This window comes from Staurois parvus, unplaced genomic scaffold (assembly GCF_062004578.1).
Source record: "Staurois parvus isolate SC_StPar_1 unplaced genomic scaffold, SC_StPar_1.0 ptg001120l, whole genome shotgun sequence".
Taxonomy (NCBI): domain Eukaryota; kingdom Metazoa; phylum Chordata; class Amphibia; order Anura; family Ranidae; genus Staurois; species Staurois parvus.
This window is the reverse complement of record NW_028318916.1, coordinates 3637-75725: the sequence shown is the minus strand read 5'-3', so window position 1 is coordinate 75725 and position 72089 is coordinate 3637. Positions and strand designations below refer to the sequence as shown.

The window sequence follows — 72089 nt, the reverse complement described above, 5'->3', positions numbered from 1 at the left end:
CTTGCAGCATTCCCAGAGGCACTACTGGTCTCGGCAAAGGCAGAAGCAGCAAAATCCATGTTCGAGGTGTTTCCATCCAGATCCATCCACATTCCTCTGATGGTTTGGAAACATCTCTGTCAGGGGTTTTCCCTCCATGTCTGCAAAGGGTTTCTCTGTAGCAGAAAGACCAGCAGCTGGCTCCTTGCAGAGCTCCTTCTCTTTTTGCTCCTCAGCCAGGACACCATCCACCACAGCCGGTGGGACAGACATGTTGGAAGGAGCCATCTCTGTGTACTGGGACTTCTCCACCAGTACTGGCTTTGCTGGTCTATACCTCCTCTGTCCATCCTTAGGGACTTCTGAAGGGTCATCAGAAATGGCAAACTTGTCTGCTCTCAGGGGTGACTCCATCTGCTGGATGAATCTTAAGGTTCCATGATCACTCTCAACCCTCTGGCTGGTTGTCGCTGACAAATCTGTAGCCTGACATGGTGGGAGAGATGCTGAGGTAGATGGATCCAGGTCCAGGTCATCCATTACCTGAGGCTGCTAATCTACAGAACTTGCTGATATTTGGCCGGCAAATCTCCTCTCATTGCAATTCTTTCTTCAAAGGTTCCACTTCTTGGTTTCAGCTTTTCTAACAATAAAGATTGTTTCTTTACTTTTTCCTCCATTTGCTGTAGCTCTGGCTTCATGGCCAATCTGTTATCACTCCAGGCCTGGCAGTATTTGGCTCTGAAGATTTGTGTCCAGCTTTCTTTCAAAACTTAAAGTTTTGCTCAGCTCTTCCAATAGCCAAGAATCGATCAATAATCCTCAGTCTGTACACATCCATATTCACATTCTCACCAGTGCCTGGACCAACAGTCAGGTCCTCTACCCCTTCCTCCTCACTTGGCCCTGTGTCATCAGGGGGATCCCTCCCAGGGCCTCCCCCTGGATCAGGCATGGTTCCTGGGCCAAGCTAGCAGGCAATTCCCAGGCTTCAAAAACTCTGGTTCTCAGGGAGAGCTCCTTTAGTGTATCTTCCTCCTTCTCCAATTGACCACCAATGTAAGAGGCATTCCTCTCCACTGACCAACAATGTAAGAGGCATTCTTCTCCACTGACCACCAATGTAAGAGGCATTCTTCTCCACTGACCACAAATGTAAGGGACATTGGCATACAAATGTCCATAAGGTCCAGTGAGCTGGCTAGAACCCCACTATTAGAGAAGACTGGCTCTGCATCCGGACCATTCTTCAAGCAGAGGATCTGCATACATCAAGGAAGACAAGGTGAAAATCCCCATATGTATGTATGAAGTAATGAGGAATAAAGCAAGCAGATACATGGGAAGATAAAAGTAAGCCTTCGGGTGCTGCAAAAATATATGCTAGTCACAAGCCTTGCAGCGGTGAGAAATATGAATTCCTATCGGTCCATAGTTCTCCAAAGGATTGCAGAAGGGGCCGCCAGTGTAGCTAGCGACAGAGACGCCTGGCCGGTTTCAGAGGAATTTCTTTAAATCAATCATGAAAAGTATTTTGGCTGTAAGTGACATGAATGAAAATAACGGAAGTTTAGAGCCCCGGTGACGGAGCTGTAAGTCGGAGGCCTCTGATCAATAAAGCATTTTAATATGGCACAAACGGCGATTTTACTTGCGGTAAAGCCGGACTCCATGACAGCGCCGTCTGTTTTAGTGGCCATTACACAATAATGATGAGAACATAAAATAATATAATTACCTCTCATTGGCTGCAGTGCGGTTCTCTTGAGTGTGCGAATTGGGGGACTTGCGGAGGGGAAAACCTCACCTCACCAATTTTCTACTGGAAATCCGTAGGGACCGCTAAATGTTTGGATCATTTTATATTACAGGGAAATTGGGGATGCTCTAAGATGGCGGTTCCCAGCCATCCTTCCTACCAGGTCTCTAGTGAGCTGCAGGTCTCCTAACCACCCAACACTCTATAATTAAGTGCAGTGCCCCCCAACTCTCCATAGTGGAGTGCAGTACCCCCCAACTTCCCACAGTGCCCCCCAACTCTTCATAGTGGAGTGCAGTGCCCCCCCAACTTTCTAAAGTGCTCCCCTACTCTCCACACTGGAGTGCAGTGCCCCCCAACTCTCCATAGTGGAGTGCCGTGTTACACAGCCCCACAGTGCCCACAACCTCCCATTGTGCCTCCAACTCTCCATAGTGGAGTGCAGTGCCCCCAAATTTCCATAGTGGAGTGCCGTGTAACGCAGCCCCACAGTGCTCAACGTCCTGCAGTGCCCCCAACTCTCCATAGTGGAGTGCAGTGCCCCCCAACTTCCCAAAGTGACCCCAACTCTCCAAAGTAGAATGCAGTGCCCCCCAACTCTCCATAGTGGAGTGCAGTGCCCCACAACCCCACAGTGCCACCAACTTCCTGCCAAAATGGATTGCAGTGCTCCCCAATTTCTCACAGTATCCCCCAACTCTCCATAGTGGAGTGCAGTGCCAAAAAACTTCCCACAGTGCCCCCCAATTCTCCATAGTGGAGTGCAGTGCCCCCCAACTCTCCATAGTGGAATGCAGTGTCCCACAGCCCCACAGTGCCCCCAACTTCCTGCAATGTCCCCAACTCTCCATTAGAGGAGTACAGTACCCCCATCTATCCACAGTGTCCCCAACTTCCCACAGTAACCTGCAGCCTATTGCAGATTCTTCTGCCTTCCATAGTGCCCCTAATCTTCAACAGTGTCCTATACTGTCCCCCAACCTTCCACGGTGTCCCCAGCCCACTGCAGAGCCAGCCAGCTTATTGCTGAGTCATTAACCCTCTATAGTGCCTCCATTTTCCAACAGTGTCCCACACTGATTGGAGGAGGGAATCATATGACTGATCAGACTCTCCTCCATTCACAGATCATGTTACAGTCATGTAAAGAGTGAAAGACCTTTTCTCCATGGAGGAGGGACAGGAGAGGGCGTATCCCCATTGAAACATTTAGTGCAGCTGACCCAGGAGACTTGAAACTGTTAACCCCCACAGTGGCAGAAGTTCAGCAGCAGGAAGAGGACTGGGCATAACTGCAGTGAAGATTTCCACAGAATCCAGCAGTCTGCACATACTGGGATTTCTTTCCTTACAGGTCAGTGATGGAACTAAAGTTGTAACATGATAATAAACTCTCGTTTTATATTTTTATCTCAAGGCAAGCTTATAATAAAGCTTACCCGTAAGACGTATTCCACGGGGCCGCAGCCGGTGACACCACTGGCACATACACTGAAGGAATGGCCTACCTGTGCTGTCCCTTCAGAGCTGTGTGCCATGGCTGAGACTCCCGCGCGGGAGTGGTGTCATTGGTGGCTCGGCCATTCAATCAGCTGCAGCCCAGGAACCCAAGATGAAGATCGGGTGAAGATGGAAGCCCTGTCAGTGGTGACAACACTCCACTGGAGGGCTTCGTTCTGAGGTAAGTTTTTCATAATGTGCTTGTACGCGATGCCTCATTGTACGCGATGCCTCATTGTACGCGATGCCTCATTGTACGCGATGCTTCATTGTAGGCGATCCGTCACTGTACGCGATGCTTCATTGTAGGCGATGCGTCACTGTAGGCGATGCCTCACTGTAGGCGATGCCTCACTATACGCGATGCTTCATTGTAGGCGATGCCTCACTGTACGCGATGCCTCACTGTACGCGATGCCTCACTGTACGCGATGTCTCATTGTACGCGATGCCTCACTGTACGCGATGCCACATTGTGCGCGATGCCACACTGTACGCGATGTGTCATTGTACGCGATGCCTCACTGTACGCGATGCGTCACTGTACGCGATGCCTCACTGTACGCGATGCCTCACTGTACGCGATGCCTCACTGTACGCGATGCCTCATTGTACGCGATGCCTCATTGTACGCGATGCCTCATTGTACGCGATGCCTCATTGTACGCGATGCCGGAAACTTTTTTTTTGTTCAAATGAGTTTACTACCAAAATTTACAACCTTGGAGAAGTTAGTGAACTTTTTGATTTCTTTGCACTGATTATTTCAAGAAGGTAAAGGTGATCCAGGAAATATCCGATTGCCTCTCGGGGGATCAGGAAGGAATTTTTCCCCTGCAGGAGCAAATTGGATCGTGCTTTGCTGGGTTTTGCCTTCCTCTGGATCCACTGTGGGTGGAGGATTATAACTTTTTTTTTTTTATGGTTGAACTGGATGGACTTTTATCTTTTTTCAGCCAGACTAACTATGTAACTGTGTAACTATTAATTCTAAGGCTACATTCAGTGTTGTTATTTATTTTATTTTTTGTTACATTTGTTTTTTTTTTCATTTATATTATTATAGTTAGAAGAAGTTATTGTACTTTTTTGTTCCACTCCTCGCCCACCCCATACTGTCCATGTGTCCCTGTGGAAGACAGTTGCACGCACCAATGACGCTCTATGAGTTACCAACGCAGACATCACCGGCCCTCGGTGGACAAATCATTTCAGCTCCCGCAGAGAATCTGAATTGTGTTCTCCAATGTGAAAACGATCGTCATTACAGACAAAGTCTCATTTCCTGCGATTCCTTCTCGTCACAATTAACCGCATCGTGCCGGGTGAGTCACTGATCTCCAGGGCTTACGATATACTTGGCATCTTCGTCTACTTTCATTTTAGGACCATTGGCAACAAAGAAATGTGAAATAGTTTGGCATCTCCGCTACTCCACGTGTCAGGAAGAGAACGCAATGAACAGGGTCACGAAAATCAAATGCATTACCAGCCAGCTCTCGGTGCCCGACGTCTTCTCCAGCAATGAGATTATAGCCGGCAATGAGAGCCCAGATGACGTACTTCGACAGCAGATATGAGCTCACCGACTGCCAGGGGAAGGCTGGACCACTCTCAGGACTCACTGTGAGATCAACTGTTCATTCCCATCTGACAGAAGTGACTACATGAAATAACAACATCGACTAAGAGTCCGTCATGTGGCTTCAGTGCAGATAGTTCTTTGTAATATGAAATAAATAACAATTCCAACAGGGATGGTGGGAACTCCTCATAATGGGCACAGCATGCGTACAGACCCGGGAACTCAGCACAGGGATGGTGGGAACCCCTCATAATGGATACAGCCGATGTACAGACCCGGGAACTCAGCACAGGGATGGCGGGAACCCCTCATAATGGGCACAGGGATGGTGGGAACCCCTCATAATGGGCACAGGGGACGTACAGAGCCGGGAACTCGGCACAGGGATTGCGGGAACCTCTCATAATGGGCACAGCGGGCGTACAGAGCCGGGAACTCAGCACAGGAATGGCGGGCAGCCATTATAATAGGCACAGCGGGTACATAGAACCGGGAACTCGGCACAGGGATGGCGGGAACCCCTCATAATGGGCACAGCGGGCGTATAGACCCGGGAACTTGGCACAGGGATGGCGGGAACCCCTCCTAATGGGCACAGTGGTCGCATAGACCCGGGAACACAGCACAGGGATGGTGGGAACCCCTCATAATGGGCACAGAGGGTGTATAGACCCGAGAACTCAGCACAGGGATGGTGGGAACTCCTCATAATGGGCACAGCAGGTGTACAGACCCGGGAACTCAGCACAGGGATGGCGGGAACCCCTCATAATGGGCACAGCGGATGTACAGACCCGGAACTCAGCACAGGGATGGTGGGAACTCCTCATAATGGGCACAGCAGGGGTAGAGACCCGGAACTCAGCACAGGGATGGTGGGAATCCCTCATAATGGGCACAGCGGGTGTAAAGACCTGGGAACTCAGCACAGGGATGGTGGGAACCCCTCATAATGGGCACAGCAGGGGTACAGACCCGGGAACTCAGCACAGGGATGGTGGGAACCCCTCATAGTGGGCACAGCTGGTGTACAGACCCGGGAACTCAGCACAGGGATGGTGGGAACCCCTCATAATGGGCACAGCAGGAGTACAGACCCGTAACTCAGCACAGGGATGGTGGGAACCCCTCATAATGGGCACAGCGGGTGTAAAGACCTGGGAACTCAGCACAGGGATGGTGGGAACCCCTCATAATGGGCACAGCTGGTGTACAGACCCGGGAACTCAGCACAGGGATGGTGGACAATGCACTCCTGCTGAGCTGTGGTCCCATCTGCTCCAACAGCTAAATTCTATGTGTAAAGAAACCAGGGCCCGGCACGGGGAAGGCTGCGGCCCAGGACCAGCCTGGGAGTCAAGGACCACTGAATTACTGTAGAACATCATTGAATGCATTCTTTTTAAGCCAAGCAGTGTAAATACATGAAGTTGACTTGGATATGCCTCTTGCAATTTCCTTGCAGCAGAGCTCAAACTGGGACAGAGGAACAGCACAAGGAGCTAGTTGGTTGTGCCGCAGTGCTCATGTGCCAGCAAAGAAAATGTTGAAGAAGAAGAGAGCAGAATGACAGAGAGATGATCTCAACAGTCTGCTGCTTCTTCTTTCACTGTCCAATCACAGGCTGGGGGAGGGACAAGACCTGAAACAGTTATAGAACTGCAGCAGAGAAAAATCAGGTCTCCTCCCCTGCCAGACAGGGCTGTGCTGTGCGGCAGAGCTGTGTAAATCTCAGAAGTGGATAGACAGAAATACAAATCCTTTGCTAGTGAAAATGTCTCCCACATATGTGTTCCATCTGTCTAGTCTACAACATGGAGATCTAGTTTGGCAGATTGACAGACAACACTTGCTGGTGATACCAGAACACAATCCAAAGCGGCACCTCACCGCGGCGGCACATATCTCATAACACGCGGGGAATACATTCTCCACCCTAATCCCCGCTAAGGCTCATTTCATATTTCCTCCGCGTGTTTCATCACCAAGGAGGAGCGCATCGCTCTCGGCTCTTACAAATTCATGTCACCGGCGCCCACCAGCAGCGAAATGGCTTTAGGCAGATTACAGACATCTTATTACGCCGGAGGCTTTGTGTGGAAATAATCTTTAATCCGCCAGAGATTGACTCTATTTTAGAATGACCATCATTTAAGGTGGAGCCCTGGTGTGCTCCCTGCAATATGCCGCATTTCCTGCAAGTCGATGCCGTGGGAGCTGACATTTCAAGAACTGGCCGTACAATGGGGCGAGGGGGGGGGGGCATCCAGACTCTGCACCATGAGAAGCTAATACACAACATCGAGTGCTTTCTGGTCATTAGTAACAAGCTTTGTTTATGGCTTTTTAAAGTCTCATTGAAAATGCTGATGACACGGAAAGCACACGGTGACCCCTGTCGCCCCCCCCCGCTGGGCAGTGAACACTACAAGGGTAAATGGACAATTGGGTTTGCAGAGCAGCATGTTGTTGGCGCCATAATAATTCCCGATACTCAGAGCTCAGTCAAGGCGGAAAGCACATCATAAAGCAACAATGATGAGCTTTATATGATGGAATCTTCTCACCTCCACATGTTCAATGACCAGTGACACCGCCAAGCTCCATGGTTATCTCCCGCCTCATCCCTGAACTGAACACATATTAATGACACGGGTTCTGAGGCTGATTTAATGCATATGAGGCACCAGGTGAGTTTAATTACCACCTTAATCAGCCACACAACCTGTGCAATTAATATGTGTTCAGTTTTAAAGGGATGAGCCTCAACTGTTGGAACTCCTCATTGGCTCACCTCTACACAGGCGATTATTATTATAGAGGATTTATATGGCACCAACAGTTTGTGCAGCACTTTACAACATGAAGGTAGACATTACAGGTACAATACAAAAAAGGAAACAGAGGACCCGGCTCGTTAGAGCTTACAATCTAGGAGGAAGGGTTGAGTGGCAAATTTGAGTGGAGAGTGAAAAAGTTTTACTTTTGATTGCTGGTGTTTGTAGTTGTTTTATTTCCTTCTTTGGGTCTAGCTAAAAGCTTTTACTTTTTTAAATCACTGTTTCTGTCACTTTTTAAATAGGATTTTTTTTCCATTCTTTCTTTGTCTTCCTTCAGTCTGCTAAGGCCGGCCATACACGGGTCGATTTCCAAATGATTTTTCATTCAAAAATCAGACCTAAGAATAATCGGCCGGTTTTCGCTATGTTAGTGGGGCAATGGCACTGGCTGATTTTCGTGGCTCCTCCCCATTTCGTTTATCGGGCATGCTGAAAAATTTGTGAAAAACTGCCGATGTTCGAAATCATCGGTGGAACCATGGGATTACAGAACGAAAGATGTTTTCGATTTTCTATCGAAAAATCATTCGGAATTCGACCCATGTGTGGCCTGCTTAATTAAGGGGAGGGGTTAATTGGTCACAGGTCCTATATAACTTGCTGTAGAGCTCACTCTGAGCGCGCTCATTCTTGCGCTTGCCTGTATTTTCCTTGCTAGACATTTGATAAGTGGAGTTAAAAAACCGGAGTTGGAAACAGAAGATTATACCTGGAGTCTACTAACCTGTAAGTGACAACTGATATTTCCTGTTAATACTGTACCTGGGATATGAGGTGTAGCGGGGTGGAAGGGTTTGTGCCATGCAAAGTGTGCTGCATGTGTACAGCAATGGAGCCGCACCTCCAGGATGGACCCCACTGCAACAGATCGCCTCCAGGATGGACCCCACTGCAACAGATCGCCTCCAGGATGGACCCCACTGCAACAGATCGCCTCCAGGATGGACCCCACTGCGACAGATGTAAGAGGGTTGCCCTTCTGGAAACTCTGGAGATCTGGAGAAGCAAGTTGCGACAGTGGGCAGAACTGACAACCTTGAAAGGGGTCTTCTGCTCTCTGAGCAGGTAGCTAATGGGATTGGTGTGGAGGGTGGAGGGGCTAATCAGGAATATCAGGTAGGAAGTTGGGTTACTGTAACGAGAGGGAGTGGTAGGGACTCACAGAAAAGGAAGGTTGGCCCTGGGTTTGTGCACCCAAACAGGTTTGCCAAGTTGGGTGACGATGTGGGGGTGGCAAGCTCAGGGGTGGGAGCCCTGGATGTCACTGCTACCCCTACCAGCCGGGAGGGCAGACCATCTGGGAGGGGTGGTGAGGGTAATGCAGGGAGGCCTAGACTGGGGGTGGTAGTAGAGGATTCTATAATCAGAATGACTGATAGAATCATTTGTCGCCAGAATCGCCTCCGCCGAATGGTTTGCTGCCTCCCTGGTGCCAGGGTTTGGCATGTGGTGGACCGGGTTGATAAATTAATGGGAGGGGCTGGGCATGACCCAACTGTCTTGGTTCACGTTGGAACCAATGACAGAATACATGGAAGGTGGTGGCTCCTTAAAAAACCATTTAAAGAACTAGGCTGCAAGTTGAAGGATAAGACCTCCAAGGTGATATTCTCTGAAATATTACCTGTGCCATGTGCAACTCAGGAAAGACGGGGAGATTAGAGAACTCAATGCATGGCTGAAGGCCTGGTGTAAGAGGGAAGGATTTGGGTTTCTAGAGCACTGGCCTGACTTTTCATTGGGGTGCAGCCTATATGCTAGAGATGGTTTGCACCTAAATGGAAAGGGGTCTGCAGTGCTGGGGGAGGGGTTTATGGGGAGGCTGGAGGAGTATATACACTAGGATTGAGGGGGGGGATTAGATTATAATGGGGTAGACAGATCAGACAGGGGTCTGTACTTATTGGTGTGTAGAATGGGGAAAGATGGGGGAGGGCTATAGCAGATGATAAGAAGGTTCCCATGTTACAAACAACCAGTGGAATTGGTACCATTTGTATGAAAATAAAAAATATGCAAAACACATGTGAACAAGGTGTCAGTGAATGAACAAGGTGTCAGTGAATGTACAAGGTATCGGTGAATGTACAAGGTGTCAGTGAATGAAAGTGTTTGTTCACCAATGCCAGAAGTCTGCCCAGCACAATAGGTGAGTTGGAAGGTTTGGTGCATGAAGAGAACTAGGATTGAATTGATATTGCTGAATCTTGGCTTCATTCCTCACATGACTGGGCCATTCATATTCCTGGCTAGGTTCTCTTTCCGAGAGATGGGGGAAATAGGAAAGGGGGTGGTGTCTGTCTCTATGTGAGAAGTGATCTCAGAGCGAGTGTGAAAGAGGATCTAGTTGATGGAGAGTGTGATGAGGCTGAAGCATTATGGGTGGAACTGCACATGGGGGGCGTACTACAAAGGTCACCATTGGAGTTTGTTATAGGCCTCCCAGTGTTAATGAGGAGGTGGAGACTCAGCTCCTCACACAGATGGAAAGGGCTGCAAGGGCTGGGACAGTGATAATAATGGGGGATTTTTACTACCCGGAAATTGACTGGAGTAATAGTACTGCAGGAACAGTTAAAGGGTAAAAAATGTATAAACCTACTACAGGACAATTTTATGGTCCTGTTCATAGGGGCCCCAACAAGGAATGATGCTCTGCTGGACCTGGTAATCTCAAACCATGCAGAGCTTATTATGAATGACCATATAAAAGAACATCTGGGTAGCAGTGACCATAACATGATTTCATTTATTGTTAGCTGTAAACAGCGAGCACATACGGGAAAAATAAAAACGCTCAATTTCAAGAGAGCTAATTTTCCAAGGCTGAGAGCTGCTCTCCAAAACTTAGACTGGGAGGGAATATTGGCATCAATAAACACAACACAGAAATGGGAGTTCTTCAAAAAGACTGTATGTGACCACACTGCAAAATATATGCCCATGGGCAACAAGTATAAAAGGCTAAAAATCAAACCTATGTGGCTTACGGCCAAAGTTACAAAAGCTATAGATAATAAGAAAAGAGCTTTTATTAAATATAAAAATGAAGGAACGCGATCATCGTTTAAACATTACAAATAATATAACAGAAAATGCAAAAAGAATATTTAAAAAATTGCAAAAGATAACAGGACCAACCTGTGACAGGAGTGATTGTGGGTGGGGGGCCCATGGAACACAGCCCCCTTTGGAGAGGTGGGGAGACCCCTGTCTCAACCCCCCATATCCCTCTTATGTGTAAGTCATCCTGTGCCTGTTAGGGGTACAGGGTGATCTGTCCTAATATTGTGTAGACATGTCTAGGGGATAGGTGGGGGGGGGGGGGGGGTTGTGAATTGTTTGGTGTTGTGTGGTTGCATCCCATTGTTTTATTGTTTGTCTTGCTTTGGAGCAAACTATTATGGGATGTATGTGTTTGTGTATTGGCTTGGTGGGGGGTGTCTCCAGCAGTCCTCCCTCCTGATGGGACTGTCTGTTGGTGTGTCTCTTGTTACTAAATGTAGATTGCCCCGCCCTGTGTCATTATGCAGGGAGGGGGGACTTTTCCCTTGAGTGTATATATCTTGTATCAAATAAATTAGTCTACTTTCTGGCTTCAAATATGTGGTGTCTGTTGTCTGTGTTTGGACGGGGAAGCGGTATTCTAACGGACGTACTCAGCGCAGGCTGGGACAGTTCCATTACACAACCTAACAAAAAATCTTCCAATATATGAATAGTAGAAAGGTCTGGTCCCAGCATGTAGGCCCTTTACAGAACAATCTAGAGGGGGTGACTGGGGACAAAGAGAAGGCCAATGTATGAAATCCCTTCTTCAGCTCTGTGTATACAAAGGAGCATGGGGGGGCTCTTGTCCATAATGGGCGTGGTACTGACACCCCCCAGATGATCCACATTGGCTCACAATTGATATGATGCAGAAATATTTAGACAGAATAAAGGTGAACAAAGCCGGTGGACCGGATGGCATACACCCACGGGGCCTTACAGAATTCAGCTCTGTCATCTCACAGCCATTGTTTCTCATTGTTAGGGACTCTTTAATGACTGGCATAGTACCACTGGATTGGTGTAAGGCCAATGTGTGGCCAATATTTAAAAAGGGGTCAAAATCTCTCCCAAGTAATTACAGACCTGTTAGTGTAACTTCTATAGTTGGGAAGATACTGGAGAGTTTAATAAAAAACCACAGAGAGGAGTTCTTGCTGGAAACAAATATTGTAAGCCACAGATAGCGTGGATTCATGAAAGACAGAAGTTGTCACACAAATCTGATTTCTTTTTATGAGGAGGTGAGCAAAACCTTTGACAGAGGGGTGGCGGTGGGCATGGTATACTTGGACAGAGGGGTGGCGGTGGGCATGGTATACTTGGACAGAGGGGTGGCGGTGGGCATGGTATACTTGGACAGAGGGGTGGCGGTGGACGCGGTATACTCGGACAGAGGGGTGGTGGTGGACATGGTATACTTGGACAGAGAGGTGGCGGTGGACGTGGTATACTTGGACAGAGAGGTGGCGGTGGACATGGTATACTTGGACAGGGGGGTGGTGGTGGATGTGGTATACTTGGACAGAGGGGTGGCAGTGGACATGGTATACTTGGACAGAGGGGTAGCTGTGGACGTGGTATACTTGAACAGAGGGGTGGCAGTGGACATGGTATACTTGGACAGAGGGGTGGCTGTGGATGTGGTATACTTGGACAGAGGGGTGGCGGTGGACGTGGTATACTTGGACAGAGGGGTGGCGGTGGACGTGGTATACATGGACAGAGGGGTGTTTTGGACGTGGAATACTTGGACAGAGGGGTGGCGATGGACGTGGTATACTTGGCCAGAGGGTTGGCTGTGGATGTGGTATACTTGGACAGAGGGGTGGCGGTGGACGTGGTATACTTGGACAGAGGGGTGGCGGTGGACGTGGTATACTTGGACAGAGGGGTGGCAGTGGACGTGGTATACATGGACAGAGGAGTGTCTGTGGACGTGGTATACTTGGACAGAAGGGTGGCGATGGACGTCGTATACTTGGACAGAGGGTTGGCTGTGGATGTGGCATACTTGGACAGAGGGGTGGCGGGGGATGTGGTATACTTGGACAGAGGGGTGGCGGTGGAGGTGGTATACTTGGACAGAGGGGTGGCGGTGGACGTGGTATACTTGGACAGAGGGGTGGCTGTGGACGTGGTATACTTGGACAGAGGGGTGAGACAGTTCCCCACACACGGCTAATGTGTAAGGTAAAGTCTACAGGCTGGAAGAATCCGAATGTAAATGGATAGAAAACTGGCTAAAAGATGGTATTCAAAGAGTAATGGTTAATGATTCATACTCTGAATGGTCTGGGGTTGTCAATGGGGTAACCCAAGGTTCACTGTTGGGACCCTTACTTTTTGATACATTTATAAACAATATAGGGTCTGGGAATATAAATCCCATTTCAGTCTTTGCAGATGACACCAAGCTGTGCCGGGGAATAAAGTCCTTACAGGATGTCTCCAACTTACAAGCCGACCTCAATGCTCTGTGTATTTGGGGGACTATGGGGCCAATGAGGTTTAATGTTGACAAATGTAAGGTTGTGCACTTGGGGGCTAAGAATATGCATCTTCATGTATAATTCATAATAGGGGGAATACAACTGGGGGAATCAATGGTGGAGAAGGATCTGGGGGGGGGGTCAATGGTGGAGAAGGATCTGGGGGGGTCAATGGTGGAGAAGGAAGGCTGTGGGGTGTCTCCCCATCTCAAGGTTTGGGATTCCCCACAGAGACTCGCCAACCCCATCCAATTACAGAGGGTTGCAGTCTCCTCTCACACGTCATCCTGGAGATTGGCGAGGAGTATGGCTGTGAGCAGATGGACAATGTTGGGAAAGGGGTTAGGGTTCTATATAACCTGGTGGGATCCTCAAGGAAAGGAGAGTAAGAATGGACAGTGCATGGGACAACCTTCTGTGTAATTCTGTGGGGAGGCCTGGAGACACAGCACCATGTAGATGGGAAGATATTTTTGTTTTAGCTTCCCCTTAATGTGGAAACCAGAGGACTGTTTTTGTACTTTTGGGAAATGGGGGGGGGGGGGATGTTGGGAATGTAGACATTCTTCCTGGTCAGGTAACAGGTCTCTTGTTTCCCATCTCACTCTCTACACTTGAATTGTAGGACTTGGTAAGCAATGTGCCAATGCCCCCTGGGGTGGCTGAACTGTTAAGTCAAATGTATTAATTCAGTAAACAAGCAAATTAGATTTTATGTGTGGATCACATCCTCCTCTAACCTGTACGAGGCCTTCACCTGGAAATGGTCCTATTCACCAGGGTCACAGCTGGGTCCATTTCTGGCTAAGCCTGGAATGGTTATGGGGAGCACTGTTTAGGCCAGTCTGAGTTGCCCTGACCAGGACTATGTTGTCCTCCAACCTGTATGAGAACATCTTCTGGAAATGGTCCTATTCACCAGGGTCACAGTTGGTTCCATTGCTGGTTAAGCCTGGAACGGGTACAAAGGGACTTCAGGGAGTGCTAGTTAGGCCAAGCTGGGTTTTCCTGCAGGTGTCCCCTAAAGTAAACAGCAATGGGATTCTAGGGGTGCTATGCTGATAGTACCCCATTAGATCAGTAAAACCACCCAAGGGCTGGGCTGGAATTAAAGAGTGGATGTATCACCCAACCCCCTCACCATTCTTTATCTATGTCCTATATTTAGTGAGCAATCTTTAGAAAACTTTCATAAGCAGTACATGAATGTGGAACTCAAAAATATGCATTGTCATCTACCTATCATGGCATGATGGCAACAATTCATTCTCGGCAGCGGTACACAATGTCATGCATTAAAAGCGGCTCTCCATTGTGTGTTGTGTGTGCGCGAGGAACATGAAACAGATGGCTTTTTATGAAGAGTTAGCCTGAAAAGTGGGAAGCCTCACCAGACCTTTCCATCCTCCAGACTGACATTTTATGATTCAATAAAAGTTTTACTTCTGAAATATGCTGTGTGCATTTTCTATTCTCTAATCTCCTTCACAGCCAAACAAGGTTTTTATTGAAGAATAAAACTGAATTATAAAGGCGAGTCGGTGTGGGGCTGTCTGGTCTCCCACACATGTTCACAGTAAACTGTGTTCATTGCGCTCAATTAAAGGATGTGTTTAGGAAATGTATCAGCGACCATTGGGGGGGGGAGTGGAGAGTCTGAATTACACACCCCTATGTGTCCCCAATCTTATATAATGCAGTTTTAGGAGTTCTGGGAGCTCACAGACTTCTCTGTTTGTCCGAAAAGGCCTGGCTGACTTCCAAAGGCCTGGTGGAGGGGAAGAGTTCTCTGAGGGTTCAGATGCCACTTACACCAAATCTTTGACGTTGAATTTCCTCACCCGCGGTCAGGTCTCTTAACAGGCAAAGATGTCAAAGTTGCTACATTCAGGGAAATTGCAGCAAATAACAATTGACTGTAATATTAAAGCTGAGCTCCAGCCTTACCTTTGTCCCCACATTTGTAGTAAGAGTACGCTCAGTTCCCTGTAGAGCAAAATATAACTGTCAGGAACCTCTTGTCAGCCATCTGAGAGATTGTGGTCATTTTCTAGCACATGAAGGTGCCCATGTTTTTGGGCATCCTAGGCACGAGGAGCATGAAAAAAGATGGACTACAGTCATTCTCACCAGGAACACTGAGCTACATTAATCAGCATGTATTGTATTGTATATTGTACAGTATTTGCACAACTGCGCGTTCATCAAAACTTCACCTAAATTCACGTTATGTGAATTGAGCAAAATCGAATGTTCTCAGGCTTTGTTCTCTGCAAATTGAAATCTGAGAATACAGAAAATATTATGGACACTAGGTAGCACTGGGAACAGATGTATATTTCCTATGATAGTCAGCACCTTCTAGTGGCCATAATGCATTATAGTCACAAGATCATAGGCAAAAAAGGAAGATCCCCAGCGCCATCTAGTGGCCATAATATTTTAAGCATTTTCTCCATTCACCAATTCAAGTTGCAGAGAATATAGTCAGAGAACATTTGATTTTGTCCCATTTGCACAGAATGACTTTGCATGCAGTTTCGATGGGTGATTGATTATGCATGATTTTTTAAACAGTAATTATTTAAAACAGCGCTCCTCCACACCCTCTCTTTTATATCCTATTATCCTCCTTGGTGTATGCAACAAGAATATAACCATATAAATAATATAATATAGACCCAGGTAAATTATATCAATATGGAATCAATATATTCCAAAGTCTACATCAATCGCGCCTCATGAATGTAGCCCTGGGCAGTGATTGATTCAATTGGAGCTGCTATTATACAACTTCGACCATCAATGTATCAAAATTTGTGAAAATATATATTAATATATATAAACACAATAATAGTGCTCACAAAAAACAACAGAAATTAAAAAATAATAATAAAAATAAGAATAAACCAACCACCAAATAAAATGAAATATGAAATAAAATGGACTTTATTGAGGATCAATTATTATTTGTTACCACACATATTTCATTTTATTTGGTGGTTGGTTTATTATTATTTTTATTATTATTATTTCATTTCAGTTGTTTTTTGAGTGCTATTATTGTGTTTATATATATTTTCACAAATTTTGATAAGAATATAACCATACCTCTAATATGTGAACTTAATATAAATCTTTAGTGTGTCACACCAATATAAAATTCTTCACGTGTATATAAAATATAAGCACAAATATATCCCACATACAAAAAACAAAAAAAATTTAAACAAAATACACCCAACCAATGTCTTTACGTAATTATGATTATAATCAAAGGAAAAAAAATCCACGTGTAAAGTGAAATTGAAAGGGAAGATTTTTCATCCATATATTGGTTCTTCAATTCATGTGTAGTTTAAACCCCACCACACCGTACTGATCCACCACCCAAACGAATTGAATAAACTCATCAGAGCTCCAGGCTGGTCAAATCATAAACTAGCTGGCACACAGTGGCTCTGGGAGCAACGATCTGCAGCATATTGGTGTGACACACTAAAGATTTATATTAAGTTCACATATTAGAGGTATGGTGATATTCTTGTTGTATACACAGAGGAGGATAATAGGATATAAAAGAGAGGGTGTGGAGGAGCGCTGCTTTAAATAATTACTGTTATATGTCTTTGTAATCCAAAGAATAGATGGCAGCTCCTCCTCTTTCACGGTGTGAGTTTGTTTAGTTTAGTTTTGGTTTTTGGTTTTTCAGTTTACACCTGACGTATATCCAGTGGCGCTGTCTATTAGAGGACATTTTATTTTATAAACAAACCCTATAGAAAACAATTGTTCTCTATGTGCCCTGTCAACAATTCATTTGTGGTGGTGTGCAATATTTTACACAGTGCAGTGCAAGCCACCGGATGTCCACGTAGTAGGTAAAGCAGGATGTATATATATATATATATATATATATATATAAAAAATATAAAACAGTTCCTATAGCTGTGTGTCTAGATGAGAAGATATATTTTGGGGATACAGGTACCCTTGTATGAGATATGTGCAGCCATTGACATGACAAATAAAAGCTTTGCGCAATTTATTTTTATGTACATCGGTAATTCATGAGCTCAGATTTACGCACCACCAGAGTCCTATCCACCAGCGTTACAAGAGAACTTCCAGCGTGTTTGGCTGCCGGGCAGATCCATCAAATTCAGTGCACTCCTGGCAAACAGAAGGAAGTTCATCTCCCATCATGTCCCGGCGGCTGGATGGAATATCGCTCCCTGGCTTTTATTATTCACCAACTGCAATAAATCCCAACATGTACTCAGGGACACCACTAAATGTTCTACTGCCCCGGGCATAAACTACGAGGTCACAACAATCATTCCAGACCAACAACGCCATTTACAGCGCAATCCGAGACAAAACACAACATGTCGCTGACAAAGGCTGAGACGTCTTTCTTTCTTTCTTTCTTAGAGGTAGGGGTTTGACTATGGTTAGATTTGGTCAATGACATCACTGGGTATACCCCTCTCCTTTGTTTATATTTAGTGATGTAGACCAGAGCTGTCATTTGCAGTGAGTGCAGTGGTGGCATTGGACGTGTCCTTTAGTCAGCAGGTTTTTTCTTTCTTTCATTGAGTCAGCAGGAGTTGTTCATTGTGATTGGCAGGGCTCTGTTACGCTGATTTACATTTTGGGACTTTTTTATGAATGAGTGGAGGTACTGTGTACCACTTACTCATTCACACAGGAGGCTTCCAAATTCTAATACACCTCCTCCCTGCAGACCCCCAGAATCAGTGGGCCAGGTTGGTGCAGAAGAGTCCCTTGTGCTTATCAACATGTGGACAGGTTGCCCCTCTATGTTGAGGGTGTTTGGCTGAATGGATTTGGATTTATCACCACCCAAAACTTCAGTAATGTTTGCCAAATTGTCCTAAAAAATTCAGCTCATCCCAGTTCCTGAGAAGGAAAAGAGCTACGCTTATTCACACAGCAGCTGATTCCAGCAATGATAGCAGATTGGTGGGTTTGGTAGCCTCAGAGGCACAAGTCAGTGTTGTATAGTATGTGGAACTGACTCATTTGTAGCCTCAGAGAATGGGACTCTTGGGCTTCATGGTGGAGAAGATGGACACTTTGCTTAATGTTTGCCACCTGTAATTGGGTCTCTTGTATGAAAATGACTGAAAAATTGTCTACAACAAATATCTAAATTCCAGCTGCCATCGATCTGGTGCAGATAGTTTTTAGTATTTTGCAAAACATATAAAATTTTTTAAATGAGAACCCTAGGCCCCCCTCCTAAACAAACTCTATCCCAGTAGGGGAGCCCCCATATTCCCTTCCCTCCTACCTTTTGTTTCATTTTACAGTAAAAATGCTGAAAATTTAGATAAGACAAGACATTGGGCCTTCCATGCCTCATTGTGGTCTACGTTAGTTGGGTTCAGGTTCTGCGCAGGTGGCCAATGTCATTGGCAGCTGATGTTGTTGATAGTCTATTGGGCAGCCTTTGGGCATTCTGCATGTTATCTGCTGGATGAACCCAACTGGAAGCCCACAGTGTGCCCAGAATCCTAAAAAGGTGACACCAGCAAAACTCCTTTTTGGCTACAGTATATTTTGCAAGTGTAGGGTTTCGATGGTTGAGAGGCAGATAGAGGACCAAAACAGGTCCATGTACAGCCAAGTTGGTTTATCTTTCATCCCCCCAAGTTTTTTTTTTCTTTACTACTTTCACATTAGTACAGTGCAGACATTTTTTGTCCTGTGCTGCCCTCTGGTGTCTGTTCACATCCTGATCCGCTTCAGGAACTGCTGCCTCCCCTATAAACTAAAATGGTTACTGGAGAGATTTCAGGTGTGTTGTCTTTAGTGCGGATAAGTGATCATCCCACACTGTTGGTTTACCTGACCGCCTTGTACCAGAGGGTTGAGGCAGATTGGGAGGGATCATCATACTGGGGCCCGAGTCAGAGATGGCTATTATTTAAAGCTGAAGTTTAACACGCCTATATTTTGCCTTCTCTGGTTTCTTCATTCCTCCCTTATTAACATGCTAATGACATTTTTAAATATAAACTTTCAATTTTCACTATATGCCTTACTTTAGACCCAGTGTATGGGGCGGAGCTCATATACCTGTGCAAGACTGAAGGGGAGGAGCCGGTACACCTGTGCAAGACTGAAGGGGAGGAGCCGGTACACCTGTGCAAGACTGAAGGGGAAGAGCCGGTACACCTGTGCAAGACTGTAGGGGAGGAGCTCATACACCTGTGCAAGACTGGAGGGGAGGAGCAGGTACACCTATGTAAGACTGAAGGGGCGGAGCTTATACACCTGTGCAAGACTGGAGGGGAGGAGCCGGTACACCTGTGCAAGACTGAAGGGGAGGAGCCGGTACACCTGTGCAAGACTGAAGGGGCGGAGCTCATACACCTGTGCAAGACTGGAGGGGAGGAGCCGGTACAACTGTGCAAGACTGAAGGGGCGGAGCTCATACAACTGTGCAAGACTGAAAGGGAGGAGCCGCAACATGTGTGCAAGACTGGAGGGGAGGAGCGAGTACACTTGTGCAAGACTGGAGGGGAGGAGCGAGTACACTTGTGCAAGACTGGAGGGGAGGAGCGAGTACACTTGTGCAAGACTGAAAGGAAGGTCGGAGTTCTGCCATCAACTCACTAGCTGCAGTTCAAGGAGGATGTGGGTGGTTGGGCCCCTGGTCCCATTCAAGGCTGCAGAAAAGTTCAGAATGAACATTGGGCTCCAAATCTGAGAACCAAGTAGTTGCATTTGTTATAAGGATCCTGCCATGAAAAACAATGGATTCTCTGTTTTGCCAGCAGGTGGCAGTAGGCTGTCCACAAGGTGGAAGAAATGTACTGTGTCCTGACCCCTGATGGTGGGTATAGATTTATATGCAAGAAAACTCCCAGACTGCATTCCACTGTATTATTTCTTTGGGAACTGCCAACAGTCAGAGGGGAGCCTGCGGATTGGTGGTCAGGGTCAGGCTAGAGATCAAGGCAGGTAGAAGTTTTGGGTAGAGTGTCAAGATAGATTAAAAACAGGTACCAGAAACCAGGCCAGGGCAGAATCAAAGACAGCCAATCAGAAGCTATATTTAGATGTTGGGCTGAGAGAAAATCAGGACAGGGGATCATTTGGAGATCCCAAGGACAAGCTGTGCTGCAACCAACGTACTAGAGATCAGAGTAGGCAAAGGAAAAAATGATTGGGTATGCTGTGAAGATAATCCAAACAATAATTTAATTTAAATAAAGTCCCCTGGCCTCCTTCCCTATTGTTTTTTGAGTTCTAGGATCATTAGTACAGAAAAACTTTCAAAAAAAAAAAGTGTAAGCATTATCTTAAAGCATAAATGGAATAGTATAGACACTTTGGGATCCATATAAAAATAAATTGCTGGACAAACATCACAAGCATTCGCCCAGCACAATCACAAATTCAGAATTTTGCCTAATGTGTTTATTCCTTATGACTGTCAGCGCCATCCAGTGGCCATAATGTGGTGCTTTCCTGAAATACCTCAATCATGAAAATACTGCAAAATGGCCACTAGATGGAACTGACGAGCATAGGAAATACACTAGTCAAAATATGGTGAGAATTCTTGATGACTAGGCAATTGGTTGTGATGTTTGGGCAACAATTTTTTTTTGTAAATAGATTTTTTTATGTGCATCTTGTACCTTATACATGAGTAACTTAATACATTGTTGCAAGTTCCGGGAAAAAAAAACCAAGAGATAGGAAATTGCTAAAATTATTTGATTTCATTCTTTATTTCAGAAAAACCTCAGTATTGGGGGAGGGGGGGTCAGGGGTGAGGGGGTAAAAGACTGAGTGGATGGTGTTAGGGCATTTGGGGGGGGGGTATCAGTACTCTATTTCAAAAAGTTGAGTGAGACTAAGGATAAGGGGTCTCTAAGGTTGAGTTAGGCCAGTATAGTCAGAGGATCAGATGAACATAATCACAGGTGTACTGATTCGGGAGATACTTGGATCTGCCATCATCTTCAGCCTCTGTAGGTGTCAGCATGGTTTTTTCGGCAGGAGGGTATACAGAAAAAACAAGTATGGGGAAATTCTTCCTCCTTATTGTGCCGGGAAACCATAAGGACTTCCATATTCATTTTCATTGATTTAAGGGATCCAAAAGCTTTATGGGAAGGGTCATGGGTGGCTTCTATAGGTTGGGGATACATGCTGTTGGTGTGTTGGGTATATGTATGATAAGAGACCATTTAGGCCTTTTTATGATCAGCGTACGACTCGATGTAAATCGCTAGCCAGATTCTTTCTTAGTCCAACTTGGGTGAGGCAGAGGATTAGTCTTTGGACCTCTTCCCAGAATTGGCTGACAAAGGCACAGTTCCCGAAAATAGGAAGCAGCATGCTGGGTGCAGATTGCCAACATAGAAGAGGGACTCACCGAGAGAGTTTGTGGAGGAGTGTCGGTACCAAGATAGCCTTTTGAAGTCCGGAGGATTAATGTGCATAATACATTTCTCCATCCATTTGTGTAGTAGTGAATGTTGTGTGTATGTTGGTCTGTCACTTACTGTATGTATGTAAGGGGTCACATGATGTGTAGTGGGGCAATAAGAAGCTTGCAGAATTAAGAGGGCAAGTGGGTTGCTAGGGACTGATGTCAACAGTGGTCCTAAAATAGGGTGATGGGCCTGGAAAGTGGGGAATGGCCTGGTAAAGCTTTTAGGAAGGTTTGCATTAGGCCAGTATATTCAGAAGTTCAGATGAATACAATCACAGGTGTTTTGATTCTTGGATCTGCCATGCCCTCATCTTCAGGTTGTGCGGGTTGTCAGCATGGTGCAGGTGACAGTATACAAAGTCAATCCAGGGAAACCAAGTATGTGGAATTGTTCCTCTTTATTGTAATGGGAGAATGTACTATCTTGCATTTTAATAACATGACAAGAATGGGGCCACCAGTTATTAACAGACTTCCATTTCAGAGTGCTTATTTAGAAAAATACTTCTTATATGGTGTTAGGGTTAGTAAGTTGGATCATTCTTCCAGAAGCACATTTGTCAGGTCAGGCACTGATGTCGGGGGAGGAGGCACTGATGTCGGGGGAGGAGGCCTGGCTCGCAGTCTCCGCTCTAATTCATCCCAAAGGTGTTCTATGGGGTTGAGGTCAGGACACTGTACAGGACAGTCAAGTTCCTCCACCCCAAACTGGCTCCTCCATGTCTTTATGAACTTTGCTTTGTGCACTGGTGTGTAGTCATGTTGGAACAAGAATGGGCCATCCTCTTCCCACAAAGTTGGGAACATGAAATTGTCCAAAATATCTTGGTATGCTGACGCCTTAAGAGTTCCCTTCACTGGAACTAAGGGGCCAAGCCCAACCCTTGAAAAACAACCCCACATTATAATTCCCCCTCCACAATGCAGTCAGGCAAGTACTGTTCTCCTGGCAATAGCCAAACCCAGACACGTCCATTGGATTGCCAGACAGAGAAGCGTGATTGGTCACTCCAGAGAACAAGTCTCTACTGCTCTAGAGTCCAGTGGCAGCGTGCTTTACACCACAGCATTCGACGCTTTGCACTGCACTTGGTGATGTAAGGCTTGGATGTGGCTGCTCGGCCATGGAAACCCATTCCATGAAGCTCTCTACGCACTGTTGTTGTGCTCATCTGAAGGCCACACCAAGTTTGGAGGTCTTTAGCTATTGACTCTGCAGAGGATTGGTGACTTCTGACCCCGCTCTGTCATGTGACGTGGCCTACCACTTGGTGGCGGAGTGGCTGTTGTTCCCAGTGGCTTCCACTTTGTTATAATCCCACTAACAGTTGAGCGTGGAATATTTAGTAGCCAGGAAATGTCACGGATGGACTTATTGCCCAGGTGGCCACCTATGACGGGTCCACATTTGGAGTCACTGAGCTCCTGAGAGCGACCCATTCTTTCACCAATGTTTGTAGAAGCCATCTGCATGCCTAGGGGCATGATTTTATAACAGGAAGAAGGGTGAGCCGCACACTGGAGGATTGATGAATATAGTGTATATTTATTGATCCACAGGACATGAATACGGGACCTGTTAACGCGTTTCACACGATCTTGTGCTTAATCATGTGGTTGTGGAGACCGTGTGAAACGTGTTAACAGGTCCTGTATTCATGTCCTGTTGTTTTGTGTGTCCTATAGATTCATCAATCCTCCGGTGTGTGGCTGACCCTTCTTCCTGCTGCATCGTGTGTGGTGGTGAGCCAGAGGCCGCGCCTGTTGTGGATTGATTTGGATTGCGTGCCTGAGCGGTATACCTCTGTTCTTTGCTTGATTTTATACACCTGTGGCCATGGAGGGGATTGGAACACCTGAATCACATGATTTGGAGAGCAGGCTCTATACTTTTGGCAATATGGTGTATTTTACAAATGGACAAATTACCACCCCCCTCTTTTTACCATATGGTTTGGGGCTGCCTGGTTATGAGATCCTACCCTGACCCTAAGGCTGAAATCATGGACTATACAAATTCTCTTCTGAATCCAATATACTGTATGTTATCCAGCAGGATGGAAACACAATCCACTATACCTGCAGAATATTATATCCTGTTGATGTTCCTGTATTCTATATAATATATGATTACCATCGAAGAAAATGCTGGGAATGCTGGAAATGCTGGGAATGCTGGAAATGCTAGGGGGTGTCTTTCAAAGTGATTTCTCAGCAAAATAAAGCAAGAAGATATGGATGGATGGAGATATGGATGGATGGATGGATGGAGGAGTTTGCTTTGAAAATACAAAATTAATTAAATAGCATTTTCAGTTTGTGTTGCTCAGAAACAGTTTAGTTCCACTTTAAGAACTTAATACATCTGAATATATAAAAGAGAGGTACAGTTTGCATGCAGTCATGATACTTATTACAGGTGAAAATATAATATGTCATAGACTATTGCATCAGAAGATATTGTTGTATAAGGATATTAACTGCACTTGGATGAACCACTAAAGGCAGCCATCATAAATGTGATTGATCACGAATAAAACATATTATATACAGTATACATATGCAGCGCTCAAAAAGAAAGTCCATATAATATTAAATCTTTATCCATAGTCAAGATAAAGTCCCAACACCAGCCAAAGCATGGAGAAGTTAAAATATTGCACCACAGTGATAGAGCCAAGCAGCTTACCAGATATTTAGACCCTCAAATTATAGAGTGGCCCCTGATGACGTCAGTTTATGATGTAAGCCTGTAAACTTTACCTTACACCTTAGCCGTGTGTGAAGAACTGTGCCAAATGCTTTTGCAAAATACAAGTATACCACGTCCACAGCACCCCTCTGTCCAATTATACCATGTTCACCGCCATCCCTCTCTCCATGTATACCACGTCCGCAGCCACCCCTCTGTTCAAGTCTACCACGTCCACCTCCATCCCTCTCTCCAAGTATACCATGTCCACAGCACCCCTCTGTCCAATTATACCATGTTCACCGCCATCCCTCTCTCCATGTATACCACGTCCACCGCCACCCCTCTGTTCAAGTCTACCACATCCACAGCCACCCCTCTGTCCAAGTATACCACGCCCATCGCCACCCCTCTGTCCAAGTATACCGCGTCCACAGCCACCCCTCTCTTCAAGTATACCATGCCTACCGCCACCCCTCTGTCCAAGTATACCACGTCCACCGCCACCCCTCTGTCCAAGTATACCATGTCCACCATCACCCCTCTGTCCAAGTATACCACGTCCACCGCCACCCCTCTGTCCAAGTATACCGCGTCCACAGCCACCCCTCTCTTCAAGTATACCATGCCTACCGCCACCTCTCTGTCCAAGTATACCACGTCCACCGCCACCCCTCTGTCCAAGTATACCGCGTCCACAGCCACCCCTCTCTTCAAGTATACCACGCCCACCACCACCCCTCTGTCAAAGGTTTTGCTCACCTCCTCATAAAAAGAAATCAGATTTGTGTGACAACTTCTGTCTTTCATGAATCCACGCTGTCTGTTGGTTACAATATTTGTTTCCAGCAAGAACTCCTCTCTGTTGTCTTTTATTAAACTCTCCAGTATCTTCCCAACTATAGAAGTTACACTAACAGGTCTATAATTACTTGGGAGAGATTTTGACCCCTTTTTAAATATTGGCCCCACATTGGCCTTACACCAATCCCGTGGTACTATGCCAGTCATTAAAGAGTCCCTAAAAATGAGAAACAATGGCTGTGAAATGACAGAGCTGAATTCTGTAAGGCCCCGTGGGTGTCTGCCATCCGGTCCACGGGCTTTATTCACCTTTATTCTGTCTAAATATTTCTGCATCATATCAATTGTGAGCCAATGTGGATCATCTGGGGGGTGTCAGTACCACGCCCATTATGGACAAGAGCCCCCCCCATGCTCCTTTGTATACACAGAGCTGAAGAAGGGATTTCATACATTGGCCTTCTCTTTGTCCCCAGTCACCCCCTCTAGATGGTTCTGTAAAGGGCCTACATGCTGGGACCAGACCTTTCTACTATTCATATATCTGAAGAATTTTTGGGGGTTGGTTCTGCTATCTTTTGCAATCTGTTGTTCATTTTCAATTTTTGTGCCTTTATTTCCTTTTTGCATATTCTGTTATATTCTTTGTGATGTTTAAACGATGATCACGTTCCTTCATTTTTATATTTAATAAAAGCTCTTTTTTTTTATCTAGCCCTTTTTTAACTTTGGCCGTAAGCCACATAGGTTTGATTTTTTGCCTTTTATACTTGTTGCTCATGGGAAAATATCTTGCAGTTTGTTCACATACAGTCTTTTTGAAGAACTTCCATTTCTGTGTTGTGTTCATTGATGCCAATATTCTCTCCCAGTCTAAGTCTTGCAGAGCAGCTATCAGCCTTGGAAAATTTGCTCTCTTATAGTTGAGCATTTTTATTTTCCGTGTGTGCTTGTTGTTTACAGCTAACAATAAATTAAATCATGTTATGGTCACTGCTACCCAGATGTTCTTTTATATGGACATTAGTAATAAGTTCTGCATGGTTTGAGATGACCATGTCCAGCAGAGCATCATTCCTAGTTTGGGCCTCTATGAACTGTACCATAAAATTGTCCTGTAGTAGGTTTATACATTTTTTACCCTTTAACTGTTCCTGCAGTTCCATTACTCCAGTCAATTTCCGGGTAGTTAAAATCCCCCATTATTATCACTGTCTCAGCCCTTGCAGCCCTTTTGATCTGTGCGAGGAGCTGAGTCTCCACCTCCTCATTAACACTGGGTGGCCTATAATAAACTCCAATGATGACCTTTGTAGTACGCCCCCCATGTGCAGTTCCACCCATAATTCTTCAGCCTCATCACACTCTCCATCAACTAGGTCCTCTTTCACACTCGCTCTGAGATCACTTCTGACATAAAGACAGACACCACCCCCTTTCCTATTTCCCCCGTCTCTCCAAAAGAGAACCTAGCCAGGAATATGAATGGCCCAGTCATGTGAGGAATGAAGCCAAGATTCAGCAATACCAATTCAATCATAGTTCTCTTCACCTTCATTCATTGACACCTTTTGCACACGTATTTTGCATTTTTTTTTATTTTTGTATACATGGTACCAATTCCAATGGTTTGTTTGTAACATGAGCAACTTCTTATCACCTGCCATAGCCCTCCCCCCATCTTTCCCCATTCCACTCACCAATAAGGACTGACCTCTGTCTGATCTGTCTACCCCGTTATAATCGAATTCTCCCTTCCCCCTCAATCCTAGTTTAAATACTCCTCCAGCCTCCCTATAAACCCCTCCCCCAGCACAGCAGACCCTCTTCCATTTAGGTGCATACTATCTCTAGAATATAATTTGCATCCCAATGAAAAATTATTCCTGTGTTCTATAAATCCAAATCCTTCCCTCTTACACCAGGCCTTCAGCCATGCATGGAGTTCTCTAATCTCCCCGTCTTTCCTGAGTTGCACATGGCACCGGTAATATTTCAGAGAATATCACCTTGGAGGTCCTTCCCTTCAACTTGCAGCCTAGTTCTTTAAATTGATTCTTAAGGAGTCTCCACCTTCCATGTATTCTGTCATTGGTTCCAACATCGATCAAGACGGCTGGTTCATGCCCAGCCCCCCCCCCAGTAATTTATCAACCTGGTCCACCACATACCAAACCCTGGCACCAGGGAGACAGCAAACTATTCAGTTGAGGCGATCCTGGTGACAAATTATTCTATCAGTCCTTCTGATTATAGAATCCCCTTTTACTGCCAACTGTCTAGGCCTTCCTGCACTACCCTCCCCCCAGTCTAGGCCTTCCTGCACTACCCTCCCCCCAGTCTAGGCCTTCCTGCACTACCCTCACCACCCCTCCCAGATGGTCTGCCCTCCCGACTGTTAGGGATAGCAGTGACATCCAGGGCTCCCACCCCTGAGCTTGCCACCCCCACATCTTCACCCAACTCAGCAAATCTGTTTGGGTGCTCAAATCCAGGGCCGACCTTCCTTTTCTGTGATCCTCCCTCTCATTACAGTAACCCAACTTCCTACTTGATAATCCTCATTAGCCCCTCCCCCCCTCCACACCAATCCCATTAGCTACCTGCTCAGAGAGCAGAAGACCCCTTTCAAGGTTGTCGGTTCTGCCGACTGTCGCAACTTGCTTCTTCAGATCTCTAACGCGAGCTTCCAGAAGGGCAACCCGCTCACATTTGTAGCAGCGGTATCCATCCTGAAGCTGTTGCTCCATTGTTGCATACATGTGGCACACTGTGCACTGCACAAAACCTTCAACCCAGCTAGCACTCATATCCCAGGTACAATATTACTAATAGGAAATATCAGTTGTTACTTACAGGTTAGTAGACTCATGTTATAATCTCCTGTTTTCAACTCTGGTTTTTTAACTCCACTTAATCAAATGTCCACTTGGTGAAAGGTCCAGCAAGCAAAATATAGGCAAGCTCAAGAATGAGCATGCTCAGAGTGAGCCCTATAGAATGTTATATAGTACCTGTATCACCTGTGACCAATTAACCCCTCACCCTAATCAGCAGACTGAAGGAAGGAAAGGAAAGGAAGAAAAAATGCTATTTAAAGAGTGACAGAAAAAATTATTTAAAAAAGTAAAAGCTGCTAGCAAGACCCCAAAGAATAAAGTAAAACAACTACAAGCACCAGCAATCACAGCAGACAAAAGCAAAACTGTTTTTCACTCTCCACTCACATTTCCCACTTTTTCAGCCAGCAAAATGTACCAGACTAGTTGGAGAGCATAGCCCCGTGTTCTAATTGAAACTAATTTCCCCATGCTCTAGTTGAAGGTCATATCCCCATGCTTTAGTTATAGTTCCTGTCCCCATGTTCAAGTTAGAGTTCATATCCCCATGTTTTAGTTGGAGAGCATGTCCTTATGTTCCAGTTGGAGGTCATGTCCCCGTATTCTAGTCGGAGCTCACATCCCCATGTTTTAGTTGAAGAGTATGTCCCCATGTTCTAGTGGGATAGCATGTCCCGATGTTCTAGTTGGTGGGTCATGTGCCCTTGTTCTAGTTGGAGGTCATATCCCCATGTTTTATTTGAAGAGCATGTCCCTGTGTTCTACTTGGAGGTCATGTCCCTGTGTTCTACTTGGAGGTCATGTCCCTGTGTTCTACTTGGAGGTCATGTCCCTGTGTTCTACTTGGAGGTCATGTCTCTGTGTTCTAATTGTAGGTCATGTCCCTGTGTTCTAGTTGGGGCTCATATCCCCATGTTCTAGTTGGAAAGCATGTCCCCGTGTTCTAGTTGGATGTCAAGTCCCCATGTTTTATTTGGAGGTCATGTCTTCATGTTCTAATTGGAGGTCATGTCCCTGTGTTCTAGTTGGAGGACATATCCCCGTGTTGTAGCTGGAGTTCATGTCCTCGTGTTCTAGTTGGAGGTCATGTCCCCATGTTCTAGTAGGAAAGCATGTCCCCGTGTTCTAATTGAAGGTCATGTCCCCGTGTTCTAATTGGAGGTCATGTCCTTGTGTACTAGTTGGAGATCATGTCCCCCTGTCCTAGTTGGACATCATGTCCCCATGTTCTAGTTGAAGGTCATGTCCCTGTGTTCTAGTTGGAAGTTATATCCCCATGTTCTAGTTTGAGAGCATGTCTTCGTGTTCTAATTGAAGGTCATGTCCCTGTGTTCTAGATGAAGGTCATATCCCCGTGTTTTAATTGGTGGTCATGTCCCCATGTTCTAATTGGAGGTCATGTCCCCATGTTCTAATTGGAGGTCATGTCCTCGTGTTCTAATTGGAGACCACTTTGCTTTAGTACTCGTTATTTCAAAGCCTTATCCAGGAAAGTGTGCGATGGGAATATAGACAGTATCTAGTTAGAGTTCATGTCCCCTTGTTGTAGTTGGAGGTCATGTCCCTGTGTTTTAATTTGAAGCTATGTCCCTGTGTTCTACTTTGAAGTCATGCCCCCGTGTTCTTCATCTTACCTTCATACTGAACATACTGCCCTCCTGAACCTTATGCACAACTTTAAAGGTTTCAGTCATGCCTTCTCCCCATTTCATTTCTTTCCTCAGGACTGTACATGCTATGTTCCTTCATTATCTCCTGATAAGTACAGACATGTAGTATAGTATAAGGTTGACTAAGCAGTACAAGATTTGAAACTCAAGGTTTCCTGTTCTCAGGGTTTGTTATCTAACTTGTTGAATATTCACACATCCTGCTGCACCTTAAACAACACCTACTTCTTAAAAACGACTTGCATTTTCATGCATATATTTAATCATATTTGTTACCTGGACAGAGTTTGCAGCTATCCTGGTAGGATGGTCCATTACTCCATATTGTACATCTATTTTCTGATTCTATCAATGACTCAAGTCTGCAGTCAAGGTAAGATTTAAAATGTTTATGCTGCAATAAGCTTTTTAGGTTTAACACTTCTTATATTTTGAGTTTAAGGAAACAAAGTCTTAATGAGAACATTCCAACAAAGCAACATTATCACTGGTGAGGGGTCCAATGTACTTGGGTCCTGTTCGTTGAGCGCTATCAAAGTTCAGATCTGGAATCTGAAACCGTTTGAAGTCAATGGGAGCCAAGCGTTTGTTTTCAGTATTGGCCGTTTTCTAAGCTAAAAATCAAGCGATTGTCAAAGAAACAGCATGGGGTGGGTAAGTACTGAAATGGGGGACATGTATCAAAGAAGAAAACCTTTTTATGAAAAAGACCAATCAAGGGGAGAGACCATTTTACAGTGACTCAATGGGGCAATTTATAAAAATATGCAGATCACTTAAATCCCATGGTTGGAGGATACCGTACAACTGTACATGTAATTACAGAACCTTATGGCCCTTGGAGACAGCATCAGCGACACCATTTTAACATGTCTATTAATTTCATTATAATTTTGTGGCTTACATACAGTAGCAGCAACCCAATATGATTGATTACCACCCCAAAGGAAATTTGAAAAAGGTGGTTATTGCCAAAACAACAGTTCTTTTTGTGAAACAAAAATAATTGAGTGTTGAAAGCAATGGAGGCAATACAGCCAAAAACTATTACACGGTAAATTATAGCAAAAAAAGGCTAAAACTATCAGTATCATAGAAATTGCCAAACGGGGCAAAAAATAAGTCACAGAGAATAGCCCGTTGTGATCTTTTATTTGCTAACCAGTGTATTGTATACAAACCTGGACAAAATGTCATCCCAGAGTGCTTCAAACACATCCAAACCACAAAGCCAGATTGCACCACTGAGGCAGCTGCCAACAGAGTCACCCAGTCAGCAGTGAATGATATATCACATCCCCCCCCCCCCCCCCCCCCCCCCCCCCCCGATACTTGCTGGACCACATGTTTGCAATCACCACTGAAGTACAGCACAGCCTGCAAATTCCTGGAAGGGGGCAGAATCCACAGCTGGAACGGCAGATGATTTATCTCAAGAAATAAAACTAATTGTACCACTTTACAAAACTCTGGTCCAGCCACATCTTGAGTATGCCATCCAGTTCTGGTCACCAGTCCTCAACTAGAGAGAGTAGAGAAGGATAACAAAGAAAATAAGGAGGCTGGAAGACCTCAGTTATGGGGGATGAAGGAGCTCAGTTATGGGGGATGAAGGACATCAGTCATGGGGGATGAAGGACATCAGTCATGGGGGATGAAGGACATCAGTCATGGGGGATGGTGGTCCTCACTAATGGGGAATGGAGGAGCTCCATTATGGGGGATGGAGGACCTCCATTATGGGAGATGTAGGACCTCATTTATGGGGGATAAAGGAGCTCGGTTGTGGGAGATGAAGAACCTCAGTTATAGGGGATAGAGGACCTCAGTTATGGAGGCATGGAAGACCTCAGTTATGGGGGATGGAGGACCTCAGTTATAGGGTATGGAAGTTCTTAGTTATGAGGAACGACTACAAACATTAAACTTATTCTGGCCGGAGAAGAGACGCTTAAGAGGGGATAGGATCACAATATACAAATCTTTATATTTCAATCTGTTTATTGTTGTTTTAAAATGAAACAAACATATACAGTTTAGTGAGAAAAAAATATATAGACCAATATATAGACCAATGGAGTGGGTTGTCTCAAAAGACATGTCAGACACAATAACCGTCTAATGATCCATAGCGGTGGACAACATATCCTCATCAAACATCAAGTAATAAGGATAGCCTTAGGAAAGCCATTATACGTAACTGGTAATCCTAATTAGCATATCTCTCTCACCCACTTGGGTGACTGGGGAGAGGGAAGCCTCCTGACAAATGGTGTACTCCTGGTGTAATATCCCTGGGCACTATGGAAAGCAAAGTTGTTGTAAACAGCTGTTAATATATTAGTTTAAACTGTAGAGTGTGAATAGAACAAAAGATAAAAGAATGTTGAGAACAGTTAGAATAGTAAAATGGTACCCTAGCCCCCCTCCCCCAGGCCCTATTCTTCCAAAAGATATTGTATCCATGGCAGCCAAATCTTGTCAATTTTTTTTCGGTTATTATGGAGGGAACATGTTAATTTATCATTAATCGTGATCCAATTTCTTTTTCGTTTTGCATAGTCAAATGTGATCATCGACTGGTTCCAACACCGCACAAAAGCTAATACAGTGCCTTGAAAAAGTATTCCTACCCCTTGAAATTTTACACATTTTGTCATGTTTCAGAATGTTTCAAAATGTTTTACAAATACATTTCTGAACAGTGTGGTGTGCATTTGTATTCAGCCCCCCTAAATCAATGTTTTGTAGAACCCCCTTTGCTGCAATTTCAGCTGCAAGTCCTTTTTGGGATGTTTCTACCAGCTTTGCACATCTAGAGAGGGACATTTCTGCCCATTCTTCTTTGCAGAATCGCTCAAGCTCTGTCAGATTGGATGGAGAGCATCTGGGAACAGCAATTTTCAAGTCTTGCCACAGCTTCTCAATTGGATTTAGGTCTGGACTTTGACTGGGCCATTCTAACACATGAATATGCTTTGGTCTAAACCATTCCATTGTAGGTCTGGCTGGATGTTTCGGGTCGTTGTCCTGCTGGAAGGTGAACCTCCGCCCCGGTCTCAAGTCTTTTGCAGACTCTAAAAGGTTCTCTTCTAAGATTGCCCTGTATTTTGCTCCATCCATCTTCCCATCAACTCTGACCAGCTTAACTGTCCCTGCTGAAGAAAAGCATCCCCACAACATGACGCTGCCACCACCATGTTTCATGGTGGGGATGGTGTGTTCAGGGTGATGTGCAGGGTTAGTTTTCTGCCACACATAGAATTTTGCTTTTAGGCCAAACAGTTACATTTTTGTCTCATCTGACCAGAGCCCCTTCTTGCACATGTTTGCTGTGTCCCCCACATGTCTTCTCACAAACTGCAAATGGGACTTCTTATGGCTTTCTTTCAGCAATGGCTTTCTTCTTGCCACTCTTCCATAAAGGCCAGATAAATAAATAAAAGACCATAAAAAAAAATTTTTTTATACACAATGAAAGTAAAAAATAAATGTAAGCCCCTAAACACCAAAAGCAAAATAAAACCCGTTTTTATTGTTTTGTTAATGCTTTTCATTTCAGGAGATAAAAGTATGGCTTCTATGAAGGGAGTAGGGGGGCAGAAAGAGCAAGAGTAGTCGGCATTTGACGAGTGTCTGTGACAGCCGAAGTCACCTATGTAACCTCCTCAGCACAGAACTATTATTGCTGTAGGGTATCCAGGGGCAGAGGCCTAAACACAGCAGCCCCCAGCACATGGGATGCACTTCATTCAAGGTGAGGCCTCTCCATGGTGACATTTTGTTGGTACACTTTCACTAATCTTCATGCTTGGTATAAATATAGGCCATCTTCAGATGAAAATGTTAACAAAGGGCAGACTTGATGGGCCATGTCTTTATCACATCCTCATGGTATGTCCTATACATGGATTGATACATGCACAGGTTCATACATGTTCAGTTTGCTAAGAGCTGTACATTGGTATGACGTGCATACTCCAACACACAGACCTGGACTAGCTCTGGACATGTGTACCCGGGACAAAACTAAGATTTACTTTGATTTGCTGGGTTCTCTCTGACTGCTTTTAGGAATTTTACATCTCATGCATCATGAAGAGCTTCAAAGGGCGGTGGTGTGCCCCGTTGTCACAGTCCACCCACACGCACACGCCCACAACGACTAGCTAACTGAGGTGCGTATGTGCAGCCGTGACTTGGGGTAAGAGGGAATAAGGGGGACTTAACTTTGAATATATAAAACCGGCTGTGATACACTTTCACAGCCCGCACTACCTCTGGCCACCACCGGAGGGAGACTCCACTGCAATCCAGCTGGCTGACCACACGGGCAGACACAAATCTTACATACAATCTGGTGCACTAATTAGGGTTGAGGAGCAGCCTAGCAATCACACCCTTCTAGGATTCCTCCAGCTATCCTACAAGCTAGAACCCCGGTATTAATCACTCTTCCACTGTCCACACACCCCCACATCAGACACACCACAAACGGTAGTTTGCCACCACCCAACAGTTTATCCACAGAATAGTCTGCTGGGACACCACACACACACAGATCTCCGTCTAGCAGACCTGTCACCCTTACAATCTGTGTGCAATCTGCCAACACACAGTGCAATTGCATACAGATTGGCAATGAACTTGACCGAGACACTAAAATACAATACAATCTAATCTCTCCGGAGATATGAGCCTGCTTAAGTACCCAGAAGTCACTTATTAATATTATGATTTGATATCCCTAAAGTGGGCGGAGCATAAAATATCTAATAGTGGATGAAGTGCTCAGCTCTGAGGGTAATAAGCTAATTAAACTAGATATAAACTAATTAATACATGAAATAAAAATAAAGTGCTCCAAATAAATATGCAAACAAAACAAAACAAAATTATACTAAATAAATACAAAATCTCAAATACATAAATATTTATATAGTGAAAGTGACTGGTGCTTCAAATCCATCAAAATGTGCAAGCAAAACAAACTACCAGTCTGCCACCCAGTGGCTAAAACCGGTACTAGGTGTACACACACTAAGTGTATAAAAAGTGACAAGTGCCCAAAAAAACTAAATATATATATACAAATACACACATAATCATGTATATAAAAAAACGTAAATTGATACAAAAGTGAACAATCACTGCCTAAAGTGACAAGTGTTGAGTAAAACAAACAATAAACAAGTCCAAATTAAAGTGCAACAATCGTGCTAACACTCTTTTGATGTGAAATAAATAAATAAATGCTTTTCCACTTCAAAGTTTTGTGCTCAAAAAAGGTGACAATCTAGTGCATATATCCTCCAGTGGCTAGAGTGCCTCCTCACCTCCTTTATTCGACCCCTAAGGGTCACAAATCATATAATAAGATGTTCCACCCCGATTGGAATCATTAACTTCCGATAATACTGATGACTTCACACCACCTCATCTATCACTCCGATATCCACTCCAAATGTATTAGGCATAGAGAGACTCAGCAGTATAATATCAGGGCCCTGGTCTGATTACAGAGGTAAGTACACAGCATTTCCATAGAGGTAGGTACTTGGTCTGATTACAGAGGTAGGTGTACACAGTACAGGACCACACTCTCTGTATTAGGTATCAATATATGGCAGATTTTAGAGTTTGTGTTTGCTGGTGTAGCACCCTCCTAGTTAGACTGCTGGAGTTCAGGTAAATGTAGTTTTTGGCTTCCTTGTAGCAGGGGAGGAGTGTTCAATTGCTTTTGGCTGTTCTGGGTTCTGCTACTTCCCCCTGCATTCCACTTAGTTCTGCGATATAGGGGGTGGGAGAGTGGGACCCTGGCCTGAATATTTCCACAGCCTCAGCCAATCCCTGGTCAGAGGTGTGACCAGAAAAAGGATGAGAGGGGTATAAGTAGGCTGGTGCCTAGAACAGCAGTCTCTTGTTTCTGGGGGTGTAGGACTCAATCTGAGGGTCACCTGCAGAACAGAAGAAATCCCTTTTTGGGGTCCCAGCTCCATCTACAGCTTGGGGATCTCTGTCCAGACTACCCTCAAGCAGTGAAGGAAGCTCTGTGGAAGATCCAGGCTGGGGGAATCAAGTACAGAGACTGGTTGGTACTACAGGAGGCCTTACAGTACCCAGGACTCAGGACTTTACCTCTGTTAAGGGGTGTCCTGCGTTGTTGTTCATTTAAACTCCGAATTAAAGAGGCTGGTTACACCCTGAAGAAGCAGACCAGTTGCTAGTGTCCAGAGGCTCACCCCCACCACAGTCAAGTTATAAATAACTGCAAAAAGACACACAGGACTGTTTTCTGACCCGAGTGACTGTGAACTATTGTGTGCCTGCTGCCATGTACCTATCAAAGAATGGAACCAGGGTCCAAACAGCCAGCCCGGTCTGGGCTCTGAGATACACTTGTGTATACCCTCACATGAGTCCACTATGGAGGCTTGACATCATGATTTTGCTTTGATCTTCTCTGATTCCACTGAGTCAGTCCTTGATTGAAGTCTTCCATAGGTTGTGGTGTGGCCACAACACCCGATATCTGCCAGCAGAAGGTATGTCCACCTGAGCACAGCAGGATCCTAGAAAACAGAAGAGTGATGTGAAGCAGAGGCGAGGGAGGGAGTCACATGCAGACTGGGAGGGATAAGACCCATTGCTATCTGTAGCCATGATGTGATGTCACCCCTTCCCCCTCCACCTTGGCTAATCAAAGGACACCTTGTATTCATTAAAAAATACAAGGCATTCTGTGAATGGTGGCACAGGACCTGGAAGATCATGACTCTCATTGGTACATGTCCTCCATGGCAGTGCCCAGCACCCCATGCTCTTAATAAAACAATCTTCTACCTACCAGCCTTAAAATTGGCCAGAAACAGTTTTCAAGAGTCAGCCCCCCCCCCTTCCATAGGCTTCAATGGAGATCAAATTCAAGTTGGCAGTTTTTGGACTTTATGTGGGTTTGACAAACTCCCCGTGAACCAAACACAGATACATTCATTCATCTCTATATGGGAAGCCAGCCTGTCAATCAACCTTCTAGAGTTTCCCTACACCTGTCATGTCAGCCCTACAACTGTCCTAATGACAACATACTGCCATTGCCTAAAGCTGAGCTCTGCGCAGATATAAAAGACCCAAATAAAGCAGCCCTATAATCTAAGTACACAGATTATTTAAAAACAAGTACTATAACTAGCTGAATGTGACCTAGTATCAGCTTCTTGTAGCTTCTGTACAGCAGTGCTGAAGTGTGAAAGGAAGCAGCACAAGGAGCCAATGTGCTGTCAAAAAGCATGCTGATAGGAGGAGAGAGCAGAATGACAGAGAGAAGAGCTTATCACTGTGCTGCTCCTCCTTTAACTTTCCAGTAGCAAGCTATGGGCAGGTCCAGGATTACCTGGGCTCAGAGGAAATAGGTGAATGATGTTGGCCATCTAGTGACAGATAATAAGTACTGCAGGGGAAATCTATGAAAGGCAAACATTGCAGCAATATCTAGTGCTGTTATTTTATCTTTTATTGGGAGATTTAGATTTATGTTGTTATTTTTCATTGTAGTTCTTCTTTAAGAGCTTCTGCCTATTCGGGGTAAAGCAACAGTATGTACACATAGCTCACCCCTTCCAACCCAGATATGTATACTTACCCATCAACAGTAGTGTATTTATGATTTGTGCTGCCCTAGGCAATGAAAAAAATCTGCCGCCCCCCACCACCCGCCAGAGCCCCCCCCCCGGGAAAGAAGGAAAGAGACTCACATCACAGTTCTCCAGAATCCCTTCATGGAGTCTCACAGCTGCTCCCCTGGCTCTCCTCACTCTGCTCTTCCACCTGCTGCCCAGCCCTGGTGCCCCTTGAGCCTCTTTGGTGCAATCACCGCACAGGAGCTGGCACAGGACAACCAGTGTCACCCCCCTGTAAAATGCCATCCAAGGCTAACGCCTTGTTTGTCTCACAGTAAATATGCCCCTGCCCATCAAAACTCCAACATTGCCAGAGTCTCTGCTAACAGAAAGTGGCTTCCAGGGAAGGGGGAGTACCCCTAAGTGACAGAGCACTGCTTGAGAGGCCCATCACCAGCGTGGACTTCCTCTTCAAGGGACAGAGAACCCAGAATTGCAGTATTGCAGCATAAAAAAAACAATAACATAGAAACTGAATTGCATATTCTTCATCAAGGTACCCTTTTAGTTTCTTTGTGGCACATTCTCTTTTCTATAAAAGAACAAACCCGCTCTTCAACCAGTCTTCCACAGCAGATCCAGGAGCACGGACGGCATATGATTCTTCATTTGTGGCAACAACAAGGGCCAAAAACAATGAAGAAGTTTATCTGACCAGCAATCATTTCCCGTCTATTTCCTGTACAATGGGAAACAATAGTTGGCCGGATAACCTCTTCCTTTTCCTTGGCCTTCATTGCTGTAAGAAGACATTATGTTGTCAGTGATCCTGTACATGTTTTCTAGAACTATGAATCCTTATTTCCCAAATTGATCCTCAGACATTACATGATGGACCCTTCAGGTTATTCCTTTGTTGGGTGCAGTGCCATCCATCTCCCACCTCCCTCTTCCTGCTGAGAGTGCCCCAGATTCTTCTTATGTTTATACCTCTTCATACAACTCACATTGCGGAGTCTATTTTATCACATCCAGTATATTGGTGGGACTGGAGTTGGACGCTTATCCTGAGAGGACTGTCATGTACACTGCATTCTGCATCCATTGCTTGGTCCTAGCGATGACTCCAATCTGTGTGAATGGTAAGATGGGAAATGTCTACACTGCAATAAGACATTGGGCTTAAACCATTTTATGGAAGAATGTCCCTTACATTGGGGGTCAGTGGGAAGAATGTCCCTTACATTGGTGGTCAGTGGGAAGAATGTCCCTTACATTGGGGGTCAGTGGGAAGAATGTCCCTTACATTGGGGGCCAGTGGGAAGATTTCTTCTTACAATGGGGGTCAGTGGGAAGAATGTCCCTTACATTGGGGGTCAGCGGGAAGAATGCACCTTACATTGGGGGTCAGTGGGAAGAATGTCCCTTACATTGGGGGTCAGTGGGAAGAATGCACCTTACATTGGGGGTCAGTGGGAAGAATGTCCCTTACATTGGGGGGTCAGTGGGAAGAATGCCCCTTACATTGGGGGTCAGTGGGAAGAATGTCCCTTACATTGGGGGTCAGTGGGAAGAATGTCCCTTACATTGGGGGTCAGCGGGAAGAATGTCCCTTACATTGGTGGTCAGTGGGAAGAATGTCCCTTACATTGGTGGTCAGTGGGAAGAATGTCCCTTACATTGGTGGTCAGTGGGAAGAATGTCCCTTACATTGGTGGTCAGTGGGAAGAATGCCCCTTACATTGGGGGTCAGCGGGAAGAACGTCCTTTACATTAGGGGTCAGTGGGAAGAACGTCCCTTACATTGGGGGTCAGTGGGAAGAACGTCCCTTACATTGGGGGTCAGTGGGAAGAACGTCCCTTACATTGGTGGTCAGTGGGAAGAATGTCCCTTACATTGGGGGGTCAGTGGGAAGAATGTCCCTTACATTGGGGGTCAGTGGGAAGAATTCCCTTACATTGGGGGTCAGTGGGAAGAATGTCCCTTACATTGGTGATCAGTGGGAAGAATGTCCCTTACATTGGTGGTCAGTGGAAGAATGTTCCTTACATTGGTGGTCAGTGGGAAGAATGTTCCTTACATTGGTGGTCAGTGGGAAGAATATTCCTTACATTGGTGGTCAGTGGGAAGATTGCTTCTTACAATGGGGGTCAGTGGGAAGAATGTCCCTTACTGTGATGGTCAGTGGGAAAAATGTCCCTTACATTGGTGGTCAGTGGGAAGAATGCTCCCTACATTGGTAGTCAATGGGAACATTGCTTCTTACATTGGTGGTCAGTCGGAAGAACGTCCCTTATATTGGGGGTCAGTGGGAAGAACATCCCTTACATTGGGGGTCAGTGGGAAGAACGTCCCTTACATTGGGGGTCAGTGGGAAGAATGTCCCTTACATTGGTGGTCAGTGGGAAGAATGTCCCTTACATTGGGGGTCAGTGGGAAGATTGCTTCTTACAATGGTGGTCAGTGGGAAGAATGTTCCTTACATTGGAGGTCAGTGGGAAGAATGCTCCTTACATTTGTGGTCAGTGGGAAGAATGTCCCTTACATTGGTGGTCTGTGGAAAGATTGCTTCTTACATTGGTGGTCAGTAGGAAGAACGTCCCTTATATTGGGGGTCAGTGGGAAGAACATCCCTTACATTGGGGGTCAGTGGGAAGAACGTCCCTTACATTGGGGGTCAGTGGAAAGAATGTCCCTTACATTGGTAGTCAGTGGGAAGAATGTCCCTTACATTGGGGGGTCAGTGGGAAGAATATTCCTTACATTGGGGGTCAGTGGGAAGAATGTCCCTTACATTGGGGGTCAGTGGGAACAACGTCCCTTACATTGGGGGGTCAGTGGGAAGAACGTCCCTTACATTGGTGGTCAGTGGGAAGAATGTCCCTTACATTAGGGGTCAGTGGGAAGATTGCTTCTTACAGTGGGGGTCAGTGGGAAGAATGTCCCTTACTGTGATGGTCAGTGGGAAAAATGTCCCTTACATTGGGGGTCAGTGGGAAGAATGCTTCCTACATTGGTGGTCAATGGGAAGATTGCTTCTTACATTGGTGGTCAGTGGGAAGAACGTCCCTTACATTGGGGGTCAGTGGGAAGAACGTCCCTTACATTGGGGGTCAGTGGGAAGAATGTCCCTTACATTGGGGGTCAGTGGGAGGAATGTCCCTTACATTGGTGGTCAATGGGAAGAATGTTCCTTACATTGGTGGTCAGTGGGAAGAATGTCCCTTACAATGGGGGTCAGTGGGAAGAATGTCCCTTACATTGGGGGTCAGTGGGAAGAATGTCCCTTACATTGGGGGTCAGTGGGAGGAATGTCCCTTACATTGGGGGTCGGTGGGAAGAATGTCCATTACATGGTGGTCAGTGGGAAGAATGTCCCTTACATTGGTGGTCAATGGGAAGAATGTTCCTTACATTGGGGGTCAGTGGGAAGAATGTCCCTTACATTGGTGGTCAGTGGGAAGAATGTCCCTTACATTGGGGGTCGGTGGGAAGAATGTCCCTTACATTGGGGGGTCAGTGGGAAGAATGTCCCTTACATTGGGGGTCAGTGGGAAGAATGTTCCTTACATTGGTGGTCAGTGGGAAGAATGTCCCTTACATTGGGGGTCAGTGGGAAGAATGTCCCTTACATTGGAGGGTGGTGCAGGTTTTTAGGGGTAACATAAAACCATTTCCACCTGTCACACACCCTCTGAAAAGTGTTCCAACTCTTCAGAGGGTGCAGCCAGTGTACAGAAAGCTTTGCTGTGTCTGTATATAGACAGGATTTATGCCAACCATCCACTGCAAGGAATCTGTATAAACATTTGCTGTGTATACTGTATATGGAGCTGCTTTATATCTGTACATTCCACACTAACAGTTCTACTACCATGGATGAATATGTGCCGGTGAGACAATCTTTCAGCAATATAAATCCTTTCCATCTGATACTACTGAGCATTGACACCTCGGGAGCTGAAAACATTGATGTCGATGCAGACATTCGCCTTTTCTCTTGATTGTTCATATTTACCACAAATTGGTGGAAGGAGATTTCTCATATGGATAACATCTCCTTCATTGGACACCAGAGCAGGGGCGGACTGACAACTCATGGGGCCCCCGGGCAATAGGGGATCGTGGGGCCCCTGTGTCCTTGCCCAAACTTAAAAAAGCCTATGAAAAAGGTACTAGGGGCATCTCATGGGGCCCCCTACTGACCCCAGGCCCTCGGGCAGTGCCCGAGTTTCCAAATGGTCAGTCCGTCCCTGTGGCAGAGTGACATGAAGGACATTCAGTCCATTCCTACAGGGAGCTTTAGAAGGACATTTGTTGGCTTTATGATCCTAACCCTGAATTCTATGATATTTATATATTGTAAGTATACTGTAATGAATATATTATACTTTGTGCAGCACTACCCTTGTAAGGGCTGCTGGATTTGTTTTGGGTCCCCCTATGCTCTGTACGGCCAGGCAACATGCATTTTCCTCACTTTGCACACTTGAAGTCAGTAAACAGTCCTTGAGCTGTTATTTTTTTTTTCATTTTTAAGGGGTTAACAACTTGGATGGGGTCTAGGGGTACAGTATAGGGGATGTCCAAAGAACTGTAAAACTTGAGGACAAGCTTCTTAGCAACAAAAACTGTACAAAATGTGGATTAGAAACAAATATAGCACTGTCTCTTTCAGGGAGCACTGTAGTTCTTTTTTGTGTACCTCCTCAGACCCCAGATGAATCCACCTCTTCACCCAACTGTACTGTGGGTATGCCTGAGCAAGAGGTCCCAAGAGTTGCTAAGCAGTTCTGGATGAGGACTAGTTGGGTACTACACCTGACCGCCCTCTCCCCTTGTCTTGCCCAGGGGGTGCAGGAGTACTCACACTGTCCAGGCCTGCTAGAGTGATGGGTTAAAGTTGCTTTCAGGCCTTTTGCTGGGCTGGCTTTTTCTCTGCATACAGGCTGTTGCTCCTGGGGGGTGGTAAGTCAGTGGAGAGCCTCCTGTCCAGTAACCAGCTTGTAGGTAGGCTTCCCTCCCAGCCTTCCTCTCAGTCCATCTTCCTCCGACTCTCTCCTGCTCCCCAGGCTCTGTCATTTGAGGGTTGCCCCGTTTACCATGCCCAGCCTTCTGCCAGGGTTTTGGCCAGGGTCCCTTAAACATGCAGATCTGGGCCTCCTCCACCCCTGTTCCAGAGAGTTCTGTGAGCCTCTGGAAAGGTGGGAGAGCTCCAAAACCCCTGACCTGTAGAGCCTCCCAGCCTGTCCTGAGGTGAATTCCTGCCTCACTCCTAGGCTGACTCATCCCAGGCTGTTACTTAGCCTCTAGCTAACAAAAAATACTCTATCTACCTAGAGGGAGCTACATCTGTGATGCAGTAATAAAGTAATCAGATTTATTGGAGATATGCCCAGGCTGTATCTTCTTTACCATTCCTCGGTATGTTATTATAGTTTAGTGTGATGACACCTTTAGTAAATATGGGATACCATCTTTACAATATTCGATTAATCGCAGCACTCCACAGTCATTTCATTTCTCTTCAGTCTAGTCCCCATTACTCATCTTTCCTCAAGGTTGTACATATTAAATCTTAAGTTTGACTCGCTAGTTGCCTTTCTTGGTCTCTCCTCTTCCCTCTTTTCAACACAATAATTACATTTTTACATAAAATCTTTGGGTTATTATTAAATTTTTTTTTTACATAGTGATGTCATTGTTGAGTTTCTGTGCTTCTCTATGTAATGCAGGCAGATCATGGCTGGTGGGAGGGGCTAGCAGAGTGCTGTACATAGCTTCCTGAAACCATCACAGCACCCTGTCTGAGTACTCTTCTCAAGAGCCCTCAGTCATGATGCAAGAAGTGGGAGGGCTCTTGGGAGGAGTTATGCAATTATCAAAATGTCTTGATGGGTAGGTGTCAGTCTGGAGGAGTGGGTGGCCCTGTTCAGGCCGTATTTGCATACAGACCACCCTAGGTAATGCCCACATGTGATGCTGAGGCTTCATGATAAAAATAACTGAAATCCAATAAATGAAAGGGGCGGGGTCATGCTGGGGAGGAAAGAATAGATGATGCTGGGCGTCCTCCAGCTAGGAAATGAGCAGGAGCTCCATCTGACTTGCTGCAGCTTCTAATGCACATTGTGAGAACCTGCACAGTGTGCAGTGAAACCAGCATAAGCCTTTTCAGCATAGAAGAGCTGGACTGAAGTGGAGGCCAGAGGGGATATTGAAGTTCATGCATTTTAAGGTGGGCAAAAAATTAATTAATAAAAATTACTTTGGTAGCAAAAGGGTTAAAGGACAAGTTCCTTTTTTGACCAAAAATAATAAATGCATTTTTTCTGCTGGTGAAAAATGTCTATTTATTATTTTTGGTTGGAAAGCATTGCAGCAGCGATCAGCAGATTGCTGGTACCATGCAGGTCTCCTGCAGACCTGTCAGTATATCTGTTGAGCCCCCCCCCCTTGCTCTAGTGAAGCAACGACAAAGAGCTCTTCCCCCAGCCCCCAACGCTCAGTCCACCAGAGAACTCAGGCTGAGGCGCTGTGACAGGGGAAAGGAGAGTTGTCAGAGTGTGTCCCCCGCTCACTCCCCCTCCTCCTGTCAGCGTGCTCATCAGCTTCGCCACAAACTCTGTTTCCCTCCCCATTGGCCACAGCAGAGGGCTAATCAGAAGACACTGCTACAGGAGACAGGAAGAAGAAAGAGAGGACTGTGCTGGGGAAGCCAGAAAGAGAGCCACGCTGCCCAGCACCACGAGAGAGACATGCTGCTCAGCACCACGAGCAAGAGCCACATCCTGCCCAGCACCACGAGAGAGAGACACGCTGCCCAGCACCACAAGAGAGCCACGCTGCTCAGCACCACGAGCGAGAGCCACGCTGCCCAGCACCACGAGAGAGAGCCACACTGCTCAGCACCACAAGAGAGACATGCTGCTCAGCACCACGAGCAAGAGCCACATGCTGCCCAGCACCACGAGAGAGAGCCACACTGCCCAGCACAAGAGAGCCACGCTGCTCAGCACCACGAGCGAGAGCCACGCTGCCCAGCACCACGAGAGAGAGCCACACTGCCCAGCACCACGAGAGAGAGCCACGCTGCTCAGTACCACAAGAAAGAGAGAGAGCCACGCTGCTCAGTACCACAAGAAAGAGAGCCACTCTGCTCAGTACCACCATGAGAGAGAGAGAGACTGAGCCACTGCCAGGGTACAGTCGTGCTGCACTATTGACCAAAGTCTTCTTTCGGTCAGAGTGAACATCCAGCCAGAGGAATCACTGCTTCAGTTTTGCTGGGTCTGGTGAGAGGGCCTGTCGGCCATTATCCATTACTGCTCCTCAGGACTGAGTCTTCAGAAACTGCCTAACCAGCTACCCTATAGCCCTAATACTGCCTGCAGGCCTCATTGACAGCTGCACCGTTGGGCTGCTGACCTGCAAATTTATTTCAGGCACTTATATAGTGCCGTCAATTTACGCAGTGCTTTACATATATATTGTACATTCCCATCAGTCCCTAACCCTCAAGGTCCCTAACTTACATTCATACATACACATAATAGGGACCAATTTAGACAGGAGCCAATTAACCTACCAGCATGTCTTTGGAGTGTGGGAGGAAACCGGAGTACCCGGAGGAAACCCACACAGGCACAGGGAGAACATGCAAACTTTGAACCAGTGACCCGAGTACTGTCTGGCAGAAATGCTAACCATTTAGCCACTGTGCTGCAAATATGGAGGGGGGGGGCACCTTGTTTTACTGCACCAGGTGACAACAAGCCTAGTGACGCCACTGGTTCCTGCTGCATGGGGGTGCCATTAAGAATTAAGTGCAGCGCATTTCTCTGCATGTTGGGAAAGTGTGAGATTTTGTGTGCTTTCCTGACACACAGAGATGTGAACCTAAAAGCCATCTCATAACCTCATAGTTGGTGACAGAATGGTCCCTGTCCCCATCCCTATCCCAGAACCTGTTTCTGATCCTTTCCCCATCCTTGCCCTGTCCCTGATACTGTCCCTATCCCTGATTCTTTCCCTGTCCCTGATCCTTTCCTCATCCCTGCCCCTGATCCTGTCCCCGTCCCTTTCCATGTCCCCATCCCTGATCCTGTCCCTCTCCCTTGCCCTTTCCCTGATCCTTTCCCCATCCCTTCTCCTGATTCTGTCCCTGATTCTGTCCCAGAACCTGATCCTTTCCTTGTCCCCAATTCTGTCACTGCCCCTGTACCTGATCCTGTCCCTCTCCCTGATCCTCTTCCTGTCCCTGATCCTGTTCCTGCCACTGATCCTATCCCTGTTCATGATCCTGTCCCTGTTCCCCTTCCCTGTCCCTGATCCTGTCCCTCTCCCTGATCCCTTCCCTGTCCATGATCCTGTTCCTGATCCTGTCCTTGTTCCCTGTCCCTGATCCTGTCCCTGTTCCCTGTCCCTGATCCTGTTCCTGTCTCAGATCCCTGCCCTGTACCTATCCATGATCCTGCCCCTGATCCCTGTTTCTGTCCCTGATCCTGTCCCTACCCCTGTACCTGATCCTGTCCCTCTCCCTGCTCCCTTCCCTGTCCCTGTACCTGATTCTGTCCCTCTCCCTGATCCCTTCCCTGTCCATGATCCTGCCCCTGATCCCTGTTTCTGTCCCTGATCCTGTCCCTACCCCTGTACCTGATTCTGTCCCTCTCCCTGATCCCTTCCCTGTCCATGATCCTGTTCCTGTCTCTGATCCCTTCCCTGTTCCTGTCCCTGTTCCTAGATCTGTCCCTTTCCCTGATCCCTTCCCTGGTGTCTATCCCAAGCTCTTGTGTTGTGTTGCTGATTCAACCTGATCCAGCTTACAATGTACCAATGGATTGTTTACATTATTACCAACAAACGTGAGACATCCCACTGCGCTCCACACTACAATAGCTGCTAACAGCATCTCCGAGGGCCGAGGACTGACATTAGGTCCCTGCAGCTATATACAGTACATGGATTCAGACAGAAGGACTCACAGCAGATCACAGTAGATTGCAGCAGATCACAATACATTGCAGTAGATCACAGCAGATCATAATACATTGCAGCAGATCACAGTAGATCACAACAGATCACAATACATTGCAGCAGATCACAATAGATTGCAGTAGATCATAGTAGATCACAGCAGATCACAATAGATTGCAGTAGATCATAGTAGATCACAGCAGATCACAATAGATTGCAGTAGATCACAGTACATTGCAGTAGATCACAATACATTGCAGCAGATCACAATACATTGCAGCAAATCATAGTAGATCACAGCAGATCACAATACATTGCAGCAGATCACAATACATTGCAGTAGATCATAGTAGATCACAGCAGATCAGAATACATTGCAGTAGATCACAATACATTGCAGCAGATCACAATACATTGCAGTAGATCATAGTAGATCACAGCAGATCAGAATACATTGCAGTAGATCACAATACATTGCAGTAGATCACATTAGATTGCAGTAGATCATAGTAGATCACAGCAGATCACAATAGATTGCAGTAGATCACAATACATTGCAGCAAATCACAGTAGATCACAGCAGATCACAATAGATTGCAGCAGATCACAGTAGATCACAGCAGATCACAATACATTGCAGCAGATCACAGTAGATCACAGCAGATCACAGTAGATCACAGCAGATCACAGTAGATCACAGCAGATCACAATACATTGCAGCAGATCACAGCAGATCACAATACATTGCAGCAAATCATAGTAGATCACAGCAGATCACAATACATTGCAGCAGATCCCAGATTTGAGGGTACAAAGGTATGCTCCCCAACCTTCACTGTACATATCCACCATAATGCCACATGAAATACAATAAATGATGCTTCCATGCCAGTGGGTTACTGTAGTGTCCACGAACCATTTGCTCACGTGATCCACGTCCCACCCGTCTCCTTCCCTCATAAGAGGTGGGAGGGTACTCTAGACCTGGGCTAATATCTCATTAAATATAAAGTGTGTCAGTGTGAAAGCGTTGATACTTTCTTTGGCTCTGCAGAAGAGGGCTCAACCCTTGAAACGCGTAAGTCTTTGGATGCTACGAGGGCTTCTCATACCACTGGCAGAGTACTGTGGACCTGCAGACAGTCTCGTCTGCATCCTTTTAGGTTCCTATGTTTGTCGTGTTTTTGAGTAGAATCATTTTTTACATTTGTAAATAAATGGCTATTGCGGTAACGCATGAGGTCAGCACACCCTCGTTTTGTTGTTTCTGGTAATCTTCGCTATATAGATCTCAGGATAACAGTCAACATTTGCTTTTCTTTTTTTTCCAGCGTGTGGTAAAATCTCCATTGACCAGAATCCTCGGGAGCTGGATGTTGGACATGATGAAATGAGATTCACCTGCACAGTCACCAGCAGTTGCAATTTCAGCAGCTACGTGGAGAAGGGATCCACAATTCTGGCGGGAATCCCCCCCCTTGAACTTAATCATAATACGACTATCAATATAAGTGGAGAACCTTCGAACTTCATAGTGACTGTGAGGAAAACAATGGAAGGAACCCACCTGGGAGTCTACTACTGTGGGGCTGTCATCACTGTCAAAGGCCAACACGTGAGGTTTGTAGGGAGTGGAACCCATATCTACTCAGGTAAACACTTTATATAGCGAAGGTGTGGGTTAGGGTTATTTTTTTAGTAAGAAAATTTCTCTCTACTTCCAGCCTTGGGGATGCAACAGGAAAGCCCTAAACCCTAAGTAGGAACCTGTACAAAGTTAGAGATTCCCCTCGTAGACAGTCATCACTGGAACAGGTTTTCCCATTGGAAGATTTCCTCCCACCTCTTGTTTTGGTGACAAGTCAAATATCTTGGATTTACCTATCTAAGCATGTGCTTATCTAGTGCTGGGAACTCTGACCTGCTCTAATTTACTAAGCAGGGGGAACGAATAAAAGTGACAGTGAAGCAAGAACCTGGGAGAACAAGTCCAAACAGCATCTGTGACTCCAAGGAAGCCAACACAAGATGGCAGTGTCCTTCAGAACAGTGGCATTCTCATGTTGAGGAACAGTTCTATGGAACTTGTATGCTGAATCGCAGGACTACGTTTCCCAAAGGAGCTGGCGTGTGGGCGGGGCATATATATGTAAAAGCCCTGGAGATTGGACAGGAAGTGAGAAAGGAGAGATCTAGAGAGAGAAGTGTAGTTGTATGTGGTTCAGCGAGCGCTAGCGGGTGACAGCAGCTGATACACTAAAAAGGGAAACCATAAAACCTTCAATATAATATAAATGTAAGTAGTGCAGTGCTAGAAATGAAGTGTAAGGATATGCCTATAATGATGTATGAGAAATAACACAAACATATGACAAATAATAAAGCAACACAGTATGTAAATGAAGTCCTTAAGAAATGATAGCAATGGTGGAGCTGTATCAAACACCTTCACTAATATTGTAGTAAAACACACAGTGCAAAGTCCAGAATAACTGATGGTGGTGGAACCACGATTACACTGAAAATGGTGACTTGATAAAATCCCAGTGACAACTGTGATACGGTGCCGTGCAGGAATAATAAGTAAATTGCACACTCACCAGAGGCGCAATATAACTGCGCATTTGTGTCATATACACCAGAGGTCCCTTCAGTTATGGATGGAGCGTAGCCTGGAATGGATGACTCCGCGATGAATGGTAAAACATCTAGGGGTCCCCTTAATAAGCCTGGCTAAAGATGGGATCTGCTGGTTACAGCTCTCCTCTGGGCTCTGGGATGGTCACCTGGTGGTCCTGGGGGATTAAATGCTCGATGTGGAGCAGAAAAAAGTACCCGTAGTCTAGTATTTTAAGTCAAACAAAAAATTAATTTATTGAGGATTAAAACAGAAAAGACAAACTTCTTAGGTACTGTAGTAGAAAACAATCCTCGTGCACAAAGGGTATGATAAAAGGGTATGATAAAAGGGTATGATAAAAAGACATGATAAAAAGGCATGATAAAAGGGTATGATAAAAGGGTATGATAAAAGGGTATGATAAAAGGGTACGATAAAAAGGTACGATAAAAGGGTACCATAAAAGGGTACGATAAAAGGGTATGATAAAAAGGTATGATAAAAGGGTACGATAAAAGGGTATGATAAAAGGGTACGATAAAAGGGTATGATAAAAGGGTACGATAAAAGGGTATGATAAAAGGGTATGATAAAAGGGTATGATAAAAGGGTATGATAAAAGGGTATGATAAAAGGGTACGATAAAAAGGTACGATAAAAGGGTACCATAAAAGGGTACGATAAAAGGGTATGATAAAAAGGTATGATAAAAGGGTACGATAAAAGGGTATGATAAAAGGGTACGATAAAAGGGTACGATAAAAGGGTACGATAAAAAGGTACGATGAAAGGGTATGATAAAAGAGTACGATAAAAGGGTACGATAAAAGGGTACGATAAAAGGGTACGATAAAAGGGTACGATAAAAGGGTACGATAAAAATGTACGATAAAAGGGTACGATAAAAGGGTACGATAAAAGGGTACGATAAAAAGGTACGGTAAAAGGGTACGGTAAAAGGGTACGATAAAAGGGTACGATAAAAAGGTACGATAAAAAGGTACGGTAAAAGGGTACGATAAAAGGGTACGATAAAAGGGTACGATAAAAGGGTACGATAAAAGGGTACGATAAAAAGCTACGATAAAAGGGTACGATAAAAAGGTACGATAAAAAGGTACGATAAAAGGGTACGGTAAAAGGGTACGATAAAAGGGTACGATAAAAGGGTACGATAAAAGGGTACGATAAAAGGGTACGATAAAAAGGTACGATAAAAGGGTACGATAAAAGGGTACGATAAAAAGGTACGATAAAAGGGTACGATAAAAGGGTACGATAAAAAGGTACGATAAAAGGGTACGATAAAAATGTACGATAAAAGGGTACGATAAAAGGGTACGGTAAAAGGGTACGGTAAAAGGGTATGATAAAATTGAATACAGCATAACACTGACCAGCTGGCAAAAATGGGTGGCCAGAAACGAACTCTCCTGCGCTCTGACACCCAGATAGGTGGCAGATAGATGAAACCAGAACTGGAAAAATTCGACCACCAGTGCATATAGGGTTGTGCAGCTCCAAACAAGGCTGGGGAAGCCCGACCAATACTGCAAAACAAAACAAAAAGTGCACCAACCTTCCTCAGAGCTCTGAGGAAGAAGGGATGCCCTTCGAAACGCGTCGGCTGTTCTGAGTGTCTACCCCTATGATGGGACTCGCGCAGGCTGCCTAATGTACAAGTCCCTGTGAGGACTTAAATGCTTCAATTACTTCGCTGTTTGTGAGTATCATTCTGTATTGAATAAAATTTGGTTACTGAGGTAATGCGCAAGGTTGGTGTGCTTTTTGTTTTGTTTCACTTTGCAAAAATGGGTGGCCGCTGGACCTCCCTAATCCGACGGCTTGACGTCACGGCTAGCAGGGGCTTCTCCTTGACGCGCGTTTCGTATCACACGTACATCATCAGAAGGGTAAGCGCCATACCTTCCAGACATCAGGATGGCCATATATATAGTGTTGTGTGTTGGGTGCCTGCATCAATTAAGCAGGCACCATTTTGCTGATGTTCGGTGCGCAGTGTGCATGCGCGGGCGTCCGGGCACCATTTTATTGTAGACCAGGATGTGTGTATGCCTACCGCGCATGTGCAAACGCTGGTAAGTATGATAAAATGTCGGGCACACAATTGGTGCCTTGTAGGGGAGCTTACCTCGTTTGTTTGGGTGTAGGTGATTACACAAGGTGCCTCAGTTACACAGAACGGGCGTCGTATGTATCGGACGGGCGCCATATTGTCGTCGGTCCGTCTGCTAGTGCGCACGTGCGAACTCGAACGTCATTTTCTTTCAGACTATTGTGCGGTATTCGAGTTCATTGCACATGCGCGAACTACAGGACTGAAATTCCTCAGAGAATATACCGAGGGTGTGTCAAAGTAATGTTCAGTCAGTGATTCGGGAGAAATTTGTCACTGGCTGAACAAAAAGTCATATGGGGTTATACATCTCATTGTATCTAATAAATATCCCCATATGTAAAAATGATAAACACCATTTTTAAAAAAACATTTTTTTAAAAGAACATTTTATAAAAAAAGGGGGGGCAGCTACCCATATTAATGTGAAGTAGGTTGTATGCATCATATCATTATTGATAAAACACAGTATTTATTCCTATATAAAATCATAAGTGACAACAATGAAAAACTAAAAGGTCATATTAATATTATTTAGTAGTGTAAGGTATTCCCCCTTTCCTGGAATCCTTATATTCTTATTTCTTATATTTTCTTTGTGCTGCGCAGCGTCTGGGTGTGGCACGGGCTCGATCGCGATCAGGCAATCAACATAACAAACACAAAGTAGGATACAGGAAGATTGCAAAGTTTATTACGTACATTACAGCTTATAAAGATAAAAACCACAAACCCAAATGATCCAATAGTAAGACAAACCTAACTTATCCAATAGCAAAGCGTACTTTTTACTTCTACCCAGATACCAGACAAGGTTCACCTTTCACTAAACTGTTAAACCTCAGTCAGTACATTCTGCCGTTTTGGCTGTGTTCCCAGATCTCTTATCTGAACATCTATCTATGTTCTATGATATTTTGCAGACACCTGCAGTCTAGGCGTCCATCCTGTTACTTTGCGGTTGTACTTGTGACATACATACACCTATTAAAATTTTCCATAAGCTCGAACATAATGCTGACATTTCTTATAAGATTTACTTAAGACACAATAATTTCATCTACTTAAAGCATCACTCTAACTCTTATCACAATGCAAGCATAATGAATACAGGAATGGTATACCTGAAGCAATAGCCCTAGCTCATATTTCCCCACAAGTAGTTTCTGGATATCGTTCTTTTTAGTAATAAATCCTATTTTCTGAAAAGTGTTGAAACTATCTCTAAAGCTTTTAATGCAAACTAAAAGAATCCCTGTCTCTGAAGAGTGCTATTGTATATTTTAACCCTCTGCATATCCCTGTCTGGTGTGACAGTGTGTATTACAGATGCTTTTTCAAACATCATAGTGTTACTGCTAAGATTTGTGAGTTTCCTCCTTCTCTGTAAAAAGGTGGTGGTGGCAGTGTGAAGGGTTAATTGCGTAATTAACCTGACCAGTAACAATCGCTCTCAGGCTGCTGGCACATAGATTGTGGTCCAGCGAGCTGGAAAATCTCTGTGCAGGGTGCAGCTGAGAGTGGCATTGTTACACAACAATTGGCAGCGCAGTCTTAGATTGGCTGGTCCTTCGAGTCACAATTTGGTGAGAAGGGCTGGGGTCTGACGCCACGCCCATCACACAAGGATCCCCCAGATGGCATTCCTGGGGTGAGAGAGTACCAAGCCTTGCCTAGGGACAGCAACACTGACACTTGATCCATAGTTGCCATTTCTTCCACACAGTTGCGGTCATCGTATACAGCCACTATAAGTTGTGGCCTAGTTCCTTCAGCCGCTGTTACTTAACTACACTTGACACAGCCTTGACACCAGCACTGATAGCAGGACAGCCATCTCGCAGGCCAAACCCCGGCTGTGTCACTTTCATCATCAGTTTATCCTTTTAAAGAGAACTCTTCATATTGTGCCAGTAGTCCAGAGAAGATCTACCCTGTATCAACAATCACTCCTGCCAACCCAACATCCTTTTTCTTCACATCTACTTTCTAGTGACCAGTGCACTTAAAGAGACATTACTCCAGTTCTTGGCCACCTTCAAAAGGAGTGCTGTCCCTCCTTTGCCTTATTGCATTGTTCTTCAGAGAATCGCTATCCACACTTCTTCTTATTGTGCACCAACTGGGCCCCATCACGCGCAGAAGTCTCTTCATTGCACTTTATTGTGGGAATTGGTTACTTCAGGGGTGAAGTGCACTTTTCTTTCAGGCTACATCCCTGCAATCAGGTCCTGAGGGCCCAGAGTGAGCTAGCCTTGCCTATTCTGATAGCTCTTGTTGCTCACTGGGGACTATAAAGCCACCTCAGGTTGAAGGTATTGGGTTAGTTTCTGAAAAGCCGGCCTGCTAACCCTAATGGTGGTTCTGTGAGAAGTATTGTCTTTTCTTTGTTTAATGTTGACACAAATAACAACTGACTCTGCATATGCTGATTTTGTTTCTGCTGTGTAGCCAAGCTACATTTAAATCTGCTATAAACCTCTTACCAGTTTACTCCAATCAGTGTGTGAGTTTACTTCCTGGTGGCAGTCTCTCCCGGTTAGGGTGTCAGCAGGGGTTGGGCTTTCTGAGAGGGGTCTAGAGCAATAGGGAGCCTGAAAATAATCCAGCAGCTCCTAAGCGGGTGGTGCTACACTAGGATGCAGGTGGCTTCTGCCAACCAGCTTCCTTCTGTTGCTATGATGCTGGTAGCTTTTGCTGCCTATCTTCCTTCTATGGCTAGGATGAAGGTGGCTTCTGCCACCTAGTGTATTTCTGTTGTTAGGGTGCATGGGCTTCTGCCACCTAGTGTAATTCTGTTGCTAGGGTGCATGGGCTTCTGCCACCTAATGTAATTCTGTTGCTAGGGTGCAGGGACTTCTGCCACCTGGTGTAATTCTGTTGCTAGGGTGCAGGGGCTTCTGCCACCTAGTGTAATTCTGTTGCTAGGGTGCATGGGCTTCTGCCACCTGGTGTAATTCTGTTGCTAGGGTACAGAGGCTTCTTAAAGACAGCCCTGGGTAGTGGGGTGCATTTTCTGTGCCTTTCACCACCACGGCACAGCAGGGATGATGCGATCTCCTGTCACTGTCAATCAGGAGCTGCAGGGAGGAGCAGAGGCGTGGCTTGCTTCCAGGACTGTGAGATTTTATGGACATACATGAGCTCTGTGAGTCTCTGTAAGATGATGGAGACACCTGAGGAGGGGAGGACAGGCGGAGTTCTACAGGGGCCAGTGCTGAGGTCTGCAGCCTGATGTGCTTTGTTTGATTTAGGGTGTAATATCACTTGAAGGATTTCTTCCAGCCTCTTTCAATTTTTAATCACATTTTTTGGAGCCAAATAAAGCACACTTGACCTTAAAAAACAGACATGAAAAACCTTCAAAAGTGACATTTGCTGCTGCTTTGTTCACGATAAATCCTCCACTGAAGACACTTCCAGGAGTGCTGATCTTCCTGGCCCCTGCAGTACTCAGTGGTTCCTTCTGCCAACCTCCACGTTTCTTCTCTGTCCTAAAATGATGTGGAGGTTGGCAGGAGGAACCACTGAACGCAGCTGGGGGGCAGGAGACACTTGTGTAAATGTTTGTTTCCCAGCAGACTTCAGTAGAGGATTTATTGTGAACAAAGCAGCAGGAAAGGCAAATATTGGCAGTGAAGAAGTATTCATTCTCCTCCATTACTTCTCCCATATTTGAGCCCTGTTAGTGATCTTGGAAAAATTTCTCGTCAATTCGTTAACAATTGCTACATCTATCTTCATTATGTTTCAGCAATTCTCACTCTGCCGTGTTCTACTTTTTAGGCTGCCATTTTATTGGAACAAAAACTGGAATAGTGTTTGCCATGGTATGTGCTTGTGTTGGGATGATTAATCTGTTGTAAACCTGTGAGTATCTTGGATTACTTCTCTCTACTTCTCACAAGATATAATGTTTCCTGCCTGCTGATTTAAAGTGCAACTCCAGATAAAACTTTCTCTGTTTGGTTTTCAGAAGAGTGAGGAAGAGTTGGAGCCTCTGGAAAAAGTTTATATTGCTGTCGGAGGAAATGTTGGAGGAAAAATGCTTTAAATAAGACGTCTCCCCATGATTTCTAAATCATTATGGAATCCCTCTTGTTCTGATGTGATGGAGAAGCCCTCTTGTTGGTGGGATTTTTAAGGCACATGTTAGACCAAAGAGTATCCTAACAATTAACAATTTAAAAGGGAATCATTTATTATTTGTACAATCTTGTAAAAGACGTTTAATTACAATTACAGACTATGGCAGTATCACCAGACGTGATTTTACAATAAATATGTAAAGATGAGTCATGCGTATATTTGCACTTGACGCGTTTTGAGAACAATCACAATCTCTTCTTCCGAAGTGCTTAGAGGGCATGACGCCTACAGTAAAGAAATCATTATATATCTCCGGTCCTTCATAAATACAAACAATACAATGACATTCTAATAGGACACAATGATACTCTTACATGGCCCCATGCAGGGGCGGAGAGCAAAGGAAGGACCGCCAATGGGTTAAAATCATTAATTACGTGAATGCAGCCAATAATTCCATATTCCTCTAATGACAGATGTGGAAAAAAAGGGGGAGAGAGAAACAGGAAAAAACAAATGCCGCTCCGTCATCTCCTGGAGGGGCCCCGCCACAACCACCCAGGAGCTGATGAAGAGTCTGTTCGGTGACCAATATTATTATGATGGTACTGTATAAACAAACAATAAAATAGGCATAAATCATAATAGTACAGATGTACCACAAAATCAGTAAAAAGCCAAAGGGATTGGAATGATCAGTGCCCTGATGATCAGTGTACCGGCTCTCCTCGCCTCACGCTGTCAGCTGTAAGCGTGAGGAGAGGACTGCCGATAACCGGCATTTCCTATTTACATGTGATCAGCTGGGATTGGACACAGCTGATCACATGATCAAGCCTACATCATCGGCTCTTTACTGCGATCGCTGCTCGCCCCCGGGGATGCGCATGCACAGCTGGAGTGGGAGGACATCATATGAAACCATTCAAGTATGTGTCCAACACATGATATCTAGAAATGCGTAAAACGCGTGCAACAAAAGTGTACAAAAATATGCGTTCTCCCTACACTAAGTGTGAATGGGGCCGTAAAGCAAGTTGAACAAATCTGTACCACTTTATTATTATTGATGTAGCACTACCCCCTTAGGAGTCGCTAGAGATTTGGGTCCCCCTATAGTCCTTCACATCCAGGCATCATATATTTCCTTCAATCCTTGCACACAGGAGACAGTAAACAGTCTTGAGTTTGTTTTTTTTTTGTTGGATTTTATAAAGGGGTATTGAACTTGGATGGGGAGAGGGGTGTATGCGATGCCCATGGTAACTGTAAACAGGACAAACTCCTTAACAACTATGTACAAGTCTATTAGACAAAAATCATCTTCTTGGAGACCTATCCAGCCTCTCCTTATGTACCTCCTCAGACCCCTAATGAAATCTCCTCTTCACCCAGCTGTCTGAGGGAATCCTTGAGCATGGGAGCCCAGAATCTGCCACTTTAGCATCAGCAGACCCAGATGGGGCTAGTCATGTTTCCCACCAGAATTCCCTCTGTGGTGTTACTCACTCAGTCCTCGTCTACAAGCTTGTGGGTTGGTGGCTGCCTTCAGGCCTTAAACTGGGCTTGCTCCTTCCCTGCTTCTCAGGTTGTCCTCTCAGAGTATGATTGAGGATGAGAGATCCTCCCTTCCAGCTCCTCCACCTGTAGGTAGGCCCATCTCTTGGACCCCCTCTCAGGCTCCTCACTCCAGCCTGCTCACCCCATCTGCTACTGAGCAGGCTCAGCCAATCTTAAGGGTTGTCCTGACCCCATGCCAATCCTCCTGCTTGGGGATTGGCCAGGGCCTGCTAAGTGTGCAGGCCATCCCCTCCTCACCCCTGCCCACTGCTTCTAGAATATTTCCAAGATTCTAGAGCAGTGGGGAGGTATCAGGGAACTGACCTACACAGCCTCTCAGCCCTGACTTGAATGTAACCCTGCTAACTATTACACTCTTATCTCTTCTATTTTATTTCTTATTAAACATTTTTTATGGTAATGCACTAGGCCTGTGCGCCCTCTCTTTGTTCTTTCCTCATCAAGTGGGAGTGGGTACCTGCTTCTCCCGAAAAAAAAACTAAGTATCAAATGTTAAATAGCAGGGAGGAGGAGGCAAACAAGAGGAACTTCCCCTACTGGGTGAAGTTCTGCTCTAAGATCGCCTTGTCTTTGGTTTCATGCAGAGTCTGGTTCACTTGCAGAGTCCAATCTGATGAGCAAGAGTCTTTGGCCCATGGCTAATGTGACCCTCCATATCCCTGGTAGTTTTGATGTTAAACAATAGCCCAGGTCTGCCAATGCAGCCATCTTTTCTGATCCCTGGAGAGGGCATCACAGAACTAACAAAACCAATCAAATGATCTAAGGGATGTACCGAACAGGACTGGACAGGATTTCCTTATGCTAAGCGGACACGTCCTTAAAGGGATATTTCACTGTCCACTGCTAAGTCTGTTCTGTGAATCAAGTGTAATAATCATTTTTTGTTTGTGAAGTGCCTCATATATAGTCCAGGGCAAATGTATTGTATTTTATGTATAGGTTGATGTATACATTACTTAGTGCTGCAGATCCCAACCAAATAAATTTTCAGTGGAAGACACCATGGCTCTTAGTGGTCTGCTGCACCATGCATGTTTTTACAAGTAAGACATTATGATGTAGTAATGAGAGTTTGCGTATTATGATGTGAATATGAAAATGCGGACTGTTTTCAAGTGTGGTACCTCTGGTTTGTTATTGGTGGTGGGGGTCTGTTCAGACCCGCGAGCAGTGATGCACTGAGAAGGTTAGCCTCTTCTTACCACCTCTGACAGTTGGTTAGGGGTGGTTGGGGTTGGGATTTTTCATGTGCATCGGTGCCATGTTTTATGCACAATGTGATGTCAGTGTACATGGGGTCATCATCATTGTGTCATCATGTTCTTGCCATGCAGGGGGCTGTGCTCTCAGTGCCATTTTGCCTATATGGCAGCGTATACCAGCTTTTGTGAGCACCTTTCCTTGTGGGATTGTCGGGTGGCATTCGGAATGAACCACGATGAGCTCGTTGGGATAAATAGCAGAGGCAGGTGAGGGATGTTTCTTTTTTACTTGGATATTGTGGAGCAATACTTTGGATTATAGTCTAAATATGTAAGATTTATGATGGTTTTTGTTCTTGCACACAACTTAAGTTTGACGCTTTACACTGCCTTTGGGGACTGTGTCAGTATCTTCTTTCTTTGATAGACCTACATTCATTCATCCTTTTGTGAGTTGGGTGTAGAGTATGTTCCAGTTTTTCTTCCATTTGACTCTAAGTAATCTGGGTGATAGCCTCCACCAGTACAATCTATTATGTCTCATCTCATCTATAATTGACACAGTAGTCATATAGGAGTTTATTTACTAAAGCTGGAGAGTACAAAATCAGGCTCACTTCTTCATAGAAACCAATCAGCTTCCAGGTTTTATTGTTAAAAGGTAATTGAACAAGCTGAGGTGAGAAGCTGATTGGTTTCTATGCAGAAATGAACCTGATTTTGCACTCTCCAGCAAATGTAAGCTAAAGTAAATAAGTCCCACATTGTCCTCTATTCATCCCTGTTAGATATCACTCATTTTGATATAGTTATTTATCATAACAATGAACATTAAAATATTCCTTTCAGAAATTGTTACTTACTTTGGGTGATATCAGGGACTGTATGGACCTGTATTCCACCATCGGTGAACCTGCCCTGTTTGTCCCTCTGGTCCTCATGAGTCATACTCTCACAGTTCCCAGGGTGGACATCCCTGGTGATCACCATTTGGAAGTGTTGCCATGTCTAATTTTGAGCTGATTTGTAAAAATTGGGTCCATTTGCTGGCCCTTGGGAATAGTCTCATGTACTATGTGATATTACCAGTTTGCTATATATATTCTATATATTTATAGCTATGTATATTTATATATATTATTATATAATATATTTTGCATTATATATATTTACATCTACTCCTGAGGAAGTAAACAGAGATTCTTGAAATGTGTTGTTTTTTATGCATTTTTTCATATAATCATGTATTAATATTTTGAATCTATATGTGTTACGGTCTCTCCTCCCCTGCCCCCTCTCTTCTTCCTCCCTCTTCGGATCCCTGCACCCTTTGCCATTGCATGCCCCTGCGCCCACACATAGCCCACATAAAGTGGTGTGCTGAGCTCCAGGGAGCTGCCTCCTGCTGGGAGTCCCCACATCTCTGCTAAGCCGAGCGCCAAGAAGTCAGCCACCCCACTGTGTTGCATGTGGATTCCCCACATGCAGGCCACCTAGATGTTGCCACACCCCCCTCCCCTTGTCTCGGCGGGTACAGTGCGCCCCCACTCTGCATCCGCCGGAGAAAAAGGCCATGCTCCCTGTGCACAGGCGTAGTGAGGGTGTGGGGCTTGTTGCCACAGCAACCTGACGCCAGGGCCGCCGATGCCTGGCAACCTGGGAGTGTCTTGCTCTGGAGATGAAAGACCGGAGCAGGACCAGGGCAGGGGTATCTTCCCAGGGTGCTATGAAAGGTCCTGTGCTGCGGCCAGACCCTATAGCCAAGCCATATTTACCATTGCCTGCCAGTCTTCCGTCTGCTGTGTGCCCCCTGGACCAGGGGCGGACTGATCATTTAGACACTCGGGCACTGCCTGAGGGCCCGGGGTCAGTAGGGGGCCCTATGAGATGTCCCTGGTACCTTTCATAGTTTTTTTTGGGTGTGGTTTGAGTGTTGGTGAGGTCACAGGGGCCCCATGATTTCCTATTGCCCAGGGCCCCATGAGTTGTCAGTCCGCCGCTGCCCTGGACCTACCCATTGCCTGCCAGTCTGCCTTCTGCTATGTGCCCTGGACTTAACCCTTACCTGCCCGAGTGTTCCTTCTGCTGTGTGCCCCGGACTTAACCATTGCCTGCCAGTCTTCCTTCTGCTGTGTGCCCCGGACTTAACCATTGCCTGCCAGTCTTCCTTCTGCTGTGTGCCCCGGACTTAACCATTGCCTGCCAGTCTTCCTTCTGCTGTGTGCCCCGGACTTAACCATTGCCTACCAGAGCCTGCCTTTTGCTGTGTGCCCCCCCGGGACATACCCATTACCTGCCAGTCAGCAGAGTGTCGGTAATATTATGTGTATAGTAACACAGGGTGTCATACCAGGATAATCCACAAGGAGGCAGCCGAGTGTCTGTAATATTATGAGTGTCATACCAGGATCATCCACAAGGAGGCAGCAGAGTGTCGGTAATATTATGTGTATAGTAACACAGGGGAGTCATACCAGGATCATCCACAAGGAGGCAGCAGTCTTAAATATGGGTGTCATACCAGGATCATCCACAAAGAGGCAATGCAGTTTTATTATGTTAATTAATCTTTGGAGTCATACTAATTCTGGCCACAGGGAGGCAGCACAGTGATTATCGTTATTACTACTGCGCATGCCCATGCCGCCATTCTGGTCCTCTGTAAGATGGCGGTTACAGTGGACATGTTTCAGCATACAAATGTTCACAATTTTATTTCCTTATATAAAATATAGAACAAGGTGCTCCTCAACAGTAGCAGATCGTGTGGTCCTATAGATACCACTATTTCCAGCTCCTGGGTCTTTGTGTGAAGGATCGCATCAATTTGCCCAAAATCAAAATGGCGTCCAAGTTCTAAACACGTTAATTATCTAATAACAATGGTGAGGGGCGGAGTCTAGTAACATTTTCCCGCGCTGTAATTGTAAATGCACTTTTCTATGTATTTCTTTCAGCGCTCCGTCTCTCCGATAACTTCTGTAGTTTATATTATCCAATACAGCTCCGGAACCTGTAGGGAGAATGTAAGAGGAGAATGTCTGTGATGGAGGCCATGCTTTTGAAGACTGTACTAAATGGCAGCTGCTCTCCCAGGACACAAAAGATTTCCGTCTGCCATGGCCACCATTTTCTCGAAGTCTAAAAAATTTACCACTATAAAATGGCAGACAGGGCATGCACTTTACCTCATACAGATACTAAGCTGCCATCTGCTGGCCGTTCCTGGAAGCGTTCAGCTTGATTTTCTATTCCAGAATATTACAGGTACTTTGTCGCCGCCTTGTGGATGGATCTGTTAGCACATGATATGACATTATTGCACTGCTGTCTGCTGGCTGATCTTGGAAGCTCTCACATTCATTTTTCTATATATAGAATATAACCGATACTCTGCTGCCGCCTTGTGGATGGATGTGGTAGTACTTTGTATTTTTAAGCACATAACATGATAGGACTGTGCTGCCATCTGCTGGCCGTTCCTGGAAGTGCTCAGCTTGATTTTCTATACCAGAATATTACAGGTACTTTGTCGCCGCCTTGTGGATAGATCTGTTAGCACATGATATGACTTTACTGCAGTGCCATCTGCTGGCTGATCCTGGAAGCGCTCACATTCATTTTTCTATATATAGAATTTAACCAGTACTCTTCTGCCGCCTTGTGGATGGATGTGGTAGTACATTGTATTTCTAAACACAGAACATGACAGGACTCTGCTGCCATCTGCTGGCTGAGCCTGGAATGACTCCCTCCGGAGGTCTGACAATATTATTCCTACCGATACAATCTGGACGGGAGGAGTAATCTGCACAGTTTCCTTATTCTCTACAGTGGAAACAGAACTGATATCTGGAGGAGGTTGATTCTCGGGATCTTGTCAACTGCGGCCACCATCTTGTTGAAGACCACTGACTGTTCTCTCCTTTCATGGATGGCGTCTCGGGCATGCACAGTAGTATTCTCCATAGTAGTTTGTCCAGTCACACATATCTGTTAGGCAACCCTTGTGTTGAGGATATTACAGAAAATGAAATAATCAGGATCTCCTTCCTGGGTTGTTCGGCCCCACCCCTCCCTTCTGGTTGGCTGGTCGCTGTTCTTTGATTTATCATTCGGTTATAGTTACCTAGGAAATATTAGATGGATATAAATCGCCAAATCAGGGGAGCGGATACATGATTATATGCCAGCCAATCAGAAGGTAGGGGGTGGAGCCTCAGAACCACACTCCTTTGAACGGAATTGTAAGAGAATAATGTCTTTGATGGCAGGCATATTATTGAAGATCAGGCCATTTTCTCCTCTCCATAATGGCAGCTGATCTGGGCACGTGCAGTACATAGAAAAGAAATGTCTGCCACGAACACCATTTTCTCAAAAATTTGGTTATTATTTCCCATAAACAATGGCGGTAGACTGGGCATTCTCCTTATATCCTGAAATGTGGTGCCATCTACTGGCTGAACCCACGTTGATTTTTCTATACATAGACTATTACTGGTACTTTCCCTCCAACTTGTGGATGGATGTGGTAATACTTCGTATTTCTAACCACACAATATGAGAGAACTGCGCTGCCATCTGCTGGTTGAGCCTGGTATGACTCCCACCAAATGTCTTCAACAGAATATTATTCCTCCCAATACAATTGGGTCAGGAAGGAGGAATAGGCTACACAGATTCCTAATTTTCTAAAGGGGAATCAGAACTGGATATGTGAAGGAAGCTGTTCTTCAAAATATGTATACAGCGGCTGCCATCTTGTTGAAGACCACTTCATGGTTTCTCCTTTCGAAGATGGTGGGATAGACATGCGCACTAGTATGTATAGTATGTTTGTATTCTCTTTAGTTGTATTTCCATTCACACATGTATTTCAGGCTGCCATTGTGTTGAGGTTAATACAGAGAATTATATAATGTATATCATTGTATAGTAACACAAGAAGAGTTATACCAGGATCATCCATAAGGCGGCAGCAGAGTGTCGGTAATTTTATGTGTATAGAAACACACAGGAGTCATACCAGGATCATCCACAAGGAGGCAGCAGAGTGTCGGTAATATTATGTGTATAGTAACACAGGGGTGTCATACCAGGATCATCCACAAGGAGGCAGCAGAGTGTCGGTAATATTATGCATATAGTAACACAGGGGAGCCATACCAGGATCATCCACAAGGAGGCAGCAGAGTATCAGTAATATGTATAGTAACACAGGGGAGCCATACCAGGATCATCCACAAGGAGGCAGCAGAGTGTCAGTAATATTATGTGTATAGTAACACAGGGGAGCCATACCAGGATCATACCAGGATCATAAACAAGGAGGCAGCAGAGTGTCGGTAATATTATATGTATAGTAACACGGGTGGGGTCATACCAGGATCATCCACAAGGAGGCAGCAGAGTGTTGGTAATATTATGTGTGTCATGCCAGGATCATCCACAAGGAGGCAGCAGAGTGTTGGTAATATTATGAGTGTCATACCAGGATTATCCACAAGGAGGCAGCAGAGTGTCGGTAATATTATGGGTGTCATACCAGGATCATCCACAAGGAGGCATCAAAGTGTCGGTAATATTATGGGTGTCATACCAGGATCATCCACAAGGAAGCAGCAGAGTGTTGGTAATATTATGAGTGTCATACCAGGATTATCCACAAGGAGGCAGCAGAGTGTCGGTAATATTATGGGTGTCATACCAGGATCATCCACAAGGAGGCAGCAGAGTGTCAGTAATATTATGAGTGTCATACCAGGATCATCCACAAGGAGGCAGCAGAGTAATGGTAATATTATGGGGGTCATACCAGGATCATCCACAAGGAGGCATCAGAGTGTGGGTAATATTATGGGTGTCATACCAGGATCATCCACAAGGAGGCATTAAAGTGTCGGCAATATTATGGGAGTTATACCAGGATCATCCACAAGGAGGCATCAGAGTGTTGGTAATATTATGGGTGTCATACCAGGATCATCCATAAGGAGGCATCAGAGTGTTGGTAATATTTTGGGTGTCATACCAGGATCATCCATAAGGAGGCATCAGAGTGTTGGTAATATTTTGGGTGTCATACCAGGATCATCCACAAGGAGGCAAAGCCGTTTTATTATGGTAATTAATCTTAGGAGTCATACTGATTCTGGCCACAGGGCGGCAGCACTGATTATCGTTAGTTCTACTGCGCATGCCTATGCCGCCATCCTCAATGGTCCTCAATAATATGGCGGCTACAGCAGACAGATTTCAGCATACGTCTTCTCCATGGTTTTATTTCCTTATATAGAATGAGGAAGTCCTCACATGAAAGACGATCGTGTCGTCATGTGGATCCCACTATTTCCATCTTCGGGGTCGTAGTGTGAAGGATCGTATCTGTTTCCCTAAAGCATAATGGCGTACAAGTTCAAAACACGTTAATTGTCTAATAGCTATGGTGAGGGGCGGAGCCTAGTAACATTTTCCCCGGCTTGTAATTGTAAATTCAGTTTCTATTAGTTTCGCTGTGCACACCATGTGTCTTTAATCACCTCTGCAGTTTGTCTTACCTAAAATAATGCCGGAACCTTGAGAGAAAATATAGGAGAAGAATGTCTGTGAAGGCGGCCATTTTTTTAAAGACTACAAGATGGCAGCTGCTCTCCCAGAATAAAGAACACTTCCGTCTGCCATGGCCGCCATTTTCTCGAAGATTTAAAAAAATTTCCACTTTAAAATGGCGCCAGACTGGGCATGCGCTATACGTCTTACAGATACTAAGCTGCCATCTGCTGGCCGTTCCTGGAAGCGCTCAGCTTGATTTTCTTTTCCAGAATATTACAGGTACTTTGTCGCCGCCTTGTGGAAGGATCTGTTAGCACACGATATGACTTTACTGCACTGCCATCTGCTGGCTGATCCTGGAAGCGCTCACATTCATTTTTCTTGAAATAGAACATAACCGGTACTCTTCTGCCGCCTTGTGGATAGATGTGGTAGTACTTTGTATTTCTATGTACCGTACATGACAGAACTGCGCTGCCATCTGCTGGCTGAGCCTGGTATGACTCTCACAGCAGGTCTGACACAGGATATTATTCCTCCCGATACAATCGGCCGGGAAGGAGAATTTCTCTGCAGTTTCCTCATTTTCTACAGTGGAAACAGAACTGGGTATGTGGGGAAGGTTGTTCCTAGCGATTTGTCTACAGTGGCCGCCATCTTGTTGAAGACCACGGACTATTTGTTCCTGTCATGTATGGTGGTCCGGATGTGCTGTAGGTTGTACATATATTAGTTTGTATACTATATCTTTATATGTATGTCTGGTCACACACGTCTGTCAGGCCGCCATTGTACTGAGGATAATACAGAGAATTCCATCTTTGCCTTCATGTCCGCCGGGGTTGAGCGGCTTCGCCCCCTATCTTCTGATTGGCTCATCTCGAGGCTATGATTTATCGTTTAGTATATAGGTAACTAATGAATGATGGACAGTTATAGATGGGGGGCTGGGATACAGGGGCCCTTTTTAGACAACAGCCAATCAGAAAGTGCTGTCTAAAAAGGGCGGCACCGCACAAACAACGTGGACTTGTTGGGAACCGGATATCATGCAGAGTGACGTCATCTCCTTGTGCCCCACCCCCGGAAGTCGCTCTGCGAAGTGGGCGGGGAAGGGATAATGGCGGGACTGGTGTGCTCTCCGGGTGTGGCTGAGGAGGATGAAGCCTGAGGTAAAAATGTATTTTATGTCCGCTCTTTTCACTCTCTTCTCCTCACCCCCCCCTCTATATTGTATCCCCCTCACCCCCCTCTATATTGTACCCCCTCACCCCTCTCTATATTGTACCCTCCTCACCCCCTCTATATTGTATCCCCCTCACCCCCCTCTATATTGTGTCCCCCTCACCCCCTCTATATTGTATCCCCCTCACCCCCTCTATATTGTACCCTCCTCACCCCTCTCTATATTGTACCCTTCTCACCCCTCTCTATATTGTGTCCCCCTCTATATTGTACACCCCTCTATATTGTATCCCCCTCACCCCCCTCTATATTGTACCCCCTCTATATTGTATCCCCCTCAATATTGTATCCCCCTTCACCCCCTCTATATTGTATCCCCCTCTATATTGTATCCCCCTCACCCCCCTCTATATTGTATCCCCCTCACCCCCCTCTATATTGTACCCCCTCTATATTGTATCCCCCTCACCCCCCCCCTCTGTATTGTATCCTCCTCACCCCATTTATATTGTATCCCCCTCGCCCCCCTCTATATTGTATCCCCCTCTATATTGTATCCCCCCTCACCCCTCCTCTATATTGTATCCCCCTTGCCCCCCTCTATATTGTATCCCCCCTCACCCTCTCTATATTGTATCCCCCTCTATATTGTATCCCCCTCTATATTGTATCCCCCTTGCCCCCTCTATATTGTATCCCCCTTGCCCCCCTCTATATTGTATCCCCCTCGCCCCCCTCTATATTGTATCCCCCGCACCCCCCTCTATATTGTATCCCCCTTGCCCCCCTCTATATTGTATCCCCCTTGCCCCCCTCTATATTGTATCCCCCTCGCCCCCCCTCTATATTGTATCCCCCTCTATATTGTATCCCCCCTCACCCCCCTCTATATTGTATCCCCCTCGCCCTCCTCTATATTGTATCCCCCTCGCCCTCCTCTATATTGTATCCCCCTCGCCCCCCTCTATATTGTATCCCCCTCGCCCCCCTCTATACTGTATCCCCCTCTATATTTTATCCCCCCCGCCCCCCTCTATATTGTATCCCCCTCTATATTGTATCCCCCCTCACCCCCCTCTATATTGTATCCCCCCCGCCCCCTCTATATTGTATCCCCCTCTATATTGTATCCCCCTCGCCCCCCTCTATATTGTATCCCCCTCGCCCCCCTCTATATTGTATCCCCCTCTGCCCTCCTCTATATTGTATCCCCTTCGCCCCCTCTATATTGTGCTGTAATTGTATATACAGTTTTCTATCAGTGTTGCTGAGCACTCCATCACCCCAATAATCTCTGTACTTTGTCTTCTCTGTGATGGCGGACATATTTTTGAAGACTCTAGAAAATGGCAGCTGCTCTCCCAGGACACAAAACATTTCCATCTGCTGTGACCGCCATTTTCTTGAAGACCTAAACATTTCCACTATAAAATGGCGTCAGACTGGGCATGCTCTGTACATCATACAGTTACTAAGCTGCCATCTGCTGGCCGATCCTGGAAGCGCCCACATTGATTTTCCTATAAATAGAATGTAACTGGTACTCTGCTGCCGCCTTGTGGATGGATGTGGTAGTACTTTGTATTTCTAAGCACAGAATATGACAGGATTGTGCTGCCATTTGATGGCTGAATCTGGTATGGCTCCGACCTTACCTCTACACAGAATATTATTCCTATTGTACCCTCCTCACCTCCCTCTATATTGTACCCTCCTCACCTCCCTCTATATTGTACCCTCCTCACCTCCCTCTATATTGTACCCTCCTTAGAGGTAGCTGGTAATAGATTTTACTGGGGGAACTAGATGGGATGGGGTTGTATGGTGTCTCAAGACATAGATATATAGATGGGGGACAGTGATATAGAAGGGAGGGATGGGGGTGTATGGTGCCTCCAGACAGGTATGGACAGATGGGGGACAGTGAGATAGAGGGGAGAGATGGGATTATGTACAGGCATGGAATAAGAAGTTGTACTGGGGTCCTGACATTGTCCTGCTGGTACTATGGGTCCTGACATTGTCCTGCTGGTACTATGGGCCCTGACATTGGCCTGCTGGTACTATGGGTCCTGACATTGGCCTGCTGGTACTATGGGTCCTGACATTGGCCTGCTGGTACTATGGGTCCTGACATTGGCCTGCTGGTGCTATGGGTCCTGACATTGGCCTGCTGGTGCTATGGGTCCTGACATTGTCCTGCTGGTACTATGGGTCCTGACATTGTCCTGCTGGTACTATGGGCCCTGACATTGGCCTGCCGGTACTATGGGTCCTGACATTGCCCTGCTGGTACTATGGGTCCTGACATTGCCCTGCTGGTACTATGGCTGTTTTCAGGAAGTGAAGTTAGAACTCACAATCTGCATTCTTTGGGTTGGATGATCTGGAGATATGGAGGCGGTCCTTGGGGATGATAGCCAGGAGGCAGCAATTCCGGACACTGTGTTCTGCCTATCTCTGTCATCTCAGGGTTACTCCGTGTCTTATGATGGTTTTCTCTGACCCAGAATACTGTCACCTTTCAGCTGGCCCATGGAGTGAAGAGCCTTCTGAGGACAGAGTAGAGAGAAGCTGTGATCTGCCTGCCAGATGTCAGAGACGTCCCGTCATCTACAGAGTACTTCTCCTGGGTTGGACTATGGGAAGAAGTGATGGAGCAGCAAGGACACCCTGTGACCTAAGGTAGGATGAGTTTACAACCACATATCAGATACCAACCTCCTCGTTGCTGATCTTTCTGAACTAGAAAATGGGACTGTGCAGTGGCTAGGATTTTGACTCACACACATTCACACCAGATACCAGCCTCTTCACTATCGCTCAGTCTGAACAAGCAAAGATTGCAGCAGCTAAGACACTTTAATATCAGGCTGGAATTCGGGGGTGTTTGTGGTTGCATGCAGCTGAGTAAAGCATTTGTAAAGGCTATTTTAAAAATTAACAAATATATTATACTTACCTGCTCTGTGCAATGGTATTGCACAGAACAGCCCCAAATGTCCTCTTCTGGAGTCCCCAGTCAGCATTCTAGGCTCTTCCTCTTCTTTGTTTGACCCCAGTAGCAAGCTACTTACTATGGGGCACAACTCTGCATTCCTGATCGTAATGACACATACAGTGTAGCTTGACCCCACTTTGCTTGCAGGATTTGATTTGCAGCAGGAGCCAATGGCTCACACTCCTGCCTCTGTAAGCAGAGAGGAGAAAGCTGCTGTAAACTGGCACAGCCCTGGATCATGATAGGACTCAGGTAGGTATATGGGGGGGCGGTGAGGAGGCAGAACGATTACTAGAATGTTTTACCTCAATGCAGAGAATACATAAAGGTATAAAATGTTTAGCCTTTAGAAGCACCTGAAGCCTTAGCCAATGTCTGAGCTGCTGCACAATCCTGTGTATTCAGGCGCAGCATCAAAGAGGCCGGTATTCTGTTGTGTGCATGTGGCTGAGGAAAGCCGGGATAAAGTCTTTGCTGATTTATCTGAACAAACAGGACTGTGCAGCAGCTTAGATGTTGGTCCGGCTTTACTCAGCCACATGTGTACAATGGAATACCGGCCTCTTTACTGCTGCAAAGTCCTGATTGTGTGTTCAGAGACATTGGCTCAGCTTTACTCTGCCACATGCACACATCAGAATGGCTGCTTCTTTGTTGCTGCGCAGTCCTGTTTGTTCAGATGCAGCAGCAAAAAGTCTGCTATTCTGGTGCATGCATGTGGCTGAATAGGGCTGGGACAATGTGTAATCTGCTGCACAGTCCTGTTGCTTGTTCAGATAAAGCAGCAAAGACTTTATCGGCCTTCCTCGCCACATACACAATGGAATACCACCTCTGGCTGTGCTGCTGTCTCTGAACAAACAGGATTGTGAACCCTAAGAGTCGGATATTTCATTGTGTGCATGTGTCTGAGGGTGGATGTACTAAAGTATTTGCTGCTCTATCTGAACAAGCAACAGGACTGTGCAGCAGACTAAACAATGTCCTGGCCTTAGCCACATGTACACATCTAAATATCAGCCTCTTTGCTGTTGTGCAGTCCTGTTCAGACACAGCAGTAATAAGGGGCTGCCATTCCCTTGTGTAAAGCCAGGCCACTGTCTTTGCTGTTGCACATTGTTTGGTTAGGGTTAGGGTATGTGCGTTGTGTGCGCGCTCTTTGTTGGCTTGTGGTTTTGATTGCTGTTTTCTTCTATTGGTTATTACATTTTTTTTAATGTTTTAAGGGTCCAGAGGTTAGGTGATAGGGTGGCAGCATAGTGTTAGTAATACTGTGTGTATAGTAACACTGGAGGAGTCATACCAGGATCAAACACAAGGAGGCAGCAGAGTGTCAGTAATATGTGTATAGTAAGGCAGGGAAATCAAACCTGGATAAACCGCAATGAGGCAACAGAGCGTGTGTAATGTGTGTATACTAACACAAAGGAGTAATACCAGGGTCATCCACAATGAGGCAGCAGAGCATGAGTAATATGTATCATAACATTGGCAAGTCATACCAGGATCATCCCAAGGAGGCAGCAGAGTGATTGTGATGGAGATCAGAAATATTTTATTTTGGTGTTTGTTGAACTCAACATGTGTGTCTATCAGTCAGCTGGTCTGCTTAGGTAAAATGTGGAGTTCCTGTGCGCTGCAGGGGGTGGGAGATGAGATTGATCTCAGCAGGGAGTGCAGACAGCATGGTGTCCTGTGGCTGTGAAAAGCCAGGTGTGTCGGTACCAAGGGCTTTGGGGGAGAATGGACAGAGCAGCTCATGGCTGCAGGCCTCTTTAGGCGATGCATTGAACTGTGCTTTGCGCACTGCTGGGATTTGTGGTTCTACATTGCCTGTGTGGTCTTGAAACTGCGGCCAAGACACACAGCCCACTGAAAACCCGTGAGGAGTTGGTGTCTATCTGCCTAGACTTCCTCTGCTGGGGCCACTGCTGGCTGGTGAGTCCCTGAATTGCTACCCTGTGCCAAGGACTTAACCCTCTCTGCTCTGCCTGCTGGGTGCCATCACCTGTGTTGAGGATCCAACCTGGACTTAACCCTTGCCTGCTCGAGTTCTGCTGTCCTGTTGTGTTCCACCCCCTGTGATGAGGATCCAACCTGGACTTAAGCCTTGTCTGCTAGAGTTCTGCCTGTCTACTGTGTGCTACCCCGTGTGCTGAGGACCCAACCTGGACCTAATCCTTGCCCACCCAAATTATGCATTATTTGCCACTTGGACTTAACCCATTGCCTGCCACTCTGCCACCCTGTTTTGAACCTACACAGTGCTACGGACTATTCCCCCCCCCCCCCGTGTTGCCTGCCAGAACTCAGTGATTCTTGCTGTGTGCCCACCCTGTGGTACGGACCTAACTTTTTGTTTTGCCAGAACCTTTCTGTACTCATCGTGTGCCCTCCAAATCACTCAATGAAAGCCTTGTCCCACTGCTCTCTGCGTGTGTTCTGTTCCACCCACATATCCTTCACAGTGATGGTAATGGGTATAGCAACACAGGACAGTCATACCAGGATCATCCACAAGGAGGCAGCAGAGTTTTGGTAATAGTATGTGTTTAGTAACACGAGAGTGATAACAGGATCATCCACAAGGAGGCAGCGGAATGTTAGGAGGGGGTAGGGTTAGGAGGTGAGGTTTGAGGGTTAGGGGATGGGTTGGGGTTAGGAGTAGGGTAGGGATAGTGTTAGGGTGTAAGGTTAGGTTTAGCATTAGAGGGGTAGGGGTTAGGGTGGTAATGTTTAGTGGGGGTTAGGGGTAGAATAAGGGTAGTGGTTGGGGTTTAGGTTATAGGGTTATAGTTAGGGGTAGGAGTTAGGGTTTTGATGGCTAGGGGTTAGGGATTAATGGTATAGGTTAGGGTTATGGGGTTGAGGAAAAGGGTATAGGGTTAGGAGTAGAGTGTAGGGTTAGTTTTAGGGTTAGAAGATTATGGGTAGAGGGATTAGGGGTTAGGTAGGGTTTGGGGGATAGGGTTAAGGGTAGAATTTGGGTTAGGGTAAGGGTTTGGGGTAGGAGTTAGTTCTGGGGTTTTGATGGTTAGGGGTTAGAGTGTTGTGGTTAGGGTTAAGGCTTAGGAAGTAGTGGTAGAGGTAAGGGTTATGGGGTTAAGTTTAGTTGTTATGGGTAGGGTTAGGGGTGGGTTGGGGGTAGGGTTAGGGGATTAGAGGTAGGGTGGGGCTAACGGTGTGGGGTAGGGTTGGGGGGCTTATGGTTGGGGTGTGGGTTAGGGTAAGGGTTTAGAGGTGGGGTTAGTTAGGGTGGGGGTTAAGGGGTATGGTAAGGGTTGGGGTAGGGAGGTTAGGGGGAAAAGGTTGGGGTTAGGGGGGAGGGGAAGGATTAAGGAGGGTTAGGAGAAGAATTATGGCGTAGGGGGTTAGGGGAAGGGATAGGTGGTTAGAGGGTTGGGCTAAGGGTTTGGGGTGATAGGGTTG

At 45.7% G+C, this 72089-nt stretch overlaps 1 protein-coding gene across 2 annotated transcripts; it reads left to right on the top strand.

The window, feature by feature from the left end:
• The first annotated feature begins 29911 nt into the window (after window positions 1-29911).
• Window positions 29912-55339, top strand: LOC149440060 (uncharacterized). 2 transcript variants are annotated; one of them, XR_016307793.1, is made up of 4 exons: window positions 29912-30064; window positions 47619-47939; window positions 54831-54914; window positions 55021-55339. XR_016307793.1 is itself a non-coding variant. In XM_089658982.1 (4 exons), the coding sequence occupies exons 1-3, from the start codon at window positions 38392-38394 to the stop codon at window positions 54908-54910; spliced, it is 462 nt and encodes a 153-aa protein (XP_089515108.1). In that variant the 5' UTR covers window positions 38146-38391; the 3' UTR covers window positions 54911-54914; window positions 55021-55339. The 2 variants fall into 2 exon arrangements, 1 of the variants encoding a protein (XP_089515108.1); XM_089658982.1 differs by lacking the exon at window positions 29912-30064 and adding an exon at window positions 38146-38452.
• The last annotated feature ends 16750 nt before the right edge of the window (window positions 55340-72089 follow it).

What these genes read in the sequence shown, in the direction of transcription:
- LOC149440060 (XM_089658982.1), top strand. Translation starts at nt 38,392, where the DNA reads ATGTACACTGCATTCTGCATCCATTGCTTGGTCCTAGCGATGACTCCA. An exon ending in GACTCCAATCTGTGTGAATG is followed by an intron (nt 38,453 to 47,618) that starts GTAAGATGGGAA and finishes TTTTTTTTCCAG; the next exon opens with CGTGTGGTAAAATCTCCATT. An exon ending in TGGAACCCATATCTACTCAG is followed by an intron (nt 47,940 to 54,830) that starts GTAAACACTTTA and finishes TCTACTTTTTAG; the next exon opens with GCTGCCATTTTATTGGAACA.